We start from the raw sequence: 71,387 nt of genomic DNA, 5'->3' as shown, positions 1-71,387 counted from the left end.
GAATTTGATTTTATATCTTGCTTGGACTATAATATATGTATACTATACATAATGGAGTCGGTAATGTGAAAAAGGAATTGAATAGTGACTCTTGTTAACGGCGAAGAAATGATTATTTATTCTCCTTCCTGTCGTATCCTGTAAACAATTACTCTTTCCGTTTCCGGTTATTTGTATATTAATGGTTTGGACACGGAGGATAATAAATATAATAAAATAATAATATTTTTATTAATATAATGAGATCATAATGAGATCATAGACAAAAAAAAGAGTGTAATTTTATATTATAAAATTTATACTATTTTTGGTAAATTTGAAATGTATAAAATTGAATATAATATCCAAAAAAAATATATAGAAATGAATAAAACAGAAGGAGTGTTAAATAAATAAAACAATAGGATAATAACTTTCAAACAAACAACTCGTAATTATATCACCTTCGCTCTCTTAACAGTATGTAGTATGTTAGAGAATTCAAAATTTGTTGTGGAATATAAGTGGTGTAGTACTGAATTTTTATAAATACGAGAATCACACCAGTCAAGGGAGACGAAGCCGTGGAATTGAATATTACAGTTGTAGACGAAAGAAAGAATGAAATAATTTCAGAAGTGATATTATTTCCATGCCGTCGGCGGCAGAACAAAATTGAAACTTGTTCGCAGCACAAGGCACGCAATTGAACAAAGGTTGGAACAAATTGAAAACGACAAGATCTTCAAAACTAATCTCTACTCTAAAAAAAAATTATACAAGTATTTTAAAGACACCGAAATGAGTATAACAATGAACATAACAGTCGGCACGAAGCTTCGATATATTATATATAATCTCATAAAAGGTATAAATATTAAATATATGTATATCAAATTCCGTACCTCTGCATGCGAGTGTTAATTATTGTGTTCCCGTGACAGCTCGTTTTGATTTTATAAGACATTAAATTAATACAATTGTGCTAAACATTTTGTCCAATTTCTGAAGTTCTCAGAATTTAGGGAAAAATGTGTTTGCAGGGAAAAGTGATTTCTGACTCTATAAGTATTAATAAGTTTTATGAAATATTTGAATCAGTTATTAAAGAAATTAACAATGGTTTATTTGCTTAAAAAAAACATTAGGATTCGAATCCCGAACACCTTTTATCGCTTAATTCTTTTTAAGCATAATTTTAACACCCGGATTTGATATAAATGAAAGAATTATCTCTTTAACGGCCGCGCCAGCATATAAATATATGAAATTCGAATAGTGTAACAGGTACAAGTTTATTGTTTTTCTCGACTTAAATAAATAACTCTTGCACCATTTAGTGGAACAACTGGTCATTGCAAAAGAATACAAAAACATTGCTTCATTGTTTACAATAATTAGTATGCAAACCAAATTATTGTAAAATCTTAAACTCTTAAAACTACGCTCCAAGATCAGTTGCATTAAATAATATATGTAGCCAAATACCAGATGCCTAAAGTCACATAATGTTGGGTTCTTGTTATGTGATTTCAATTGCCGTTGATAAAGAAACTGATAACTATAACTTGCAATAAATGTTGAGACAGTTGAGCAAGCAAGAAAAATTCAAATCCACAACACATTGAAACAAAAAAAGTCAAGTAACATGAGTACATTAAGTTCGTCGAAAACACTTAAATTTTTGCACATCCATACAATTACAACTCTGTCCACAATTAGCAACAAGGGTCAGCATACCCATACGGGTAAATATTGAACACAACATTCCGGTTCTGCTACAGAGAAAGAAGAAAATAAATACATAGAGACTACAAGGAACAGATAAGGAAACAAATTGAGTCGTCAGATAAGAGAGCGCAGATATCTCATTTCCGCAGTAAAGTACATTTTTGCGAAAGCGCAAGCCTTAAGAAGTAAAGAATGCACTTTGCTTTCTGGCGTGCTCTGGAATAAGCTTTCCCAGCATCTCTGGTGCGACCTTCTTCAGCTCTAAACAGCAGCAATAATTAATATTAGATGAGGACACGATCAGAAAAAAAATAAAATCATGATCTGATAAATAATTACCGTGAGACTTAAAGTTGAAAAGAGGCGGAAGAAATCGTCCATTTGGTAAGCGGGTGTTTGGATCACGAAGCTCATCAAAGAATGGATGTGTCAGAGAATCCAACTACACAAAGAGTATTAGCACTATCAATTTCATTACCGCGATAATAACATCAGCAGGAAATAATAACATCAGCAGGAAACAGGTTTGTATAGGAATTGTCCCCAGATACCTTGGGGTTGGAGCATGTATAAGTTCCAAGGTGAACAATGCAAACAAGAGTAAAAATAGTACTTCCTCGGTCTCTATGAATAGTTTACATTTTTGAGGAAGTGTCCGGCACGCATTTTAAGGTGCATAAAAAGTATAGTTATGTAACTTATTTTTACAATTTTCTTTTTCTGAATAAAAGTTGAATGTTTTAATTTTCATTTTGAAAAACAAAATTGTAAAAAAAAATTACAGAACTATACTTTATATGTACCTTAAAATGCGTGTCGAACACTCTCTAAAAATGTAAACAATTGAAAGGGACGGAGAGAGTAGCATAATGTGCTTAATCTTATACTTACAGCTGTGCTCCTAAGATTTGGAGAGTATTGTAGCAGTCTTGATACCAGATCAACAGCCTCTGGTGGCATGCGTTTGTGGAATATCTGCAAAGAAAATACAGTCAACGAAACCTGCACAACTTGAAATGAAAGTGACAATGCTGGACAAATTAGATCCCTACCTTATGCCATGGATGCGCTTTTATCTGTGGAAACTTGAACTCTGTGTAATTAGGATTCATGCATTTGATTTCTTCCCTTGTTGGGGTTCCTAAAACCTGCATTAATAGGCATCACACTAAGTTCCAGGAGAAAGAACCATAACATGCCAATTGTCATCATAAAATAAATGAAAAATCTAGCACACAAAAGTAACTTACCTTGATAATTTCCACGAGTTGGTCCACTCCACTCTCACCAGGGAAAAGAGGCTGAAACAAGATTTTAATACGTATTAGCAAGTTTCCCAGTATAGAATAGAAGCAAGACACTGGTTAAAATATCTACCTGTCCAAGCAACAATTCGGCCAACACACAACCAGCAGACCAGATATCTATGGCTGTAGTGTACTCTGTTGCACCAAATATAAGTTCAGGAGCCCGGTAGTACCTAGAGCATATGTATGAAATGTTTGGCTCTCCTTTGACCTGGTCAATTCAAAGTAAAATAGAATTATAAGATGACAGCACTACAAGTCAAATTGAATAAGCAAGTAGTACCAGGAAGAGTAACAAACCAAGACTTTTGCGCTTCCGAAGTCGCACAGTTTCACTTGATGAGTATGAGGATTAACCTGTGACAAAAAAGTAAGTCAGAAACAAGTTAGAAAAACCCCGAGAAAACCATAATTGCACTAACATCTGCTAGAAGCAAAACAATAAAATTAGAGAAGCATATAGGAAACTTACAAGTAGATTTTGAGGTTTAATGTCTCTGTGGCATACTCCAATACTGCCATGAATGTAAGCCAATGCTCTCAAAATCTAAATGTAATCGAAGACAAAGAAAGAGAAGGGTGTTAAGATAAACTATAATAAAAAACTATCTAGTATACAGTAAAGTGATATACGAAAGACAGGCAAGGAAGACTGCCATCTACACAACGTTCAAACATCAAGAGAAAACATGGCCATACTGGTGATAGCATGCAATAAGATGAACAACGAGAAAGGGCAAACATCCAAGTAGTGAAAAACATACCTGGTAACTATAAAGTTTAACATAAATCATGGGCATTCTTTGATTCATCTTGTTATAGTGTCTGATCACACGATGAACTGTTTCCGGCACAAACTCCAATACCAAATTAAGATATAGCTCCTCCTTTTCAGTTGTTGAAAAGAAACAATGTTTGAGAGCAACCACATTTGGGTGATCCAGGACACGCATGGTTTGCAGCTCCCTGTTCTTGTACCTCTTGTCTTGAAGAACTTTTTTAATTGCAACAGCTTCACCAGTCTCTAAGCACTTTGCCTATAACAACCATGTAAAATATCACACTAATTCAGCAAACGTATTGCAACTCTGTTATCATCGCCTCTTGATACCAATTTTGATAAGAAACTGTTTACAAACCTGGAAAACTACTCCAAATGATCCTTGCCCCACGACACGCTCTGCCATATAACTTATGGTCTGCAGTACAGATTAATATATCACGATGCTATCCAATATTATGAGACCTGATACAAAAAATAAAAATTGCAAATCCAAACTGTACCTGCTTTGGCTGGCCATTTCTACCGCCAATAGTGGTCACAATAATATGACCGGTCTCTGTCCCGTTACCGTCAACAACTGTAGCTTCCATCTCCTGGATAAAAGCAGAGACAAAATATTCTAGTGAATCACTCGAGACAAATAAATGACAGGCAAGGAAATAAAATGACGAGAAAGGACAGAAATATACCTTCTCATCTCTGATTTTCATGTCGTTCATTTCTTCAGGCAACCTATCAACAGCAACACTATTTCCACTAGGTTCTCTTACTCCCAAAGCGGGAGCAACACTTACTGAAGCCATACACGCTGAATGTTAAAAAAAAATGATCTTCTTCGGGTACTGATTAAACCGCAGAAGCAAAGTCAACGCCTTACCTACGAGAAAAGTAGGTGCCAATTCATCAAACAAGCCAAAATTATTTATACAAAAATTACTCATGTAGACAGACCGAGGCCATAAATGCACTTGCCAACAGAATCATCAGCAAGATTGCAACCGTTAAACTAGCTTACATAGATGCAAAAAAAACATTTATAGAAAACAATTAGCTGTTGCCATATACAATACGAATCAATTCATTAAACAGCACATAAAATCAGAATAACTTTCCGAAAATTCTAACACAGGCATGTTCAAAGAAAGTACTTGAGCCAAATTAGACAGTTAACTTCTCCCAGATATCTACGACAAAACAACAATGGAGAAGTTAGACCATCATTGATACAATTTTTCAAACAACACCAGCCACACATGTGTGTGTGTAATTTCACCATTTTAAACGGATCAAAACTCCAGTATAAGAAAAAAGAACATAAACAAAGATCTCTGCTTTAAGTCCAAGATTTCTCAGCAGTCTACCAACAACACAACCACTTCCACTTAAATATTCATCAAAGTATATGCTAATTTCATGTAAAAATCAACATGGTACCAAACAACATTAAGCTCAGATGTTTTACCAAGACATTAATTCTAAAAATTACAAAACTACACTACTTACAAAACATACAGAGATCTGTAAAGCTACTAATTCAAAAAAATCTTACTATTTCATGATAAAAATACACAAAGGCATAGATCCAACAAAAACAAGATTAATAAAATCAAGAAAACACAAACCCTGATCAAAACAACAATAAAGATTGAATCTTTACAGCTAAAAACAAGCAAAGAACTAAGACACATACCAATCAGGTGAAAAAGATGACAACTTTACACGAAAAAAGTTGACCCAGATGGCCAAGAAGGCTTCATAACTGAATTTAAACACAAGGGGTTGTTTATTTTAGGTCAAGAATCAGATCTAATGAGTGTAGAAAATTGAGAACTTGGGGTTTGTGAAAATTGGATGATTATGTAAGAGAGAGGAGAGAGAAGTAATGGGTTGTTTTGGTCTCAGATAGAGAGAGAGGGGGGAGAGAGATTAGTTTGGTTTGACAGTCAAAGGCTCAGACATAAATGGTGTTATGGTAATATTCTTTTATTGGTCACTTGTTTTTGACCGTTCAACTTTTTCCTTAAATCATTTGTATCTATCGATTTATTACTACTATATTTTTTACATGTAATGTACTCATCTCATTCAAGTCTCATCTAATTATATATTTTAAATTGAATATAGAATATATTTTTATAATTTATTTTTAATATTTTTTATTAAATTTTAATTTAAAATTATGAATAATTTGTGAACTTATATTTTAAAGCAGTACTCTCGAACTCGTTTCTCAATATATTGCATTATATATATTACTGGTATAGATGTTCAAAAAATCTACCAAACCGGAAATCCGATTCGATCTAATCCGGAAAAAAGCCCAATCTGGAAAAAAATCGGTCCAGTTCGGCCCGGCCTGCGGGTGTTAAATGGGCCTTTTTTCTTAAAAATCCGGTCCGGCTCGAAATTCGAAAAATCCGGATAAAAGTCCGGATTTAACAAAACCGGGATAAAAACCCGGATCTAAAAAAACTCAGATAAAAGTCCGGGTCGGCCCGAATAAAAACCCAAACTTTTTGAAAATCCCGATTTAAAAAACGATTTTTTATATAAAATTTGAAAATATACAATACATTTTATGATTTTTAAAATATTATATTATAATATTAGAAGCAATCAAGGTATATATGATTATATATATTATATTAAAAATAATTATTTATTTTGGTGTCTAAATTACTCTATTTGATATATCAAGATATTACTTTATCTGATATTTAAACTACTCATAATTCGAGTTATAAAATATTAAAAAAAATTCTATTATATAAATAAAAAGTCCGGATAAAGTTCGGTTCGGCCCGATCTGACCCGACAAGCAGACCTAAAACGGACCTTATATTTTTTAGAAAGACCGACCCAACCCGATCCCGATTTTTAAAAAAATCTGACCCAGTCTATTTTTTTAAAAAGCCGGGTTTTTTAAAATTTGGATAAAATCGGACACCATAAATTTTTTGTGCATCTCTTGTTGCGGACTGCAGAGCATTTGTACATGGAAGTTAACCCCTAATATTAAACATCTCTCGCTCACCGAGTCAAATAAGGGAAAGTAAGATGGGTCATAAAAAGAGTCAGATTTATAAATTATCCTTAAGACGGCGGAAATTATTGGTTATACAAATATTTGATTTTAAACAAATTGCGTAAGTTACAAATCTTTATCTCAAATAGATTTTTAAAATATTTAATAATAAAACTAACTAATAATAAATTGAAATCATATTTAAAAATAAGAAAAATGAATGAACATATGAAAATACCAAATCACAATTTCTTTATTAATATTATAGTATGGATGGACAATCTAGAATGATAATTTAATGACAATAATTTGTATAATGGTGAGAATTATAAATAGATAATCATTTATTCTCATATATGTTCTATTACATGCTTTGTTGCAATGAAATATTTAAATATTTGTTTTTCTATTTATCTATTGAAATTTAATTTTTAAACACTTGCCTGGATAATCACTAAATTTTAAATTTAAAATACATTAAAAGATACTAAACATATTAGCATTTTTTGGATTGATATGATATCTAAAAGATAAATTAAAACAACTATGAAATCTATTTGTAAAATTGTGTAAAATGTATAAATTGTTTAGATGTTTTAGGATTTTAAGAAATTTACATAATTTGAATTGAATACTTTTTTAAAAACTGTTTTGAATAATCGCAGGAATTTTAATATTGTAACGGAATATCATAGATTTCCAAATTTTTTATTAAATGCAGTAAAATTTTCATACATTTGTTAATATCTAAATTGAATATATCAAATTTAAAAAAATTATAAATAATTAGAAAATGATCAAAAATACCCCATCTTGTAAACTAATATTTATTCATTTACTTAACACTATATTTGTTTTAATAAAAAAAACCTAAGCATCTTTCCCTACCAAAGTAAATCAATAATTAAAACATGGAATACAAAAATTAAGGTCTATTACTATTACAATTTACTTAATACGGCACATTATTCAATATAAATTGTAAAAATATAAATTATGATGCATAATTATCCGGTATAAAAACCATAATCAAACTTCCTTATATAATGAAACAACTTAAATTTTAGTATTTTACACAGTTGTGGAACATTTTAATACCAGCAAAATTAATCAAATCATACATGAAAAGTCATACAACAAAAGGACAAAGAAGCCACTCGATCAACAAATTGAACAAGTTCTAATATATTATGTATATATAAATGCAGTTGAGAAAGACTACGTCAATTCGAGAAATGTTCTCTCTATCTAGAGAGCGTCTTATCTTTTGACATGGTGAGTCTCGTTATTATTTAATAAGTTCGTAATCGTGTTTTCTTGAGTCATTGTCTTTCGTTTGTTCGGGTTATTTTCATATAGTGCTATGACAGATCAAAGAAGAATAGTTCGTGAAATGGAAGATAACTTTGCAAACATTAGGCTAGAAGATGAGGAAGAGGGTGGTCTTATGTACGAGGGAGAGGAAGGGGAGGTATCATCAGAGATTGATGTTCGATGGTGTCTGGTTGGCAGATTTTTGACAGACTCACCGGTTGATTTTCAAGCAATGCAGCATAAGATGGCGTCATTATGGAAACCAGGGAGGGGAGTTTATATTAAGGAAATTGACGCTAATCATTATGTGTTCCAATTTTATCACGAGGTTGATATCAAAAGGGTGATTGATGGTAGCCCATGGACATTTGGGAGGTTTCAGTTGATATTCGAAAGATTAAAGCCATGTGATGATCCACGATCTATCAGTATTAATAAATTGGACCTGTGGGTTCAACTACATGGAATGTCCTCAAGATTCATGTCACAGAGAGTAGTGAAGGATATCGGGAATTACATTGGCTGTTATGTGGAATCGAATGCAAATAACTTTGTTGGTGTATGGAGGGAGTACTTAAGGGTGTGCGTGTCAGTTGCACTAGACATTCCTCTCAAGAGAATGATGAAACTTAAAAATTCGGAGAATGATCGGTGCCTACGTTCTGCTTTATATGTAGCCTGATGGGACATGGTGAAAAATTATGCGAAAAAATATTTGAAACACCTATAGAAAACATTGAAATACCATATGGTATTTGGATTAAAGCGGAAACGTAGAAGTCACAACATAGGGTCGAAATGGTTGAGGAATGGCGGTGCGATTCCGGTGACAGACAGGATGGAGAAGGAGGATATGGCCGGAAAAATTAGTTTCGAAATTATTGCTAGTGTCAATACCAATCTCACAAAATCAGGAGAAGCGGGTGGATATGCTAATGATAACAGAATGAATGATAGGAGCGAAATTAGGGGAGAAAAATATATGGGAGGAGTAAATGATAAAAATTATACAGCTGGAATAAATTCAAAAAATACTACGGAGGGAGATAGTAGTTTGGACAGTGGGTTTACTGTAGTGGATCTGAAAAGAAGAAGAGTAGATTGGTTGGATAATAATGGGCCACAACTTGTTCAGAGTGAAGGTGCTGTAATAATGACAGAACCACAAGGAAAAGACACACAGAACCAAAAAAACGGGATGATGGTGGGTGCTGTAGTGCAGGCCCGCCTAGAATTATCAGTCTTATTAGTTGGAACTGTCGAGGGATTGGCCTTACCTCAAGTATTCAGTTCTTTAAAGAAGTGGTGCGGCATTAAAGGCCATTGTTTATTTTCTTATATGAAATAATAGACAATAAATGAAGATTGTAGAAGGTGAGGAAAAGCTTGGGTTTTGATGGTTTGTTCACAGTCGATCCTCATGGAAGAAGCGAAGGTCTAGCGTTAGTCTAGAAAGTTAAAGACCAAGTGCAACTTTGAAGTTCATCTCGAAATCATATTGATGTGGAAATAAGTATAATACGCAAAGATAGTTGGAGACTGACGGGAGTTTATGGTGAGCCGGACAGAACTCAGCGCAAAAAAACTTGGGATTTACTTCGAAATTTAGCAAGAGACAGTAACTTGCCGTGGTGTGTGATCGGGGATTTGAACAATATGGTGTCGCAGAGTGATAAGAGAGGAGGGGCCCCATATCCGTGTTGGTTAGTCGAGGGTTTTAATGAAGTTTTAACGGAAATATCCCTAATAGACATGGATTTGATTGGTCATCCATTTACTTGGGAGCGTGGCAGGGGTACAGAGGATTGGATGGAAATCAGGCTAGATAGAGCCTTAACGAGTCTATCGTGGCTTCATATGTTTTCAAGGGCGAAGCTGTATAATTTAGAGGGCTCTCCATCAGATCATAGTCCAATTCTAATGATTCCGGAGATAGTTAAAAAAGCTGGTGGAAAACGCAAATTCAAGTTTGAGAATGCATGGTTGACTGAACCGATGTGTAAGCAACTTGTCTTGGAAACCTGGGGAGAAGAAAGGGAAATTGGCATTCAAGAAAAGGTGAAAAAATGCAGTGAAAGACTGGAGCAATGGGGAAGGGAGATCACTGGGAGGTTTAGTAGTAGAATTAAAAGTTGCAAGATGGAGTTAAAAAAGTGGAGAGGAAAGCGAGATGTTGAATCGGCTAAGAACTATGAGTAAGCAAAAAAACAACTCTCGTTAATTCTTGAACAAAAAGAGATCTTCTGGAGGCAAAGATCAAAGCAATTGTGGCTTCACTCAGGTGATAAAAATAGTAAATATTTTCATGTGTCAGCCAGTGCTCGAAGAAGAAGCAATCAGATTTATAAGTTAAAAAATGGAGAGGGGGAGTGGGTGGACTGGGATGGAGGCTTAGCTGACCATATTACAGAGCACTTTCGATATTTGTTTTCCGCAAATGAGTCAAGCTGGAGGGAAGTGGTGGATTATATCGATCAGGTGATCCCTAGAGAGCAAAATGATGAATTGATGAGATCAGTAACAGAAGAAGAAGTCCAGTGTGCTTTATTCCAAATGAATCTGGACAAATTGCCGGGTCCAGATGGTATGACGCCTGCTTTTTTTCAAAAACACTGGACAATAGTTCGTAGTGATATAGTTCGCCTGGTTCGAAACTTTTTCCAGGATGGTGTGTTTCCAGAAGGTATCAACGAGACTAACATAGTGCTTATTCCGAAAAAAAGATGCCCAGTGAATGTGGGTGATTTACGCCCCATTTCGTTGTGTAATGTCTTTGTCAAAATTATAACCAAAGTTTTGGCTAATAGAATAAAGCATTTATTAGATGGAGTTGTATCGGAATGCCAAAGCGCTTTTGTGTCGGGACACCTCATTACTGATAATATTATGGTGGCATATGAGATGACTCACTTTCTAAAAAGGAAACGAAGGGGAAAGGATGGCTACATGGATTTGAAGATTGATATGAGCAAAGCGCATGATAGGATTGATTGGAATTTTTGTGGGAGATTCAATGTAAATTTGGTTTTCATTCGTGGTGGGTATCTCTGATATTGGAATCTGTTAGCTCGGTATCTTACTGTATCACTCATGGTGTTAAAGAAATGGGGCCAATTTATCTGAGTCGAGGAATACGACAAGGGAATCCATTGTCGCCTTATTTATTTATTTTGTGTGCAGAGGGGTTATCAGCTCTTCTGAGAAAATATGAGAGACAGAGACTTATCTCTGGGGTGAAAATCTGTCACAATGCTCCTAATATAAGCCACATGCTGTTCGCGGATGATAGCTATCTTTATTGTAGAGCGTCAGAGGATGAAGCTATGCAAGTGAATGATCTGCTCCAGGTGTTTGAGGAAGCTTCAGGGCAGAGAGTTAATGTGTCAAAATCTTCGATTCTATTTAGCTCTAATGTGAGTAATGAGATTAAAAAAACTGTTTGCCAGACATTGCAGATGCCAGAAGCGGATGAAAATTGCAAATATTTGGGGCTTCCGAACTTGGCGGGTCGAAACAAATCAAGTGTGATTGGTTTTTTGAAGGAGATAGTTAGAAATAAAGTGGAATCTTGGAAAGAAAGTTGGGTATCTCAGGCAGGAAGAGAATTTTTAATCAAGGGAGTTGTTAGTCCCTAACAATGCAACAAGAATTACAGAAGTGGGTTGAATGGAATTCTTGAAACTTTTTCCAAAGATATAAAATGTTCTATCTTAATAATATATTACTGTGTGAATTGATTTGCAAACTGCGTAATAATAACTTGGAATGAATCAATACACAAGTAATTAAAAACACAAGTCTTTAAAAACTTTCTGGTGGATTTGAATGTATCTACCAGAGATATATATTATATCAAGAGAACTCTGTGTAGCAATTAGCTCACAGCTGCTTACAAATTTGAACAACTATGTTTACAGAGAAATGTTAAGAATGCAGCTTACAAATGTTTCTCTGAGAGTAATAATCTTGCTCAGTTGCTTGTTGTTCTATTTGCTACTTCTTGGTTTATATAACACCAAGATTACAAAGTAATAAGACAAGATAATAAAACAAAAACTATAAATTCTAATACTGTGTTACTTCATTACTCTATTCCAGCATCTTTGAATATCTTCATAATAGCATGAAAATGGTAATGCTTCTTTGTTCTCTAAAACCCAGTTGAATAGGCTTCCACATTCCATTTGCATACATTCGACGCATGTGACTGTGTTGTCACTATCAACAGATGTTTGAATTCTTTATCCGTCGGGTTCATGATCATCTGTCGGGTTGCCTAGTTGATCATCCGTCGAGTGTCATTGTTGTTTATCCGTCGGGTAGCAATCTGGCACTTGACTTCATTTCATTTACACAGAATTACAAGACATCATCTATGTACAATTAATCAACCTATTATGCATATCTAGTTAAAGTCAACATGACTTGAGTACTACTACAGAATCTAAATAATGTGTATGCAGAAATGTGCTACAGACTTATTGTTACACAAGCTACTCACTCGATGGATAGTAAATCATCATCCGTCGGGACTATATTGAGTTATCCGTCGGGACTATAATTCTTATCCGTTGAGTGCTATATTTTTCACTAAGTAAAATCTACTAAGGTGTTTTGTTAATGAAATCATCAAGTTCACAACATATCCACAACAATCTCCCCCAATTTATGTCTACTGGAATTGTAGCCATAAATTAAGAGAAACTTGATAATAACAAACACCCTAAAAATACAACTTGAAAGTAAGTAGATAAAACTGTAAAGTGCTCCAATTAAAAAAATGTACAAAAATTTGCTCATAGTCATTTTCAAGGTGCTCCTCTAGCCTGAGCAGATTAATCTATTTCCTTGAAGATCTGGATCTCTTTCCAAGCTTTCTGTTATTTTCTTCTATCTGATTTTGGAGTTGTCTGTGGAATTCCAGTTCATCAGATTCTGAGAGATTTAGCTTTTCTTGCATTTCCAAAAGAGTCTCATTGCTAGAGATGCTCATTTGGTCTTCTAATCTGAAAAATCTTCTAACTCCTTTGTCATCCATGAACTCCATCAGCCTGTAGGGCCTTAGATGTACTTTTCTCCCTGTGTAAGGAATAATTAGAGTCTTTGGGAGTGCATCTTTTGCTCTAATACTCCTCAGTTCTTCAATCTTCTTTAGAACTAGTCTTCTTGCGGTTACATTGAATCCAAAGTTCTTCTTGAATGATGAATAAACCTTTATCAATACAACTTGGCTTTCTTGAAGGATCCTGTAAAGTGGCCATTGAATCTCTTTTCCTCCCTTGTACTTGAAAACTAACCTTTCAGGTAGATTTCTGTAGGCATCAATCCCTCTCACTTCTTCTAGTTCATCTAGATAGAGATTTAAATCAGAGAATTTCTTGATGTCACACAAGTACATGTAATCTCCTTTGTTGACTTTGGATTGTTCTTTAGTTAGAGATTTGAATTTGAGAGGTGACAACTTCACTTTCTTGACTACTCTTGACTTTGTTCTCTCCCAGTCTATTGGTTCATCCTTAGGCACAATAGGTTCACCATGAATGTTCCTGTAAGGATCCACCACTTTAATGTCTTCAAATACCACAGAGGGTTTTGATGCTTGAGTTGTAGTTGGAGTGGATTCCTTGAAAAACTGATCCTCCAATTCCTTATCAAAAAAGTCCAATTTTCTTTTGGTTCTTTTGGCCAATTCCTTGTATCTTTGAGGTTTCCTCTATTGTGGTTCAACTTGCTTCTTTGGATCTTGAGATTCAGTGATTTTAGATGGCTGAGCAAGAATTTGTTGTGTTGGTTTCACAGCTTGTAGCTTGGCCAAGATAGCAGCTTGCTCTTTCTTTTGTTTATCCTTTTTAGCATCTAGAATAGCTTACTTTTTTTCTTGCTTCAATATTGCCTTTTCTTCTCTCTTTGCTTGAGCAAATTGAGGATGTCCAGCCACCACACAAATTTCTGTCCCATTCCTGAAAACTTTAGCAATTCTCCTTTTTAAGGCTGAATTAGCTGGATCCTTGTAGAAGACAATTGACCTTGACAACAGTTTCTTCTCATCAGGCTTAGGTGTCTCATACACTATATCCAAAGGGTTCTTTAATGATGATTTTGGATAGTTCACCCTTGGCTTCAGAATTATTTCAGCCTGTGGAGATTTGATGCAGGATGGTTGTCCCCTTTCCAGATAGTTCATGCTCATTTCATTCACAGAGATTTTCCTGACTTGAGAGTGATGAATGGCTGACTTTTATGGCTCCTTTACTAGCCCAAACTTATTTTGAATGTCCTCATCAATTTTCTCCTAGTTGATTGGACTCAACTGTTTCTTTTCAGCTGCTCTTATATTGGCTGCTGCTTCATTTATCAGATCAATACTGTCTATAACTGATGGCTTGGTAAAAGCAATTGTAGGCACAATTACTTTACTGATTTGAATGTTAAGCTATTTCTCCCCCTCACTTGGTCCTTTCTTCCACTCTTTGTTATCATCAAGTTGAGTAGATGAGGAGGTTTGTGCAGCCACCAGTTTCTGAAGAAAGTCTATTTGTTGAGCTTGATGCATATGAATTGTTGTAAGAAATGCTTCCATAGCTGTGATCCTTGTATCCAAGGCATCTATCTTTATGGCAAGATCAGAATTTTTCCTGAGATGTCTCTTAATATCAAGCATTGTAGCTTCTGGAAGCTTAGATTCCATTTTTTCAGAAATAGCCTTCTTCATCTCATCAATATCTCCTTCGATGGTGTTAACATCTCTAGCATGTTGGAACCCTTGAATTTGGTGTACTTGCAGAGAAGCAAGATGTGCTTGAAGGAGCTTCTTGGTGTTGGCATTTGTGGTGGTTTGAAGAGCAGAATTTGTCTGATTTATGAGTTGAATCAGGGTTGTCTTGAAGTAGTGTTCATCACAATGCTTTGAAAATGCCCATGATGGCATGCCTGATCTTGAGCTAGAACCTACTTCTCCCCCTATGTCCAATGACTCTTCTTCACTATCTCCACCTTCATCTCCAAAGAAATCTGCTGAACCACCAGTCTCATAATCAATATCACCAGCTGTAGAAGGCAAAGCTGTGATGGCATCCTTAGCCCTTAGCATTGACTGTGTGGTGTACACCAAGTTGAGCATCCTTTCTGCATTGTCATTGTCCTGTTCAGCTAGAAGTTGATAAGCTGGAACAGGGTGAGTAAATGTCTCAGCATCAAGGGAGGTGGAATCTATAAAAGCTTGAGGTTGCTGAGATAGTCCCTCTCTGTTTGCATCCTGGACATTCATTAACTCACTTGCAATGACATCTATCCTTATAGCTCCTGTACCTGCATTTCTCTCATAATCTCTCTTTTGTTGTATCAAGGTCTCACCTTGGCTCCCCACCCTCACACCCTCACCTTCACCATCTAAGGTGTGACTCCTCTCACTCTCTTTTACCAATCCTAAAGAACTGAATTGCTTATTTTCACTCTTTTCCTCTCCTTTTTCCTGGGAGCAACCCAGACTCTCACTCATAACACTATCATCCCTCAATCCCAAGAGTGACTGTACTACCACTAAGTCTTCTGCACTTGAGATAATTGATGAAATTTTAAGCTGTGTAGAGACACTCGACGGATAAGGGATATCCGTCGGGTTAGCAGTTTGACTATCCGACGGATAACTGCTGTTAAGCTTATCCGTCGGGATACAATCACTACTCGACGGATGAGCAATATCCATCGAGAGAGTAGAAATGAGTGAACTTGAAATTGAAACTATTGTGGACTCTGTGCAGATTGATGAGATTTTGGGCACAGATGTTTTAACAGTTCCTGAAAGAATTGGCAAGTGAGCCAACAAATCATCTAAAAGATGATGCTCACTTGTATTAGATTTTGGCTTCCCCAACAGAGTTAAAGAAGGGGAATAAAAAATTGATGTGTTGATCATGTCCACATCCAGAGAGTTTGTGGGAGAATTTGGTGAGTGAGGTGCTTCTATAACTAAAGATTTTATCCGTGAGTCCACATTTATTGGAGCCACATCAAACTGAATTTGAAAAGGTGCAGTGACTGTGTCTTTAGCACCAGTTTGCACAGTGTTTGAACTCTGTGCATCCCCAAAGGTTTTTGATTTCTTCTTTCTGGTATAAGTTTGGGGTGAGCTAGTGTCCCTTACTCTTTTGGCCTGTGCTCTTGGCTGAGAGCTTTGTTCAATAGCCACATCCTTTTGGGAGAATGCAACTAGAAATGAGCTTTTGTCCTTTTTAAGCACTGCAGTTTGTTGGGAAACTGCAGTGTGGCTAGGCTGGGAAACACTCACCTCTCCAACCTTATCCTTAGGGTTTCTTTTATGTTCACCATGTCCCTCACCTACCTTACCTACCTTCACACTCCCCTCTTTAGTTTTGGTCGATTTTGCAACTGGCATCTTTTGAGAGATACCAGAGGGGGCTTTCTTTGACTTGGATTTTGAAATTTTTGATGGTTTAGTAGCTTGGGTAGGCAACTGTTGGGTCATTGACACAGTTGTCATAGCTATACTAGAATTCAAAGAAATATGTGAGGTTGGAAAAGTAGGGACAGATGAACTTACCTCACTTACCTGAGGTGCTTCCATTACAGGAAAATAGAAGAGTGGCACCTCCTTATGATGGTGTGCCCTGTTTAAATCTGCAATAATTCTTCTCTCTTGAACCCAACAATCTAATTTGTTGTTTGGGTTCTCAAGCACAATTTCCTCAAAGAGGTGGTTAGTTAACATCATGAAAAATCTTGCATAGTAAACATTTTTACCCCTCTTGTTTAACTCCCCTAATTTAAACCCCAACTCGAACAAAACAAGATCACTGAAATTAAAGAACTTATCTGTAACTAGCATGTAAAGCATGTTTAGCATAGAAATATTGACAGAATCAAAATTAATGATTTTACCAGAAAAGACCTTAGTAACTACATCACACATGAAACTCCATTATTTCCTAAGACCCAAACTCCTAATATCACTTAACTTAGAAGTAGAGAGTGCATAGTTCATGGAATTAAGCATATTAACAATATCAGTATCTGTGTGTGGAGAGGTCACAGTATTATCAGGAATTTTGAAACATGCTTTAATACATCATTATTGATACAAAATTCCTTACCTTTAATAGTGAGTGTGATGGTCTTATCAGTAGAGTTGTATGTAACAGTCGTCCACATCTCTTCAACAACCTCACAGAAGATGGTGGGTGATTCTAGCATTGCATAGCTGAGTTTGCAGTTCTTCACAAAATCCATCATTTTGTGGTAGTCACTTGAATGTTGAATCCCCTTGTTTACTAGAGCCGTGAAGTTGTTTTTCTCATAAATGTATCCAGTTTGTGACATGATCTTGACTACTGGTGCCATTATTAGAGATTGGAAATTGCAGAGATAGAGATGATAGTTGCTTTTGAGAAAGAGAGAATTTAGAGCAGATGATTTGAGAAAGATAAAAGAAAAGTAATGGAAATGAATTAAGCTTTTATACTATCTCAAAAATAACTGTCAAAAATAATAAAGTAAAATAAAGTAACCAATGAGAATTGCCCAAAATAGCCGTTTAAAAATAAACTGTAAAAATTCCTTCAATTATCCGTCATGTTATACTTATAAACTGTAAGTATACTCGATGGATAATGTTCAGGGAATTAACGGCTAGGATTCAGACAATTCGACGGATGAGAATAAGACAGTTATCCGTCGAGTCATAAAATATTTCAGAAAAATAATTGATTTTATTAATAAAACATATACTGACGGATGATCAAACTCGATGGATAATGATCATCCGTCGAGATGTAAATTTTGACTTAGCCAAAATTTCATCCAAGACTGTAAAACCAATTAATTTTTTTGTTGCAATTCAACTTGTAAATTATCTCATAAAGATTCAAGAGTAATTTAGCATACCTAACTCACTTACCATCCTTGAAAAGGTGGATTCATCCAGTGTCTTGGTAAAAATATCTGCAAGCTACTTCTTACTTGGAACAAAATATAGTTCCACAGTACCATTCATTACATGTTCCCTTATAAAGTGGTACTTCATGTCTATGTGCTTTGTTCTTGAATGTTGCACTGGATTTTCAGTGATGGCAATTGCACTTGTGTTATCACAGAAAATATGAATTATTTTCACTTGCAGACCATAGTCTAGCAATTGGTTTTTCATCCACAAAATTCGTGCACAGCCACTGCCAGCAACAATATATTCAGCTTCAGCTGTAGAGGTAGAAACTGAATTTTGCTTTTTGCTGAACCGGGACACAAGCTTGTTTTCTAGAAATTGACAGGTTCCTGTTGTACTTTTTCTATCAATTCTATAACCTGCATAATCTGCATCTGAATAACCAGTTAGATCAAAACCAGAATCTCTAGGGTACCAAATGCCAAGTTTTGGTGTTCCCTTGAGATATCTGAAAATTCTCTTAATAGCTATTAAATGAGATTCTCTAGGATCAGCTTGAAATCTAGCACACAAACATGTAGCAAACATTATATCTAGCCTACTAGCTGTTAAGTACAGAAGTGAGCCAACCATGTCCCTATAACTTGAAATATCCACAGACTTTTCAGTAGTGTTTAATTCAAGCTTAGTTGCAGTGGCCATGGGAGTTTTTGCAGATGTGCAATCCATTAGATCAAACTTCTTTAAAAGATCATAAATATATTTAATTTGACTAATGAATATTCCATCACTAACTTGCTTAACTTACAAACCAAGAAAGTCAGTTAGTTCTCCCATCATACTCATTTCATACTTACTTTGCATCAATTTGGCAAACTTTTTGCAAAGTTTTTCATCTATAGAGCCCAAAATAATGTCATCTACATAAATTTGAACAAGTATACTAGAGGCATTAACATTTCTGAAGAAAAGAGCTTTGTCTACAGTACCTCTAGTGAAGTGATTCTCTAAAAGAAACTTTGACAAAGTGTCATATCAGGCTCTAGGTGCTTGCTTCAGTCCATAAAGTGCTTTCAAAAGATAGTAAACATATTCTGGAAAATTTGGATCTTCAAAACCAGGAGCCTGACTCACATAGACTTCCTCCTTCAAATCTCCATTCAGAAAGGCACTTTTGACATCCATTTGATAGACTTTGAAATTGGCATGGGCTGCATAGGCTAAGAAAATTCTAATGGCTTCAAGTCTTGCAACAGGAGCAAATGTTTCATCAAAATCTATTCCTTCTTGTTGACAGTAGCCCTTATCAACCAATCTAGCTTTGTTCATGACTACTATGCCATTTTCATCCATCTTGTTTCTGAATACCCATTTTGTGTCAATTGGATTCTTTCCTTTAGGCTTGGGCACCAGCTTCCATACTTTATTTCTCTCAAATTGGTTTAGCTCCTCCTGCATAGCTAAAATCCAATCAGGATCCAACAAAGCTTCTTCTACCTTCTTTGGTTCTTCCTTAGAAAGAAAGCTGATGTACATACATTCTTCTTGAGTTGCTCTCCTTGTTTGAACTCTAGAAGATACATCACCAATGATGAGCTCAAAGGGGTGATCATTTGTCCATTTCCTTTGTTGAGGTAGATTAGCTCTATATGAAGTTGCCTCATTATTGTCTTGATGTGTGATTGAGTTTTTATTGTTAGAAACACCCCCTGAGTTAATAGATCTTTGATTTAAGACATGGAAGCTTTCTGTAAGTGATCTATTCTGACTCCCAACTTCTTTTGATGACCCGACGGATAGTGAATTTTGAGTACCGACGGATGAGGCTGGTTGTCTCCCGACGGATAAAGCAGATTGTCTCCCGACGGATGAAACATTATGCAACTCGACATATGTTGAATTTTGTTATTTATTGGTAGTAGATTTTTCTGCATTATCCTTTGATACTGTTTTTTGATCACTTTCATCATCACTGTCATCACTAACCATCTCCACATTGTCAAATTTGAGGCTCTCATGGTAATCTCCATCTTGCAGTCCTTCAATCTTTTTATCATCAAACACAACATGTATTGATTCCACAATAATGTTGGTTCTTAGATTATAGACTTTATATGCTTTACCAACAACATATCCAACAAAAATTCCTTCATCTGCTTAAGCATCAAACTTCCCATTCTGATCAGTTTGATTTTTCAAGATATAATGCTAACTTTCTTTAAAGAATGTTTTATTTGATAATAATCATAGTACAAACTATGATATTCCTTACAAGTATAAATGGAATGCCATAAACTATCACAATGAAAACAAGGATTTTGTGGCTTATATCTAACAAACTGACTCTTAACTCATGACTTTGAAGGTAAGGAGTTTATGTTCTTATTCTTTCTGCAAAAAAAAGCCAGATGGTTAGAATTTCCACAGTTATAACATTTCTTTCTAGGAGCATTAGGAACAGGCTTATAATCATTGTTTTTATTCACACCTTCCTTTCCATTCCTATTTCTCCTAGGTGACTTTACCTTGTTTACATTCTTAACATCTTTCAGCTTATTCTTAAGCTGCTTCTTTTTCATTAAGCCTATGTTAACTTCAGTTGGCTTATCCTGTTTTAGTTTGTCAGAAGTTAATTTCTCTTTAACTTCTGATTTCTTAATATCAGACTTTACAGCTAAAAACTTAACAGGATTTACCTTGGGATTTTGTTTAACAACTATAGGCTCAATTTCTACAGTTCCTTTTTCACTTTTATCATCTCCATAACCTAAGCCCTCTTTCCCGTTTCCACTACTTAACAAATTCTGAGTTGTTCTGCCAGAGTTAGTCCAAGTCCTGATAATCTCTCTTTCCTTTTCTAACTCAGTTTTTAGAGATTCATTCATTTTTAGCACTTCATCCCTAACATAAAAGGCATCATCACTATCTTTCTGAGTTTGATGGAACGTGACTAACTCTTTTTCTAAATAATCATTCCTCTTTTTATAAGCAAGATTTTTCAGAAGTTAAAGTTTGATCTCTATAATTAATGAACATGGTTTTAAGATATCTTCTCAACTCAGTAATATCATTAGTATGAAAGGCATAAGTAGTTTAAGGTACCTTTAACTCAGCAGCATCAGAACTGCTATCAGCATTTGCCATCAAGACATAGTTCACCTCATTTTCAGAATCTGAAGTGTCTGTCCAGCTTTCCTTCTTTGTGACAAGAGCCTTGCATTTGTCATTCTTCACTTTCTTGCAATCTGGAGATATGTGGCCTTTCTCACCACAGTTGTAGCATTTGACATTTGAGTAATCTCCTCTGTCAGACTTTCCTCATTTGCCTTCAGATTTTCTGAAATTCTTCTTATCAGAACTTGCACCTTTCCTAGAAAATTTCTTTCCCTTTTTGAATTTCCTGTATGCAATCCTTGTGATTTCTTTCACCATAAGAGAACACAGCTTCATCATCTCTTCATCAGGATCCATCTCAGGTAAGCTTTCAGTTTCTGAGTCATTATCACTATCAGAACTTGATGACTCAGTATCATACTTTGTGATGAGAGCTTTTCCCTTGCCTTTTCTTAAGGCAGCTGCTTTGGGGGATTCCTCCTCAGCCTTAAGAGCAACTGTCCTTGACTTTCTTCCATGCCTCTTGCTTCTTTGTTCCATCTCAAGTTCATGAGTCTTGAGCATCCCATAAATTTCATCAAGAGTTGTTTCATCAAGATTATAGTTGTCTCTTATAGTGGTGGCCTTCAAATCCCAACTTTCAAGAAGAGCTAACAGGAATTTAAGATTTGTATCTTCAAGATCATATTCCTTGTCAACTAATGACAAATCATTCAAGAGTTTGACAAATCTATCATATAAACCAGTCAATGACTCATCAGGTTTTGAGTTAAAGTGCTCATACTCTTGAGTGAGTATAGTCTTCCTGTTCTTCTTAATTGAATCAGTTCCCTGACATCTTGTTTCTAAGGCATCACATATCTCCTTTGCAGTTTTGCAGTTGATTACCCTGTTTGACATGACATTATCAATGACACCATGCAACAAGTGTCTTACCTTTGCATCCTTAGCAATAAATGAGATATCTTCAGCAGTGTAATCACTTTTCTCCTTTGGTACAGACTTTGCTGGTTCACCTGCAACTACAACAGAGAGCTTGGTTGGCTTGTGTGGTCCTTCATTGATTCTGTCAAGGTATTCTGGATCTGTAGATTCCAGAAACATAGACATCCTCACCTTCCATATGGGATATTCAGATGGTTTCAGTATGGGAACTCTAATAGTCTCATATCGATTATGGATTTGAGTCTTTTGAGGTTCTTCAGTTTTGGTGGGCTTGGTTGGAATTTGTTCTTCTTCAGACATGATTGTTTTTGGATCTTAAACTGTTTGTGTGTTAACAGACTGCTCTAATACCACTTGTTAGGTCACACACACTGTAGAAGGGGGTTGAATACGGTGTTTACTACAATCAAATCGAATTAAAGAACACAAGTAATAGAACACATATTTTATTCAACACAATAAACTCTGTTACAATATGGAACTGTTCTCTCTCAGTGATGAACAAATTATCACGAGAGCTGATAGGGTTACAATGAACAATAACTTCGATAATTATAACACTTATAGTGTAAATCCTATGCCTGTGTTTATATATTACACAGTTACAAGATAATCTTCTAATTGATACTGAATATAATTCTGCTTCCTAAAATATATCAATCAGTTATCTTTTCTTCCAAGTATTCTATTCTTCATAGAAATCCTTCTTCATGCATATTTCTTCTTGCGTTTGTCTTGATCTTCTTTCCTTTCAATCAGCCGCCCGCCTTATCTGAAAGTCTCCTTAAGTCCTGATATTATCTCCTGATAACTTAAGTTCTGATATCTTAAGTCCTGACTTCAGTATAAGTATTGATTTCCAATTAAGTACTGATTTGTCCTGTGGCGCCCTCCAAACCCGGGTCAGAAGTTTGGGGTCCGCACAAACACCTTAATTATAACCTGCTTATAACAATAATAAAGATAATAATAATATATGCAATGACCCTACTTACCAATCACCACGGACCGCAACAGGTTAAAATATGCACACAAGCCAAACACACTAATATATTACAAACCGTTCAAATCCCAACTATTTCAAATTCAAACTGAGTATTAAACATTATTACAAACTTTTACAAACTTAAACTATTCCAAAAGAAGCCTACTAGCTCAGCTTTCTCAACCTGAACCCCTAGCTCTCGCGTTGGACTGGGGATCCTATTTACCAATTGGTTCCTTTTTAACTGGAAAGAATATAAACAACATCGCACAAATGAGCTAACTAGCTCAGCAAGTCACAATGACAAAACTGAGAATAATGATCATCAGGTGAATATGTTTATGATATCAACTGAACAATGGATTATGATTTAGAATTGGATATTATACTTTTAATTTAAAAACCAAGGTTAGGCTGCTGATCAGTCACACACTAACCTCGAGCAAGGCACACAGCATTGCTTTAACTACTGGATCCAAGGCACACATTGGCCTAACTTGAACATTATATGGTCTGACCACGAATCTGGTCCACAATTTTATAAAAACAATCCAATTCCAACATAATAACAGAATATGCAATAATAAACAATAACCGAAATCATTAACAACAATAAATGTTTAACAATGAAAGGGTTTAAATCCTTGTAAGGATCAACAAGGTACTTTTAAAGCTTGAATGCTGGGTAATGAAAGAATTGGATAACAAAGGAAACAACGTTTCAGGGTTTCAAGGATTTGGTCTTTCAAAGCATAAGATATCATGGATTGAGTATATAATAATTCAGTTCAGTGTCTGGTATTTAGTTTGTATGTATTTGTGGAGTAGTATCGTAGATTTGTGGTTCTTGTTTGGGTATACAATAATCAATGGATTAGAAAGAATATGGTCCATAGCTCAAGAACAATAACTGAAATCAGGATTTAGGTTTCCGTGCTTCAAAGCACTTGCAATGTCAACAAGACTATCAAGAATTACAATATCTCGAGAGAGTTCAGAACACTTGCTTGATATTAGCTTACTATCCTGCACTTGCTTTCAATCACAATCGTCTTACTCCTCAACTACCTGTTTCCCTTTCCTACGCCTTGCCTCTTCTGCTCACATATCATAAGCATCTATCAATAATTTACTCACGAAATTCTATTCAACACATACTTCTATCTACCCTTCGTTTTACCCAAATCCGATTAACGGATTGAAAGTTATGCGATAATCAAGTAAACACCGAATATATAGACCGATAGTCAATTAACAAGTCACATGTAGCACATAATACATCACGTAATCAATGATATATTATTTATAAAGAAATCTCGGGTCATAAATAGGTTTTCTGGTATTTAAAATGATTTTTAAAACATTTTTCGAAATTAAAACAGGTCGTTGGATCAATTTCGGAATAATAAACAGGGTTCGGTTGGCCCATTCTGGCTCCGAAATAATTTTTAGAATAATTATCGAGCCTTGGAAATAATTTAGAATAATATTTCAAAGCTCGAAACTATTTTTCGGAATTTTTAAATCATTTTTAAATAATTAAATCTAATCAAATAATTAATTAAAAATCAATTAATAATTAATTAAATCAATTAATCAATTAATTTTTGAATTAATTGACTAATTAATCAATTAAAAATTAACTGAAATTAATTAACTAATTAATTCAGATTTATTTGTGAATAAAAAATAATTTTCGGAATTAAAATAATAATTTTTAGAATTTTCTGAAATTAAAAACGAATTTTTATAATAAAAATAAATAAGAAATATGATTTTTAAACATTTTATAAACAGGAATCCTAAATTTGCAAAGTCTGGAAACCTCAGGGACCTAACTGCATCGTTTTCAAAAGTTGGGGTACCAAACTGTAATTTTCCAGCTCTTCGCCGGAAAACAGTCGGGTTCGCCGGAGAACACGTTCCCGGCGTCCTCACCCCACCAACACCTCCAGATCACATCTACACAACATCAGGAACACAACCATGCAATCAATTCATCCTAACAATCCCTGAGTTGGCCGGAATTTGGCCGTGAAGTTTTCCAGTTTCCGGCGAATATCGGAAAACTTCAAAACACAACTCCCTTCTCTACAGACCTCGTTGGTTCATGAAACTTATACGACTAGATTTTAAATTTCACAAAGAACACAACCCACTGTAACACATCATCAATCTATCACAGAATAAGAAATCCCCAAATTTCAATTAAGAACATTCATACGGGTTATAAACCCTAATTTTGAAATTCGAAAATCAAACTCAAATTTGAACATGTTATTTAACTCCAAATCAGACGTATGACATATGAAAATCATCAGGAAAACAAGCTCTACAACATGCAATCATCAAATCATACAAACAATCATCCGAACAAAAATTCATATTTTTAATAAAATAAATTCGAAAATAAATAAATTTTTAGAAAAATAACCTTAATTTCTGCAGTAAAACAAAGCTCAGAATCTGATAGAACATTTCAAATCCTTCGTTTTGGTTACTCAAGCTTTGAAAACAGAGACCGGTAACGCCTTCGTTTTGCTGTTTGATTCTTAGAACAGTTTTAAGAAATTAAGGTTTTTCTCTGAAAATTATATAATTATCTGTCTGCAAATGATTTTGATACGAAATAAAATACGGTAAAAGGCTATTTATAATTATGGAAAATTTGTATCCCGTTGGATCATTCCGGATATAAAACGGTACGTTTATTTGTAAAAACTGATCCAAACGGTATCGGTTTTCGGGATAATTATCCAAATCAGTACAATTTGTACTGCGGTCTTGGTCTCAGCGCCTGGTTACACGTATTACGAAGTGATAATTGGGATATTTTAATAAAAAGCTCCCGTTGATCGAAAATACGGGTTTTATTGATTTACCGAAACGAATATTCTATCGAAAATGTTGCGCCGGGACCCGCGCAGGACAAACCGTACGCCGGATCGAAAAAGTCGAAATATGGAAAATGCTCGGAATATTACAATTAGGTTAGGAAGGAGTTCTCGGAAGAGTTTCGGGTTCAAAAAATGTAACAACGGTTGATGTCGGTTGGTTCCCGTTTTTATAAAATAGATTTTAATTACCCGGAAAAATTTTTTAGAAATTTCATATGATATTTATAAATCCATAAATCAACATAAAAATAATTAGGAAGATATAACAATTATCTATATTTTATTTTGGACATATAAAAATTAAAATACTCAATTAATATTATTTTTGAATATTCAAGTACAGATAACACTTAACAATTAACTCACAGAATAGATACTGGGCACACATAATAATATCAAAAATAATTACATGATATATCCCGGATATTACATGTCCTGTTAAGTAAGATCTGAAAACTAAATACAAATCATATTAGACATGACATCACAAATATATCTAACATTTTAGTTTTGTGTTATTCTGAATCAATTATATAATGTATTTTTATCTTGGATAAATAAAATATATTATTTTGTTTATCCAAACTCATTAGTATAATTTTTTTAGGAGGATTTATAGTATTATTATTTTATCATAGCTCTATTCGCTTGATATATCAACTAAATCTTAATAATTTGTTTTAGTTCGCTTAAATTTAATTTAGTCTGAAGTAACAAATTAGAAAAATATAGAACTCGATATGAATTAAAATATAAATTGGTAGAAGAAGTTGAATTTAATATAAATTTTAATGGTATAGAGTTCGATATAAAATAGAATTGAAATTGGTAAAGTAATAGATGAAGTTAACTTCAATATCAATTAAAATAAGAATGGATCGACCCAATAATTAAAATTAGAATAATTAAGTAAGAGTAATTAAGTAATTTTATCAAGTACTGACCGACTAACAACCAACTACTAAATTTTTAATATTTCGTCTATTATAATACAATATTGATAAGAAAAGAGATTCTTGAGATTCTTTATGCGAATTTATTCTTCCTTTCATTTCCCATTTTCTCAATAAAGGCCTGCTCTTTTGTCTCTTTATACTGACTAACCAAAGTACATTTTATATCCTCTCTCTAGAGTCCAAAGTCAATACTCGATACAAAAAAATATAAGTGGAGAACAAAAAATTAAATCAATCATATGTCAATTTTAATATATTGTCTCTGTCTCTGAAGGTTGATAACATGTCTAAATCAAAGCATTGAAATTTCATGTTATTGAGCTACTAAATTTGTTAAACTTATCTTTCAAGCCTTAAGACTCTATAATTACAGGGTTAGAGGGCCAGTAGCTTCCACTGTCATGGGACAGAATAATCAAATATTCATATATCCATATATTTATATCATTGATGTTCCCTCCGGGCTCCGAATTATTATCCAAGTACAATGATTATTTATTCCAGAAAATAATTGAGACTTCTTATTTCTCGAGTTCTAAATTGATGTATTTAAAAGTAGGGCCTTAATTTCATTAAGTCGAATAGCTATTTTTTTATCGTAATAAATCCGCAGCCGCTATCAGGTGTGTATCGGATAAATCTCACGGGTTCACGCAATTGCTTAAATCAAGATAAATCGCATTTAAGCGAAATATTCTATCTCATGAGTTATAATCATAAATTTTTCTCCCGTGAGATTCGAATCTGTGACCAAGAATATAATTATCTCGTCTTTAATCAACTGTGCCAACCCTTGCAGACGAATAACTAATTTTACTTGAACGATTTCGAAATTTTAATCAAACTCGATTCATTTTGTAAAATGTTCGAGTCGAGTTTACTCAAAAACTAAACATGTCAGATTTATACGAGTCAAATTAGATTTACACGTAAGTTCAACAATAAAAAATATGAAATATGTAAATTTTAAATGATTATAGTTCAACCTCAAGCCGTGCCAAGTTTTTAAGTTTCAAGCCGAGTTCTAATCGTACGGCTTTTATGAATTTAGCTCGTATACGAGTTCGAAATTACAAGCCGCGCTCAATCAACAACGGTTTAAATATCATGCAAAGTAATTGTTCATCTTACTCGAATAAAATGTAAACAATTTTAATAAGTGATAATCTCAACTTCGTGATCATTTGATTATGACTCGAGTTATTTACATATTTGATTATTAACTTTTGTCCTCTTTACATAAGGTCAATAATTTAATTCGTGATGTATTGATGTATGCGTATAACTAATTATAAATAAAAGTAACTGCGCTCAAATTTTAGTATATATAATTATGTATGAAAATCATTAATTTTAATAAAAGATTCATATTAAGCTTCATAATACTGCATATGTCAACTTGAGAACTTAGCCCCACATAAAAGTATTAACTCAAGGTTTAAAAGGTTGAAACTTGATAGCATAAATTTTTTTGACTAAATATAAATTTAATGGAAACTTTGGCTAATTTGAAAAATAGATTTCTTGTTTAATCATAAATTGTCATATAAATTCAGCAGTAGTACACGTTATCTGACTTAATGGCCATCTCAAAGCCTCATGATTCACTCGTTTTCATCGGCCAATAATCTTGATTCCAGAATTAAATATTTTGTTAATTTGACCGAACTTAATCAAATTCCATCGTTCATAAGCATTTTGTTCAGTGAATTTAAATGCATCTCCGTTTCTGCAGGCTTTGAAGTTCCCCGATAGACCTCTAAGATGGTTTTCTGCACATGTTTCTTAAGCAATTTGACACGTACTGGTTATGAACCTATTCGACTCGTATTTAATTAAAATCAGTACTTTATATTTTCATACAAACGAAATAATCTTGAACCTGTATTATAATTGTATTCGGTATATTATTTTCATATGAATGACATATATTAAGGCGGGACGGTGATGCATTCAAAACCGATATTATCAATGAAAAACATCACACAGTCCTATTAGCGAAAAAACATCAGAGTCATGAGTAGGAGGCCTGGTATACAGACAACAGAGTATAAATTTTGTTTGATCACTTCATAAAGCTATCCTGCATCATTGCCAGACCAGTATTCATAGTAGAAACGCCACCATCAACAGCTAAATTGTGTCCATTTATGTATAAAGATTCATCTGAAGCCAGAAACAATGCCGCCTCAGCTACATGTTCCGTCTTCAAAATTATTCCTTTCAATCCTGACATTGTGGCACTAAACATTTCAACCTCACTTGCTGAACTATTGTACGTGGCACACGACAAGGGTGTGGCAACACCCGATGGAGAAACACAATTCACCCTTATACCATGCTTCCCGAGTTCACTAGCAGCAGCTCGAACAATGCCTAGTATCGCGTGCTTACAAACAGTATAACCAAATGGACCATTTGCACCAGCAGTGGCTGAAACACTGCCTGTGCAGATAATTGACCCCCTGATCTTATTTTCTACCATCTCAGCCCCTGCATACTTGACTACTAAAACTGCACCGCGCAAATTGATGGCTATGCTTTTGTCAAAACTGGCCATATCCATTTCCAGTAATCTAGCACTTGAACCCATGATTCCTGCATTACTGTACATTATATCCAGACTGCCATATTTTTGTATGGTGTACGATATCAGCTCCTCAACTTGACTTTCGTCGCTGATATCACAATGCTTGTAAACAACTTTATCAGAGTCAATTGAAGAAACTACTTTTTGTCCCAATGCATCTTGGATGTCTGCTATAACAACAAATGCTCCATGCTCCACAAATAACCTTGCTGTTGCCTCTCCTATGCCGCTTGCTGCTCCCGTGATGATTGCGACCTTTCCATGTAACCTGAAAAAATTGTAAAATTAAGTCAATACTAGTTTCACAAACTATAAAAGCGATTATCAATTAGAGCTTCACCTTAGCTTAGCCATTGGGAAGCTTCACAAGAGATTATAGATGGTTTAAGCCTAGCGGAATACTATTTATATAAGAATTCCCGTTGAATAACGTTCGTCAAGTTTTATATGCTTTTAGGACTGATGCAAATAGATGTAAATACCAAAGAGAATAAGTATTAATGGTTAAGCCGGTGCAAGATGTTAAATTAGAACGGAATATGTTTGTTTGTACTTGCATGGAATATAAAACATCGGCTATATCTTTTGCGTGTTCTTAATGATTTATATAATTTAAGATTAAATCAAATTCAAAGTATGAAGAGTTAGAAATTGAATTTCAACCTTTTTTTATGTTGTGATCATTGATTTATTACCACATCTCTCAGATACATGAACTCATTTGAACTCAAAGGGCAGTCTCTGATTAGTTCATGAACACATTAATTCAACATCTGTATGCAGTGATAAGGAAGGATTTCAAAAGCCAAACTACCACATTATAAATAGCTCTACTTTGCTTCTTCGATTCTCCACTATCCCCATCAAAATAACAAGATTTTCGATAAATTTATAAGGCAAGAATTTGAACATTGTGCAATGGAGAGGAAGAGTTGTTGTTCAGGAAGGAGCTGCTGTTCGTCGACTCGGGTAGTGAGGCCCGTGGCTACTACTCCTAAGAAAGAGCCAGTGATGATGGTGAAGACACCGAAAACCGAAGATGTGAAGCCTGAAATGATGAAGAAAGTTGAAGGTCATCATGCCAATGCTGCTGTCAAGGTTGAGAAAACAGAGTCCATAAATGTTTCTGTCAAAAAAGAGGCTGTTAAGGTTGATGTTGGTTGTGGAGGAGGTGCTTGCAATTAAACTTGTTACATGTTTTGGGAAAATTATGTATTAAAAATTTATTAAGGAGAATGGGAATTTTATATGCTTTATCTTATTGTTTGCTTTGATCTTAATATTAGTAATTTCAAAAGTATCCAGCAGTGCTGCTGAGTTCAGTTTATTATGCATTTATCCATATGAAAAAAAAATTGAACGGAAAATTTTTGCAAAAATATTTGTGAAGTCCTGATTTTTAATTAAATTAGGGATGATTTACTTTAAATATTTGTAATTTCAAAAGTATCCAGCTGTGCTTCGCTTACTTCAGTTTATTATGCATTTATCCATATGGGAAAAATTGAATGAACATTTTTTGCAAGAAATTTTTGTAAAATCGTGATTTTTAATTAAATTAACGATAATTTACATAATTCTTAAAATTCTAGTTCAGCTATCCACATGGGGATAAGAATTATCAATATAATACTAGTAGTTAAAATCGATCAATATAATAAGAAGACATAAAATGTTTGTAAAAAATAATCAAACTAGTTCTTGTATAGGTAACTTAATAAATTGTTAACTCATCTTGTACAATCCGATCTATGATAAAAAATGATTTTATTTGGAATAAAATAGAAATCGAATTAGCCCACTAATTTTATTTAAACACATTTTTTTTTAAATTAATCAAATGATTTTTTATTTACATAAAAAAATTAGTAAGATCAAAAATAAAAATGCCAAAAATAATCAAGACTGGGAGATTTTCTAACAGTAGTGTACACTCATTGACATACAGCAGTTGAAGCTTAAAATTAACACCAGCAGAGCAATTAAGGGTTGAAGTTGAATTCAATTAAAACCCCACAGAAAATGGCAACAAAGTGCAAATACTGGCTCCCCAAGAAGAAAAGATTTTGTGCAAACCTCCCTCTTGGAACTTCAATGTAAGTCATCTGTCAACAACTCATACAAATGTACATATTTTGTTTTTGTATGTAATTTTGATTTGTAATGAGTTTGATTTTCGTAGATTCTGTGGAAATCATACAACAAGAAGCAATGACAAGTGGGTTCCATGCCCAATTGACCCTTCTCAGTAAGCTCAATCTCCCTTGCTTCACACAGAGAGAAAACTAGGGAGAGAGAGAGATAGAGAGAGAGAGGGAGAGGGAGAATAGATAGAGAGAGGGGGAGAGGTTACTAATGTACTAAACTTTACACAGAGAAAGAAAGAGAGAGAGGGGAGAGAGAGGGGGGGAGATAGAGAGAGAGGGAGATTGATAGATATATAGATAGATAGATAGAGGGAGGGAGGGGGAGAGAGAGCAGGGAGGGAGATAGAGAGGGAGAGAGAGATGTGTGTGTGTCTGTGTGTGAGAGAGAGAGAGGGAAATAGAGAGAGAGAGAGAGAGAGGGAGAGAGAGAGAGAGGGAGGGAGGTTTTACTAAAGTACTTGCTTTACTTCAATTTGGTATATTTTTTATTGCAAGATTGTGTTTTTATCAGTTTTTCTTGATTTTGGTAGCAATGTACTTGAAGAAAATCTGGAGGGTCATCTTAAGAAGTGCCCTTTTATAAAATATGCGAAGTCACTATCGCTTTTGCCTTACTATAGTAAAGGGATTAATAGTGGTGAAGAGGGGAATGAAGTGGTAGATTATGTTACCTCGGAAATGAAGCGAAAAGCTGTGAATGGTATGACTGCAAAAGAACTGTCAGAATTGATTAGTAAGATTAAGTCCGTTCATGCTTCGATTTGTAATGACATTCAAGATTCGCATAAGATTCCGGAGGCTTGTGGAGTTTGGACTAATCATGAAATTGACAGGTGATCATATGCACATATATGTGATTGTATTAGCTGTTTGGGTCATTTAATTCTGTTTAACTAATAGTGTCGTTTATTTATTAGTATTGTTGTTTTGTAAATATTTTGTTCTTATAGGAAGTTGCCATTCCAAGAAAAGCATGTATTGCAGCAGGCCTCCATACTTGGGAATTTGGAAGACGTTGGTGTTATAAAGTCTTCTGGTGCAGATGGGTCATGTGTTGATGATGATATTCCTGCAGTGGTTGAATTTGGAGCCGGGAGGGGATACTTAACGCAAATGCTTGCAGACTGTTATGGGATCAAAAAAGTTTTCTTGGTTGAGAGAAAGTCATACAAACTCAAGGTTTGTGAATTCAAAGTCAAGCTTATTGTGAACTACATTTTTGAGTCCCCTTAAATATAAGCACACAGTGTTGATATCAAAGTTTCGGTGTTTGTTACTGATTTGTTAGCTATATAACTTAATTATCAAGAGGATTATCTAAACTATACCTGTAAAGTCCTCACTATACCAGTTTTTGGCTAAAAGTTCCATTTCCTGTTAATGCTACTTTTTAGGCTGATCGAAGCCTGCGTCAGATAGAGAGCTTGACATTAGAGCGATTGAGAATTGATAGTAAGGTTTTTCGATATCTTGTAGTTTAATGTTTGTGTTAAACGTTTTTAATTTAATCTCAAGCACAATTCATAATTAATTGAGTCCCCAGTGCAAGTTATCTTGTAATGTAGCAAACTACCCAGCAATTATATACTTATAATGACAGAACGCCTTTGTCACAGTATGTCGTAGAAAATAGAAACTGAATAAGTAGTTAGGTTCAGAATTCACTTCGAAGGACATATTAGTACAACATACATCTTTTGTCCTCGTGCTTAGTAGCCCTGGTTCTGTGTTTCACTTACTATTGTATACAGATCGGGTGGTTCTCTTATAAATAAAATTGAATATTAAGCAAAATATTGTCCTCTTTAAGTAAGAGCCTTAGGGTGTTTGCTAGATCACAAAATTTATAACTTCAGATATAATTTGTTCTGAAAAAAAGATATAACATGTTAAATATTGTATGTTTGCTCATCAATATCTGATGCAGGATTACTCGTAAAAATAACGATTTATTGAACAAATCCGATAAAAGACAAAACTTAGGTGGATGAATTGCAGAACACCCAGGACCCCAAGGGTTTCCAAACCGCATAAAGGAGAAAAGAGACCCAATTGATAATTCCAGATATTTAAATAACCTTGTTATGGGGTCTAAGTACATTAGGTTATTTAATTAGGGTTCCTATTTTCTATATAAGCATGGTAACCCCACATTATTACTTCAAATTAATTAGGAAATTAGGAATTATCTTAAACTTGAGATGCATATGGTTGTTGTTTGATTACGACTAAACTTTTGTAGTTAAAGGATATAAACTTGAATTATGGCAAGTTGTCCTATATATTTCTAAATAGTTCTTATTATTGAAACTTTTTGCCCGCACAGATAAGCCCACTGATCTCAAAAAAGCATGCCATTTAAATTTGATATGCCTATGGTTGTTTGATTACATCAACTCTGAGCTTTTGTAGTTGAGGATTTAAACTTGAATGCTGTTGAGTCTTTTAAAGGAATTCCATATTTGGCAATTGGTAAACATCTTTGTGGGCCAGCAACAGGTAATTGACTGTATGTATTAATCTTTATCTTGCTTCTAAGCATTGATCTTGAATTTTTCCATCATTTTAATTTACCGTGCCTATTCCATTACAGATATGACCATAAGATGTTGTTTAGCAAAGCCTTGTGTTCAAGATAATGTTGCTAAAGGGACTGAAAACCCTTATCTGAGAGGCTTAGCATTAGCAACATGCTGCCATCATCTTTGTCAATGGAAGCATTACATAAGTAATTTCTTTATCCCTCTCATAAAAAATAGACCAATGGTAGTTTAGGAGTCTATTTTTTCTCGGTTACACAAGGATGATTATGTGTAGAGTGTAGTGCTAGCCTGTTAATATCAATTTTGGTTCTAAACAGAATCAATCCTGTGTGCACAATTTTATGAAGTATAACAAGTACTTCTACTTGATTAATCAATACTTGTTTGTGAATTTTTGACATATGGAAACTTGGTTTTTACTTGTAGATAAGCGATATATGTCAAATCTGGGGTTTGATAGAGATTATTTTCATGCCATTACATGGTTTACCAGCTGGGCAGTCGATGCAGATCATGGTACAGCACTTTCTGATGTAGATGCCACATCACATCCGGAAATAATGTAAAAATCTTTGAACTTTACTCAAGTGAATGCTGCACATTTTTTAATAAAATAAATGATAAAGGGTCCTGGTCCCTGGACAACAGGTCAGGGACCTTATGTACCCATAATTGATTTGGACTGTTGGATTGATACACCAACTTAGATCTTCTTTGAGTTCCGAAGTAAACTTTTCTGGAACTCTAGTACTCTGCATTTATGGGAATAATTGTTCATTTTCTTCTCAATCTTATGCTTGATGTTGGGACCGGTAAGAGTATGCTGCTTCAAGAATTTGCTACTCAGGAATGCTCGTTAAAGCTTTCTACTGTTTGTGTTGTGTTTGCATGTTTTACGGTTCTATAGGCTCAAGCATGACTAGCACCCCCTTTTTGATATAATGACATTTACATTAATTGGATACTTATAACTTTGAATATCCTTCCCAAGTTACTTCCTTTCAACAACAGTAAAAAAAAATTAACCATTGTGGCGGGTTAGCGATTACTACTTAATTATCAACGGAAGTCCGTAAATGTTCTTCAATGTCAAAATTATATGTGAATATGTGATGTTATTTGCTCTTTTCTGTTTGTTAAGCGGACATTTTTTTCTGTTTAGACTTTAGAGGACAGTAGAAGAGGGAAACCTTGTCAAAGAGAGAAAGAATATTAGTCTGTGTAAATTTTAGTGGAGGGAAATTTTTATCTGGACTACTTAAAAACTGAAAGAAGATCTGGAGTGTTAGTGGGTCAATCCAACGAGCTAAATCAATGATGCCTATACAAGGTTTCCTGCGGCCTTAAAGAAAAATAAGGTCCCTTGGCACCAGGGACTAGGACCCAATGATACATGTACATATAACACTTTCCTTTTAAATTCTATAAATGGCTTGGGAATTGACGTAGCTGTCAATTTTTGCTTAATTTTGTTTCATCTTCGCTCATAGGGGATAAAGAATTCATATTTGAATATAGTTCATGAAAATTATTGATTCAGATATATAATATATTTATGATATATATATATTAATTCAGGGAGGATGGACGAGACAGGGGTATTGATCTATTAAGAGATGAAGGAATTTCAAGGAACATGAGTGCTGTGGATAGAGCAGTACTGGGTTTCATGTGCAAAGATATTATTGACATGGGAAGGTTGATGTGGATGAAGGAACATAGTCTGGATTCTCGACTTGTCAAGTACGTTCCGTCCAATATCTCTCCTGAAAATCGTCTGTTGATCGCAAAGCACAAGAATGACATTTTATTATAAGATGGGCAGACCCCAACCCCAATTCCTTCAAAATGGAGATCTTTCAAGACTATGGAGAACTTAAAACCAAATTTATATGTAATATTAAGGGGCCGTTTAGATTATTGGATTTCAACCATGTTTCTCTGACATTTTTTTTTGACATCTCCTTTTCATTCCCATTATAGATTTAGAGTTAACCAAGTTGAAGTTCCACGATCTGAAGATGAACAAATTTATTTTAAGCATTTAACTGATGTCAAAATAAGTACTGTGATATATAGATAGAACAGTCACAAGTGATAACAAACTATGAGCATCATCGTGTTTCACAGAAGTTCGATAAATTTGATTCAATGGGATCATTCCAACTTCACGAACATTCCCTCGACGTCTAATCTGCAAATATTTAGTTAAAATTACTAATAGCTGCTTCCTGATGAAGTACTACTATCTAATGAAGTGGAGTCAGTCGGCATATTTGGAGTCTCCAGAGAAGTTTCACATAGCAATGTAAGTTCTGCTTCAAATATGCATCGGTCATCAACTACATATCCTTTTGCAGAATCATTAAGATCTTTTAGTTCGATTAGTGAATGCCAACCCCAGTCCTCAATTGATGCACTAAACCAGATGGTAGCTACAATATTTTCGACATTAATACTAGTGTAAAATTCAGTTATAATGGTAATCTAGAAAGAATGTAAAAAGGGTAATTACCTTTCTTCTGTATATGATTTTGATTAAACTGGTCCTTAACTGTTAGTGTAAACTCTGTTTTTAAGTCGCGCACAGGGGAACTATTGTGATCAACGTACACCAAATACAGGGAGAGGCCGTATTGAGTTAATTTGATGATCAAACAGTTTTCGCACATACCACAAATGACCTCCAATGCGGAACTCGTCAGAATAACAATCCTCCTCCAACTCTGAAAATTGATAAACCTCCCACACATATTTACCAGAGATGTTAGCCGCTTCTGATATTGAGAGACATTCATCTATTTGACCTAGCCGCGGACCTTCACTTAAAAAAACCTCCACTCCAAAGAAGCAAGTGTCGTCTACCAGAAAACCATTAGTAGGTTCTTCCAAAGCTTCTAAAGAGATGAATTTAGAGAACCCCCATTCGTATTTTACCCAGTCAAAACGTTTTGCTCTCCCTGTAAAACAAACATAGCATACAGCTTAAGCTCAAATTTCTTGGTAAGTTCAAATTAGACAACAGAGCGATGAAAAATAACAAATAAGCATAATTCCGGAAAGAACTAATGGACAACTATACCTTGAACAGTAAGATATTTTCCTCGAATTTGGTCGAACAAAAAGAACTTGAAAATGGCATTGACGTCCTTACCAGCTTCTAGACTACTTGTGCTTTCGAGCATTATGTATATAGATACATGATCACCCTTACCTCCATCTTTTCCTTTCGGATACAGTATAATCTTCCTGCATGCATCAGCATAGCTTAATTATGTATTATGAACACACACACACACACACAAAATACTAGCACCACAGAGTCTTATACAAGACCTCGTAATTTCAAATTGAACAACCAGCAGATAAATCTGAGGGCACATAAGAAATATTGAATACAGTGAAAAAAGTATTAGGGATACCATTCTTGCTGTCCAGCTTGAAAAATGTTTGTCATAATATGATGGACGCCATGTTTGGAATAGAGTGAGAAAGACTGGAGTTTGATCAAATAATGTGCTGGTGGAGTATCCCTCCATTCTCTTAGAACAGCCCCTATTACAATTAGATTACCATTATGTTTTTTTTGCTAAGTAAACTTAAGCACACCCAAGTGTTAAACTGTTGACCACCTCCAAAGAAGGCATGATTTCAACCACTACACTTACCCTTTATTGACATATTAATCATTATGTTATATACATGCAGTATTAAAATTAAGTGATGATCACCTACTCTCTCTGTTAAGATGAAATATTTTACTTTTAGATACTGAATCTAATTAACTCTGATAAACATAAGCTAGACTAATTGTCCTTTATTATGTTTGTTGTAAGTTGTTTACAAGTCAAAAATTCCAATTTTTTAATATATAAGTTATTTATATAATATACCCGACGAAACCTTATATCTTAAACGTTCTGATATGCAGCATAATCTAATTGATTTTAATGAATTTAAGCCAAACTACTTGCCTTCTACGGGTCCTGTATTGATTCAGGTATGAAATTGAAATGGATTAGTCGTTTAAAATTCATGAATTATGTTTTGACGCTTAACAATTAACTTTGTAAGAGGAGAAACGAAACCGTAAGTCTGTCATATGCCTTGGACATAAAATAATAAATCTACTAAAACCGTAATACTCCAGACGTCCCATTATTAAATTTAAAAAGGGGGGGGGGAGAATTCGAACAATATCAACGATTTCGAAGGAATTCTAATAACTTAACTAATATAAGGTTAAACAAGTGGGGTTAGTTGCGGACCTTCGTCGTCGGCTCCATCGTATACATAACCCATGAGTAGAAAGTTTACAATGCCTCGGCAATTTGTCAGGGATTAGGATTAGGTTTTTTCACTTAAAACCCTGGCTGATGGGCGCTAGATTATATAGGGAGTAAGTTCTTTTTATAAGATCTATTCACGTAGAAAAGGTATTTTTTAAGGTAAAGGTAAAGTTTTCGAGCAAATACTATGAAACGGATGGATTTCTACAAGTAGCTACATAGGAAATAATTGACATAATGTCCTAATTTACTTGGTCAATTTAATTTTTTAGAAAAAAATATATTTAAAGTTAATTATAGAAAAATTATTTAAAATGATTGAAATTTTGCATATAAAAATTAATGATATTTTCTTTTGTAACAGTAGAATTTACTCCTATATTTACGAAAATCACCTTAATTTTGTATTAATAATTATTTAATTTTAGATAAATTATTTAAAATTTATTTTAGGAATGTTAAGCCCAATTTTTTTAATACTCCCTCCGTCCCAATTTATTGTCTTTTTTGACTTTTTGCGGTAAAATTTACCAAATTTTGATTGAAATTTTCATATAATATATGATCGAAAAAATTATAAAAATTATATTATTAGAAAGTACACATAATCTACTTTAATACGTATTCTTCGATTTTTGAAAATAATAAAATATTGATATTTAATTTACGGTCAAAGTTAGATTAATTTAATCACAAAAAATCAAACAAGACAAATCTAATAACTTTGTTAATTAGTTTTCAAATTATCGTTTTTGTCAAAAGTCAAATCGGACATTTAAATTATGATGAAATGAACATGTGATTGTCTCCTTTTGTAATGTCTCCATTTATGCAACATAACAGAGATGTAGAGTATAGGGCATATTTGTATATAGTTTAGAAGACCTATAAACCCGTAACAATTTATCGATTATTGTTTATATACCCAATTTATACGTTAAATTTATAATTTATAAATTGATAAGTTAAATGTTAGCAAAATCATACTTTTTCATAACTTATTATTATTTTTTATTTTTTTTATTAATTTTAGTTTTGAAAAATATATTTGTAAATGTTAATATAATATAAAATTCACAAATTAAGATAATTATATATAAAAATTATTTATTTTAGTTCATTTAAGTAAAAAAATTATAATTTATAAATAAAATTATTCAAACACTTAAGTAATTTATAAGTATTTATCTACTTCACTTATAAGTTATTTATTTATTTTAAGTTATAAATTTATACCTACTTAGATCCATGATTTCTTTTCTTCAATTTAGAGAGATTATTGCTTTAAATTATATTAATTAAAAGGGGTTTTACTGTACGTGAGCAGGTAAGAAACCAATCTCCTTAAACACGTCTTGCATGTGTAACAACTAAAAAGTAACAATAATTGTAAATAAGACATCGATTCATTCAAGTTCAAGCTAAAATAAGTTAGGATCCAAACGACAACAGATGAAATGGTGACATCACGAGAAGTAGTCCAACATGTAACGCAAGAGCAGAATGAAGAACTGATGCAGAATGTGACTTACGAGGAAGTAAAAGAAGCAGTCTTCTCCATGCATCCTGAAAAGTCACCTGGAATGGATGGACTAAATCCCGGTTTCTTCCAAGCATTTTGGAACGTAGTTGGTGCGGATGTTTCCGAGTTTTGTCAACAGTTTTTTAATACAGGAGAAATGCCAGGGGAGGTAAATCGTACTTTGGTATGTCTCATCCCAAAGATTAAAAAACCTCACCAAATGTCAGAACTCAGACCAATTTCACTGTGTAATGTCTTGGTGCGAATTGTGTCAAAAGTGCTAGCTAATAGACTCAAGCCGTGTTTAAAGCATCTGATCTCAGATAAGCAAAGCGCCTTTATCGAAGGAAGACTACTAACTGATAATGCGTTGTTGGCCTATGAGATAAATCATTGCATCAAAAGACGAACACAAGGAAAGTAAGGAATTGCAGGTCTCAAGCTTGATATATCCAAGGCATATGACAGACTAGAATGGAGCTATATTGAAGGTATGTTTAAAAAATTTGACTTTAATCATACTTGGATTCAGAGGCTGATGACTTGCATTAAATCTGTCACATATAGCTTTGTGAATAATGGTAGAGTGTTTGGTGATATTCGACCTCAACGAGGTATACGGCAAGGAGATCCTATTTCCCCGTATATTTATATTTTATGTGCAGAAGGTCTAAACTCTGTCATTAGAAAACATGAGGAGGTTGGCCTAATCCATGGTGTGTCAATTGCAAGAGGTGTGTTAATTCAAGTGTTTATGATGATAAGAGTTCTTAGCAACAGAATGTAGACTTCAGATTGGAATCATCCGAGATCTCAGCAATGTTTATCAGAATGCAGTTGGTTCAATCTTCCTGGAAGTCTATCCCGCAGGTTTAGTATTAGTTTGTTAGGGTTTTGTGTAAATCTTGTTTATCTGGATAAACCTTATCTCAAACAAACTCACCACCTTATCTTATAAATCAAGTTTAAATCTTTCAAGCCTTATCTCTTTACTTGATTTATCTTTTTCAAACGTACTAACAGATTAGTTTAAAAGCTTCATTCAAATATTTTCAAACAAACTTATCTTCCAACCTTATCTTGTGTTTGAAAATAAATCTGTTAGAACTTTGCTTATAAATACAACTCTTCATTTCAGATTTGTAGCTAACACTTTCACGAGAATCCTTCATCATCTGAAATCTTTTTCTTGTTTCATACCCGAGATATTCATATCCAGAAAAACAAGAAACCTAGTTTGAGTTGTAATCAATTTGTTTATTCTTGTAACTGAATAGTGTATTCATATCAACTTTGTGCCGGGTTGTGGCAAGCTTGATTTCAAAGTATAGCAAGGTAGCTAGAAGGCTAAGGAATAGCAGTGGGCTAGGTAGCAAGGAAGCTTGGGAAAGGGTTTCTTTCAGGTGCTATATTTGTAATCAAGGAAAAGACTGTAAGTTCTTTTATTAAAGTTGATATAATACATTCTCTATGCTAGTTGGCATGGGGACTTGGATGTAGGCCATAGACTAGGTGTAGGGGCCGAACCAAGTGAAAACTTCTGGTGTTTTTACTTTTCAGTTTTCAGCATTCTGCATTTTTCTTTTCTGCAGTGTAATTGAGACTGTCCCATACCCTGTCTCATTTGTAAAGAGACTGTCCCATTTGCATAAGAGACTGTCCCATTTGCCTTGACAGTTAGAATATTATTTTATCTATCGAGCCATCGAATTTCATTTGGTATCAGAGCAGGTGCATTTAATTCTCTTTTTAGTGTTTATTTTGCTAGCGATCCATGGCTCAACCAGATAGGTATTCAAACAATTATCCACCACTGCTTCATGGTGCTGAAAACTACAATGACTGGAAGTTTCGAATGAAAATCTTTCTCCAGCGTGATGCATTTGAATGAGATGTTGTAGAAAATGGTTTCACAATTCCTATGAAAGAAGGAAAGCCAAAATCTCTCAAGGATCTCTCTCCCGAAGAAGTGAACGCAATGAATTCCAATGCTAAAGCTATGAACTCACTTCTCAATGGCATGGTAGCTACAGAATTAAGAAAAGTTTCAGCATGTACTACTGCCAAGCAGATTTGGGATACGATCAAAGTCAGCCACGAAGGCACGTCTAAGGTACGTGAAGTAAAATTAAGTATGCTAATGAGTGACTATGAAGGTTTCAGGTTGGAAAGAGATGAAAGCGTGCGAGATGCTCAAGGGAGGTTTCTGACATTGATGAACTCCATCTCACTTCTGGAACGGATCATTCCTCAATCTGAGATAAATAGGAAAATCCTCAGAGCAATGCCAAAGAAGTTTGCTCCAAAGGTTACCATTCTGCAGGATTCAACACTGCTTTCGACTATGGATACTCTAACACTGTTCAGTGAATTGGAGGAATTCGAAAATCAGCTACGTAGATATGATGAAGAAGATGAAGCTCCTCGTAAGAAAACTCTTGCACTTAATGCAGATGCAGATGAGTCTCCTGACGATTCTGATGAAGATATTGCTCTTCTAACAAAGAAGTTTCATAAATTTCTTGCCAAACGGAATGCCTCCAAACGACCTGTGAAATCGCAGTTTATGAAGAAGGACTTCAAATCTAATCCGAGCAAGGAGAGTAAAACAAATCAAAGCAAGGATACCTGTTTTGAGTGTGGAAAGAAAGGGCACTTCAAAAAGGACTGCTACAAGCTGAAGAACAAAAAGAAGGCATTAATTACTTGGAGTGATGATGAATCTGACGTGGAGATCGATTCAGACGATGAAGTTGCTCAACTTTGCTTTGCTGGACTAGAGGACGACTCCAGTGATAATGATGAGGTACAGAATATTAAGTATAATTCAAATATATCTTCGTCTATTTTAAATTTGCAGGTCCAGGTCAAGAAGTTGAAAGAAAAGAATGCTTATTTAAAGCAAGCTTTAAGTGAAGTTCTTAGTGAAATGGATGACCCCATGAAGGAAGAAGCCCTAATTGCTGAGAACAAATCATTGCTTGAAAGGGTTTCAAAACTTACTGAAGAAAATCTATATCTCAAAAATGAGATTGAGATGAAAGATGTATGTCTTGAAGCCTTGAAGAAAGAGTCAATATCTGTTGATTCAGAAACCGTTAAAGAAAACAGTGTTCCTGATCCCCTGGTTCCTGAATTAAAGCAGAAAGTCGAACAGCTTAAAAAGGATTTAGCTAAATGTTTTCATGGAGAAGGAACTTTGAATGCTCTTCTTGGTGAACAAAAATCTTCTCTTGATAAAGGAGGTTTAGGATGTGAGTCAATCAAGAAACGTGCATTTTAAGGTGGTTATAAGCGAGCTCCTATGAAATATAAGATGCCTTATGAGAAATGTCGAGATTGTGGCAAAGCTGGCCACCCTACATCTGAATCTAGATTATGTGGTATCAAGGGCCACTCCTCTAACTCATCTTATAAATCGTCTACTAGATATAAATCTGCTAATACTTCTGTTAATATTATTCAGATGTGGATTAAGAAATCAGATAGACATTTATATAAGATTCGTGATACTAACCAACCAGGACCCAAGTTTAAGTGGGTACCTAAGGGATAAAGCAATTCTTGCAGGTTTGTTTGAAGGTCCATGTTCCGCGAAATAAATGGATCATCGACAGTGGTTGTTCACGTCACATGACAGGTGATAAATCCAAGTTTCTATCTCTAGTTGCCAAGGAAGGTGGCTTAGTTACTCTTGGAGATTCAAACACCGTCAGAATTATTGGAAAAGGCACTATTGGTAATGACAGGTTTGCTATTTCTAATGTTCGTTTAGTTGATGGTTTGAAATATAATCTTATTAGTGTAAGTCAACTTACTGATGCTGGTCATAAGGTTAAGTTCGATAAAGATGTATGTTATATTGGTACTCATACTAACGAGTTTGCTTTAGTTGCCAAAAGGAAAGGAAATATTTTTGTGTTAGATTTTGATGAGCAGCAAGAAGAAATTTGTCTAGCTACCGTTCAAGATCAACAAGATCTGTGGCATAGACGTCTTGGCCATGTTCACATGGATCTTCTTCGGAAGATATCTTCTCATGATCTGGTTCGAGGTCTACCAAAGCTGAAGTACAAGAAAATAGAACCTTGTTCAGCTTGCCAACTTGGAAAACAGGTGAAAACTTCCTTTACTGCTAAGAATAAAGTATCAACTTCTGTTCCTTTGCAGCTCCTTCATTTAGATCTCTTCGGTCCAGAAAGGTATGTAAGTTTGGGAGGTAAGAATTATGCTTTTGTTATAGTAGATGATTATTCTCGTTTTACTTGGGTGTTATTCTTGCGTAATAAAGATGAAGCTTTTAGTGAATTTAAGGATCTTATTACTAACCTTGAGACTAAGTATTCATTTAAGCTCAAGACTATTCGTAGTGATCATGGAGGTGAATTCGAGAAGGATTTCATAACCTTCTGTAAATCAAGAGGAATCACTCATGAATTCTCAGCTCCTCGAACTCCTCAGCAGAACGGAGTAGTAGAACGCAAGAACAGGACGCTACAGGAAACTGCCAGAACTCTTCTGCATGAGAGTAAGCTTCCAAGAAAATTTTGGGCTGAAGCGGTACACACTTCCTGTTATGTTTTAAATAGAGTACTTATTCGTCCTATTTTGCTTAAAACCCCGTATGAATTGCTTAAGAAAAGGACTCCTAACATTAGTTATTTTCGAGTATTTGGTTCCAAGTGTTTTATTTTAGATACTCAAAATAATCGAGGCAAGTTCGATGCGAAATCTACGGAAGGAATCTTTTTGGGATATTCTACAACAAGCAAAGCTTATCGTGTTTATAATTCTGTCAAAAACAAAGTAGAAGAATCCATCAATATTACATTCAATGAATCCTCAAGGAATATATCTCAAATTGATGAAGACACTGCGGATCTAGCGTCTCATTCCCAAATGAGACAGTCTCATTCTGAAAAGAGTCAGTCTCATTCTGACAAATCAAACAGTCAAGACTCTCCAGGTCCATCTCAGTCTTCTGATAATTCTGCAGGATCTACTCAAGCTTCAGTTGAATCTTCTGGCTCTCCAAAGACTCCCGATAGTGTTTCAAATTTGAATTCTGTTACTCCTCTGGATAAATCTTCACAAGCGGAAATGAGGCAGTCTCTTTTGAATGAGACAACTCCTATTCATTTCCAGGCAGACAATTCTAATGAGGAAGAAATGAGTAATATTCAACTTCCTAAGTCTTCTAGGACTGTGAAGAATCATCCACCAGATAATCTTCTCACTGATTTAGATCAAGGGATTTCTACTCGAAGCAGATTTCATAATCTATGTGCATTCTGTGCTTTTGTTGCTGAATTTGAACCAAAGAATGCTCAAGAAGCAGTTGCAGACAAACACTGGTCTGTTGCAATGCAGGAGGAATTGAACCAGTTCGAGCGTTGTGATGTTTGGGAACTCGTCCCACTTCCTCAGGATGCCAAGATCATTGGTACTCGCTGGGTTTTCAAGAATAAGAAGGATGAAGATGGCAACATTATTCGAAATAAAGCTCGTTTGGTTGCTCAGGGATACAACCAACAAGAAGGAATCGATTACGACGAGACATATGCTCCAGTAGCTCGTTTAGAAGCTATTCGAATCTTAATGGCTTTTGCAGCTCACAAGAAGTTCAAGCTCTATCAGATGGACGTCAAAAGCGCATTTCTAAATGGCTATCTCAAGGAAGAAGTCTACGTGAAGCAACCTCCAGGTTTCATTCACGAGAAGTACCCTAACTATGTTTACAAGCTCAAGAAATCTGTCTATGGATTGAGACAGTCCCCTCGTTGTTGGTACGAACGTCTCAGTCAATTTCTTGTGAACAATGGTTTCATTCGTGGGACACTCGATCCAACTCTCTTTATTTTTCATAAACGTGATAACTTTCTTTTAGTACAAGTTTATGTTGATGATATAGTATTTGGATCTTCTAATGAATCTTTGTGTAAGTGGTTTTCTGATTGCATGCATAAGGAATTCGATATGAGTTTGATGGGTGAATTGCAGTACTTTCTAGGTTTGCAAATTAATCAGTCTAATGCAGGAATATTTATTCACCAAGGCAAATACATAAAGGATCTACTCAAAAGATTTGCACTTGATCATGTCACACCTAAATCAACTCCGATGAGTACTTCGGTTAAGCTTACTAAGGATGAACAAGGTACACCTGTAGATGTCACTAAATTTCGAGGTATGATTGGTTCATTGTTATATTTAACTGCCTCACGACCTGACATTATGTATAGTGTATGCTTGTGTGCTCGTTTTCAATCTCAACCTAAAGAATCTCATTTGAATGCCGTTAAACGTATTTTTAAATATTTGAAAGGTACGAGTGACTTAGGATTATTTTATCCAAGCTCCTCTTCCTTTGACTTAATCGGTTTTTCAGATGCTGACTATGCAGGGTCACAGGTTGATAGAAAAAGCACAAGTGGTGCTTGTGAATTTTTAGGAGATTGTTTAGTTGCATGGCATAGTAAAAAGCAAACTTCAGTAGCTCTCTCTACAGCTGAAGGAGAGTACATTGCAGCTGGAAGTTGCTGTGCTCAAATTTTGTGGATGCAACAAACATTGCAGGATTTTGGTATTTCTTACTCAAATATTCCTATTTATTGTGATAATACCTCTGCAATTAATATCTCTAAAAATCCTGTTATGCATTCTCGTACTAAGCATATTGACGTTCGTCACCATTTTCTTCGAGATAATGTTTCTAAAGGTAATATTGAGCTTATTTATATTTCTACTGAGAAACAGCGTGCAGATATCTTCACTAAGCCTTTAGCTGAAGATAGATTTTGTAAAATGCGTCGTGAATTAGGTATGTGTTCTCTGTAATTTATTACATGATTTATGTGATTATATATGAATTATGTCATAATACTTAAATATATGTTGTGTATTTATTATTTGAGTTATTAGGTTCCTGTTTATAAATTTGTGGTTTTTTATTTTATTTGTCCGTGTGTTTATGCGTGTATATAGCATTAGATTTTGTAAATCTTTTGATTAGACTTTTCATATCCTTGAAACTCGTGCATGTATTACTCTTTCAGTACATAACTTCTGTCATGCATCTCTTCGACTTCTTTTCAATCTCTATCTCTTCAATTCTCATTTTTTTATTTAACCTAATCCTCTTAACCCTTTCAGTTTCCTATTCATCTTCTCTCTCTCAAACACAATTGAAAACCTTTCTCCATTTCTTTTCTAATTTTTCGCCTCTATCCATGGCACGCAAATCTACCCCTTTCACTCGTTCTCGATCTACCGCTCAACGTACCCCAACTGATGCGGCTTCAGGTTCCAAGCGTCAACGGGTCGGTAATTTTGAACCGGAAGTATCAAGCGGAATGTCTGATAGTTCTTTTGAGCGACATGCAAAGGAGACTACTTCGACGAAAGTGATGTCAAAGTTGATTCTGAAGGAACGCTTGTGTGATCTGGATCTTCTGAAGAAAATCGGTATTGCGGATTTGTTTGATTCAGTTGGTTGTTCGTCATTGTTGTCGCCCCCGGAGATTATTTATCCCGAGTTAGTGAAAGAATTCTATGCCAAGCTTCGTATTTTGGATGGAAATATTGTGTTCTCAGAAGTCCAAGGGAATCCTGTTTGTTTTAAAGCGGATCTTCTGGCACGACTTACTGGTGTTTCTGACAAGGGAGTTTGTCCGTCGACAACTCATCAAGCGTTTCAAGACATTCCTGGTCTCCAGTACGAGGAACAGCTCAAGGTCATTCTTGGTGACAATTTTGTTTCGGTGTCAGTCAAACCTTCGGTAAATGATTTAACCCCAGTTTCTCTTGTTTTGTTTCGTTTATTTCATACGAATGTTATGCCTCGTAAATCTGGTCGTGATAGAGTCACTTTTCAAGATTGTATTCTTATGTCTGTTTTTGTTAAAAAGATTCAGTGCAATGTTGCTTCTTTGATTATATCCAATATGGGTCACTGTGCCAAGCATGGTTCTATGCACTTACCATACCCTGGTCTTTTGTCTCGAGTATTTGAATATTTTTGTGCCTTGACCCCTGCTTCTGTGTCTGATAAGATTTCCGTAATCTTTGACTTGTCAGTATTAACCTTAAATGGTTTAGTTGTTTCTGAGTCCAATGAGTTAGTTTTTGATGATGCTTCTAGGAATGTTGGTGGTATTCCTAAGTCTCCTAATTATGCCTCAGACCCCTTTGATCAGCCTACCAATACTCTTCTTAATTCTCTGTTGATCAAATTAAATGAAAATTCTGTTGCTTTGGCTAATCTTAATCAGCATTTTGCTTCTGTCAAAACTCTTGGATCACTAACTTCTGAAGTTAGTATTCTCAATGCTTCTTTTGAGTTGTTTAGGAAGTATGTTTGTTCATCTTTGGATGATATCAATGCTAAACTCTCTGTATTGCATACTTCTGATGTCAAGTTGTCTAAGACCATAGATTTTGAGTTTGGGACTCTGCAGGAAGGGATGGTTTCCTCTGCTAAGGCATGGGAAAAGAAATTTGTTAAGTTGTTTTTTAAGCTTGGGTCAGAGACTAAATTTCTATCTCAGCAGTTGTCAGCCATGCAAGACAAGAGCAAGATGTATTGGCACAAGAAAAGAGACTGGATTGGAGATTGTACTTTAGAAGAAATCACTGCTCCTCTGCCACTCCCTGCCATTCCTCCACCTTCAGTTTTTGGTATGACCAGAGAAGAATACAAGGCAAAGATTTTTGACTGGCTTCGTGAACGGGACGGGAAGGCACCAGCTCAGGAAGCTTTTGACAAGCTATTTTCAGAGTACGGCTCAGCTCCGGTGTTTCCTTCATCCCAGAACAAGGCTTCTGGTTCAGGAAAAGGCAAAGGCAAAGGCAAAGCTCCAGTTCATGTTGATGACGATTCTGATTGAAGGACCCTTTTATGATGAAGGGGGAGAAATTATGAGATGTTTTTAAGACGTTTGTTGTTTTTAAGACGTTTGTTTCATTTTGGTTTCTTTGATGGGTGTTTCGTTTTTAAGACTTTGATTGTTTGGTTGTGTTGTTTGGGTTTTTAAGACTTTGATTGTTGGTTGTGTTGGTTTTGAACTTTGATTTTGGATGTGCTTTATGTGTTTAATCGTTATTCTGGATTCTGTTTAGATAACAACTGGACATCCTGGTTTATGGATGGGTTGTCTTTTGTTTTAAGTATTTATTGATTGAGACTGTTTCTTTTATGCATATTGATCTCGTGTCTCATTCAGTCTTTAGTTGTCTCATTCTCATATTGATTGCATGTATTTTAAACTGCAATATATTCTGTTGTATCTAACTCTGTTTTACAGGCCTTTAGTGTTTTTGATAGGGGGAGCATTTATGCTTTCTTTGTCATCATCATAAAAGGGGGAGAATGTTAATTCAAGTGTTTATGATGATAAGAGTTCTTAGCAACAGAATGTAGACTTCAGATTGGAATCATCCGAGATCTCAGCAATGTTTATCAGAATGCAGTTGGTTCAATCTTCCTGGAAGTCTATCCCGCATGTTTAGTATTAGTTTGTTAGGGTTTTGTGTAAATCTTGTTTATCTGGATAAACCTTATCTCAAACAAACTCACCACCTTATCTTATAAATCAAGTTTAAATCTTTCAAGCCTTATCTCTTTACTTGATTTATCTTTTTCAAACGTACTAACAGATTAGTTTAAAAGCTTCATTCAAATATTTTCAAACAAACTTATCTTCCAACCTTATCTTGTGTTTGAAAATAAATCTGTTAGAACTTTGCTTATAAATACAACTCTTCATTTCAGATTTGTAGCTAACACTTTCACGAGAATCCTTCATCATCTGAAATCTTTTTCTTGTTTCATACCCGAGATATTCATATCCAGAAAAACAAGAAACCTAGTTTGAGTTGTAATCAATTTGTTTATTCTTGTAACTGAATAGTGTATTCATATCAACTTTGTGCCGGGTTGTGGCAAGCTTGATTTCAAAGTATAGCAAGGTAGCTAGAAGGCTAAGGAATAGCAGTGGGCTAGGTAGCAAGGTAGCTTGGGAAAGGGTTTCTTTCAGGTGCTATATTTGTAATCAAGGAAAAGACTGTAAGTTCTTTTATTAAAGTTGATATAATACATTCTCTATGCTAGTTGGCATGGAGACTTGGATGTAGGCCATAGACTAGGTGTAGGGGCCGAACCAAGTGAAAACTTCTGGTGTTTTTACTTTTCAGTTTTCAGCATTCTGCATTTTTCTTTTCTGCAGTGTAATTGAGACTGTCCCATACCCTGTCTCATTTGTAAAGGGACTGTCCCATTTGCATAAGAGACTGTCCCATTTGCCTTGACAGTTAGAATATTATTTTATCTATCGAGCCATCGAATTTCAAGGTGCACAGCAGATCTCCCACCTTTTGTTTGCAGATGACTGTTACATGTTTTTCAGGGCATCTGGAGTGGAAGCAAGAATTGTGAGAAACGTGCTCGGTCGGTATGAAAATTTGTCTGGACAGGCTATCAACTTTAATAAGTCAAGTGTGATTTTTAGTCCAAATACAAGGACTCGGGAAAGAAATCAGGTCTGCCAAATTTTGCAAGTCAGTGAAGTTTCTGAACCTGGACGATACCTGGGAATGCCAATGAATGTGGGGAAAAAGAAGGTATCAGTGTTTCATTTTTTAACTGATCGAGTTAAGAAAAAATTACAGAGCTGGGGTACTAAATTGATTTCAAAGGGTGGGAAATGTACACTGTTGAAAACAGCTGCTCAGACGATTCCAAATTTTTGGATGAACTTGTTCCTAATTCCTAACGAAGTCTGTGAAAGTATGGAGGTGCAGATAAATGGTTATTGGTGGGGTCATGGTCAGAATAATAAAGGAATAAGATGGAAAAATTGGGATAAGCTATGTGTGATGAAAGAAGCTGGTAGACTAGGTTTCAAGAAGCTGAGAAATTTTAATATCTCTATGCTAGCTAAGCAAGCCTGGCTACTAATCAATAATGACAATCCATTAGTCACGACGTGTATGAAGGCAAAATATATTCCTGGTAGAGACTTCCTAACAGCTAAACTAGGAGCAAACCCTAGTTATATGTGGAGGAGTATATTAGCTGCGCAAGAAGTAGTGAAGAGAGGGTGTAGAAGGAGAATTTGTGATGGAAAACAAACTGAAATTGGAAGGTTCCATGGCTCCCATGTGCAGAAAATGGCTTCATGACCACAGGAAATGCATGTTCAGTTGGGGTATGTAGTTTAATGCAGATAGAGCAAAAGCAATGGGATGAGGAGGTATTGTTGGATATTTGCAACGAGAGAGATAAAAATCTAATTAAAAAGATTCCGTTATCAAAAAGAGAAGATCATGATGCTTGGTTCTGGTTTCCGGATGAGAAGGGCTGCTTCACAGTAAAGAGCTGCTACAGGTTATTACAGGGGGAAGTTGATGCACCATATGCAAAATGTGTGCAAGTCGATACAACCTGTCAGTGGTGTCGACAGGACCAAGAAACAGATGTCCATGTACTGTTTGGCTGTGAAATAGAGATTGCAACTTGGGTGGCAGTTGATCTGCAAACAAGTATTAGCATACTACGGGAGGATAATGTGTTTGATATTATACGGAGAGCCTTTGATAGGTGCAATATGGAGCAGTGTACATTGGTGGTATTAATTTGTTGGAGTATCTGGACTAGAATAAATAAGTGGGTATGGGAGAAAATTAATATGTCCGTTTTTGGCATCAAAGCAGCTGCTTTAAACATACTTACTGAATGGAAACAAGCTCATGAACAAAAGATGACATCTGGTACAGGTGGTGCAGCTCCACTTGCGGTTCGAAAATGGGAGAGACCTCAGGATTAGTGGGTTAAAGTAAACATAGATGCTGCTTTATTTGACGATGTAGAATGCATTGGTCTGGGAGGTATAGTTCGAGGACCATTTTCGAGGAGTAAATGGTCAGTTCATCATGGCTATGAGCAGAAGGCAAGAGATTTTGATTCAACCACGAGAGGCTGAAGCATTGTGTATAAAGGCATCTCTGATCTGGCTAAAAGATAAAGGAATTGGGAAGTGTGTTTTCGAGACTGATTCACAGGTCCTTGCTCGTGCATGTAAAGGCACATCTGGGAGGTCGTATTTTGATACAATCGTTAGGGATTGTATAGAGTTATTTCAATACTTCGAAGAAGTGTTAGTGCGTTTTTCACATAGGTCTGCGAATAGGGCGGCTCATGCATTAACAAAAGCGGCTTATTCTATGTCAGGCTCTCAGGAATGACATGTGAATCCTCCGGAGTTTATTCATCATGTAATATGTTGTGAAGCTTTATAAGAGTGCAACTACGATTATCGTAAAAAAAAAAGTTAGGATCCAAACAATAACAATTGAGAATGTGCTTTAGGATGAATAACACTGAATTTAAACAGCATCAATAATTTCACCTTGGAAACAAGTGAAGCACATTACTAGCTGATACAATACCAGTTCCAAATACAGAAAGTACTAATTTGATTGTAACTTACAAAAGCATATTTTCGGAGATTAGAGAGCAAACTAACAACATATCCTAACAGTAGGCTGATCGAGAAATTCAAAAATGTAGAGGCTTTAGATGAGTATTACAGAACAAGGTCATTCGAGCCTCAAATTCGCAACAATCGTCAACTATAAATCCTTTTTTAGCCCGGTCTTTTAGATCCTTTAGCTGAATGAAAGAACCCCAACCCCACGAATGCCAAGTTGAAGGACCGAACCAGTTTGTGTCTGAAAAAGAAAATGCAAGTTGTTATAATAAGAAAACACATTTTTCAGGCACGACATTATCTGATTTACGAGAATCACTCAAACAGAATTCAACGGAAAAATACAGCACCTATGTGTATGTGGTGTTTCTTATTGATCTGGTCGTTAAGTGTGATTGTGTACTCTGCTTTCACATGCTGGGCAGAAAAGTTTTTTGGGGGATCCATTAAATCAAGAAAGAATGAAAGGCTACAACCTCTATTATCCGAGTCACCTTTTGGATAGAGACATAGCCGCCTGAAAGAATTGTACTACATCTTTAACAAACTAGAAAGTTGAAATGCAAGTATGCAGATTGCAGAGGCTTGAAAGTTGAAAGTGGAGTACCATTTGTAACTTCCAACATCAAATGTATCTGAAAAACAATGATCATCTACCAACTCGGAGAACCCGGTGACCTTCCATTTGTAGTTATAGGTAACATTTTCAAAATTCGATATTGAAAGGCATTCACGAACACCCGGGCTCTGGATAACATGGCCTGAGCTCCAGATTACATAAACCTCAGCTCCAAGAATACAAGTGCCATCTACTAAAAATCCATTGGTTGGATCTTCGAATTCTTGCAAAGAAATGAACTTCGAAAATCCCCATTTGTATTTCACACTGTCAAAACGCCTCGCATTCCCTACACACATAGAAAAGTCTAAAATACAATCGTACATCATATATCATTATATCGTCACACTTGTGCATGTAAGAATCTCGCATTAGTCACTAATTATAACTTGAACAGTTAGATACTTTCCTCGAATTTGGTCAAACAAAAAGAACCTGTAAATAGCATGAACCTCTTTGCCATCGGCTAGACTCTTCTTGTTTGCCACCGACAAGTATATAGAGATATGATCTCCATAACCTTCCTTATGGCCATCCGGAAGAAGTACAATCCTCCTGTGGAAAGTAAAGTGCAAAGATAAAAGGGGCGTGTGTGTGTGTGTGTTAATTATCGAGAAAAAAAATGTACGTCTGCAAATAGCACGTACCATTGGTGCCCACCGGCTTCAAAGTTGCTAGACTTGATCTTTTCAAAACTATTTTCGGAAAAGAGAGAAAAATACTTGATTTTTAACAAGTAAACTATGTCTAATTTCAGTCAAAGCCCCTACTAGTTCATACAAAAATGTGTTATATTAGCAATTAGCAAAAGAAAGATGTCATCAAAATGCATGTCTACAAACAAATATCCAACTATTAGTTATATTAGTTATATTTAATTTAGTCAAAATCGAAACAAGAACAGACACTTTATTGAGTGTTAAATAATTAACCCATCTAAAATTTGAAACCCCCATCTTGTAAAAAAAAAGAATACGAACCAACTTCATCTTCCCCGTAGATAGTAGACATAGGGTCAGAGTGCTCTGACCAAGACTCCACTTTTTGCTCCGTCAGGGCAGCGCGAGTCAATTAAATCTGCTCCCGTATCTGCAAGATCAAACAGCTGTGAGATGGGTCGACGCTGCATGCAGATAGAAATGTTATATAGTCGATTTAAAGGACTTTCCTGTTCCGTCTAAATTTTTAAAAAAATATTGTAATTATCCGAGTATCTTGTGGTATTTTGATTGGGGAATAGGTAACGTCGCGATCAACGTGCCTTTTGATTTTCGTTCTTGGTTTAGTTTATTACGTTAATTAATATCAGTAACTTTTTCAGTCTGAGTTTGCATCGCAAAATGTAAAGGCCTGTCTCTTCATTAACTTGTCTACCTTTATTGCGTCGTTCCAGCTTGGATGTTTGATTTAATACTGATACCGGATATGTAATCATATCTGCTCGAGTGATATATTTTTGGCTTGTACAAGTATATGAACGTAATCTCTCTCTAGATTAGGCATCAAGTAACTATAACTTCATAAATTATAACTTTAAACATGTAAGAGGGTTAAGTATTACTTTGGTCACTGTTGTACCTTGGGCTAGAAGAAAGGAGCCCAAAATAGATTATATTATAATATCTTGTAATCGGTCCAAGCAGTCCACTTTGTAATGAATAGCCCATTTGGGACATGATATAAATATAAGATAACAACCTCATTTGAAGGGGTTTGAAAATTAAGCAAAGAGATCATCTCCTAGAATTATAGTCTAATAATAATAATAAAATTGTTAGCACATCATTTGGCGCTAGAAGGAACTTTGCTTTAACAGATCCAACCAGAAAATGATTGTAGAAGAGCTTGATCCAGGAACAGCTGGACCAACACAAGTGAAAGAATTGACGGCAGAACCTGCCGCCGATCCCTCGACCTTCGATGACCGTGAGCTTCCAAAACAGTCGGCATTAAAGCCAAAATGTTTGTTTCCCCAACCTGAAGGTCCTCTGGAGGAACAACCGGAAAGCTGGAAGGATACACGTCAAAGAGACAAAAAGAGAAAATCCGTGTCAGATCAGCGTTTTAGAATACAAACCTCCAAAGGTAAAAAAGTTCTTTCAAGCGACATGCGACTGCACTTAGAAAAGAAAGAAAAGCTAAGAGTTCAAAACCAAGAAAATCTGGAAGAACCAGAAGAACCATTTGATTCAGACGAAGAGCTAGAGTTGCTAGAGCGCGAGACTCGGAGGCTGCAGGCCAAACTCGAGCAAAAGCGTGAAATTTACCGTCTCCGACGAGAGCTCCAACAAACAACGATACAAAACAAAGAGCAGAATGAAGAATTTTATGATGATGACGATGATGCAGAGTATGAATACGAGCCATCGGCAGAGTCGACCTATTCACAACCACGTGAGCGTTGACAACGGACAGTGTCATCCGCCGAGATTTCACGCCAAACTGAATCCACGGAGTCCATATCACATGAAGAATTTGTTAAAATACAAGAAGAAATCGCCCAAATGCGTAACATCATGAGGAATCAATCAGGATTCCAAACTGTCTCTGAAAGCCCTTTATCTCTCCTCCTCGAGAAAGCACGTATCGACAGAACATTAAAAACCCTGTCCCTCGATCACTTTGACGGATCTTCAGACCCGTTGGCATTTCTCAGCACATTCGACGGACAAATGGCTTTTTTCGGCCACTCGGAAATCGCTCGTTGTCAGTTTTTCTCTGCATGCCTCCAAGGCACAGCACTCCGATGGTATAGCAATCTGCCCCCTCGATCCATCGACTCCTGGGCAACCTTAAAAAGCAAATTTCAAGCCCGGTTCTCCAATAATTACAAAGGCATCAAGGTCACAACATCTTTGATGACAATGCATCAGCGCTCAGGTGAGAGCCTTCGCAGCTTTTTAACCCGATTTAGGGAAGAGATCGCCGAGATTCCAGATTTAATTGAACAAATGGCCGTAAACTTCTTAACGGCAGGCATCGATAAGTCAAGACACATATTACTCTTAGAAGAAATCTTTGAAAAAAGGTCAAAAACTCTCCAAGCAGCATTCCAAATTATTGAACATCGTATGATGCTACAAGAAGCAGTGAGCTGCATTCAGTCACCATGACGCTCTTCAAGGCATGAACACCGTCATAGTTATAGCCCGCGATCCCCCGCGCGAGAAAGACGCCGTGAGCGTCGTCGATCACCTCCACCGCGTATGGATGATTGCTTTCCGAGAGACAGAAGGGAAAGGGACTGGCAGCCCCACACTTGACCAGAAAAAGAATTCACTAAATTGAACACAGAGAAAACAACAATTCTGGCAGTTCTAAAAACAGAACCAGACTACAGACCACCGAGGCCCATGAAGGCTGGGAGACCCCCCAGTTCCAGATATTGCGAGTATCATGAAGATACCGGTCACACCACATAACAGTGCTTTCAACTTAGCAACCTCATAGAAGGAAAGATTCGTCGAAGACAGTTAGTACATTACGTACAACAAGAGGACAATCCTAGACGTCACCATCGGGATCAAGAGGATCGGGTCATTGACGTCATATTCGGGGGAGCAGCTTCTGGAGGATTCTCTCACAACTCCAGAAAAGCATATGCTCGAGAAGTTTTCAATGTCAACCCTCCGACAGTTAAACGCCCTCGCGCGAGCCCGATCCCAGTCATTTCCTTCTCCGATGATGATTATCATCCTGGTCTCATCGAGGGTCATCAAGATGCTCTCGTCATCACAACCCGAGTAGGAAATAATACTGTGAAAAAGATGCTGGTCGACAACGGAAGTTCTGTCGATGTCCTCTACCACCACGCCTTTTCACGGATGAACATCGGAGATCGGCGGCTCGAGAACTCTCGAACGTCGTTGTACGGATTTAATGGAAATGAGGTCCATGTGGTAGGAACCATTGATATGCCAGTTCTCTTTGGCTCACCACCTTGTCAGGTTTGGAAAGTCGTTAAATTTCATGTGATCAGTGCCTCTTCCAGCTTTAATGCCATCTTGGGCCGCACTACTATCACAGCCCTAAAGGCAATAACTTCAATCTCCCATTTGAAGATGAAATTTTCCACTAACTTCGGGGTTGGAGAAATGATTGGAGATCAAACGACCGCGAGACAATGTTACCTGACAACAGTTTCCCCAAGGAAAAAGGGGGAAGAAGATCTAGAAGTCAACCAGGTACTCGAGATTGACCCCCACAACTCAATTGAATCTACAAACCAGAATTCATGTTTCCCTGCAGAAGAAACAGAAGATATCGAAGTGGTCGTTGGCAACCCATCAAAAACAACCAAGGTGGGAAAATGACTCCCTGAACATTTGAAACGAGATATAATTACCCTTGTTAGAGAATTCGCTAATATTTTCGCCTGGGACCCGAAGGATATGCCAGGAATCCCCGAGGTTGTCGCACGCCACTCTCTCCATATCAACAAAAACGTCGTTCCAATACGATAGAAGCGTCGAATATTCTCCGATGAAAAAAGGGCAGCTATCGAGCAAGAAATTGACCGACTCCTCGAAGCTAAATTCATCGAGCCCGTCCAGTTCCCCACATGGATATCCAATATCGTTTTAGTCAATAAACACAACGGAAAGTGGCGAATGTGTGTCGACTATTCGGACGTTAACAAAGCATGCCCCAAAGACTTCTACCCACTCCCAAACATCGATCAGTTAATAGACTCTACAGCAGGAAACGAACTCCTTTCCTTTATGGATGCATTTTTAGGGTACAACCAGATAAAAATGGATTCTCGTGATTGGGAAAAAACGGGATTCATTACTCACAGAGGAGTGTTCGGGTATCGAGTCATGCCTTTCAGAATGATTAATGCTGGCGCAACCTTCCAACAGATGATGGACACAATCTTTGGATCACAAATAGGAAAAAACATGTTAATTTATGTCGACGACATGATAACCAAGTCCAAACTCGCCGCTAATCACTCACTTGATCTTCGTGAGACTTTTGAAAATGCCCGGAAGCATAACTTGCGTCTCAACCCTAACAAATGATCATTCGGGCTTACGTCCGGTAAGTTCCTGGGATTTCTGATCACACAGCGAGGCATCGAGGCTGACCCCGCACAGACAAAAGCCATCCTAGAAATGGAGAATCCAAAATCCATCAAAGACTTGCAGAAGCTAACAGGGTGCATAGCAGCCCTTCGAAGATTTATCCCTCAATCGTCCAAAAGATGTCTTCCTTTCTTCGCCACTATAAAAAAGGCTTCAAGGTCAACACCATTTGAATGGAATGATAAGTGCAAATCCAGCTTCTCAGAACTTAAAACATTTTTAACGAACCCTCCCATCCTCACTAGGCCAATCCCAGGAGAAGCTCTTCGCATTTATCTGTCGGCATCCGATGAAACAGTGGCAGCTGTCCTTGTTCGACTCGACGAAGAAAGGGACGTCCCTGTATATTACATTAGTCACTCACTGCGGGACGCTGAAACTCGATACCCTCAGGTCGAAAAGCTCGTGTACGCCTTGGTCATTGCAAGCAGAAAGCTCCGACATTATTTCCAAGCAAGGAAAATACATGTGTTGACAAATGCACCACTCAAAAGAATCTTGCACAAGCCTGATATGACAGGAAGACTCGCCGCATGGACCATCGAATTAAGTCAATTCTACATCGAATATAAACCACGAACAACCATAAAAGCTCAGGTCCTCTCAGACTTTGTGGCAGAATGCCAATTCAAGGCCAAAAGGTTAGACCCCGAGGAAACCCAACCAAGGCCATGGCTATTGTTTGTCGACGGATCATCGACCTCAAATTCTGGGGGCGCAGGGATAATTCTTATCAGCCCAGAAGGATTTAAAGTCCAACAAGCCCTTAAGTTCGAATTTCAAGCAACAAATAACATGGCCGAATATGAGGCACTAATTACGGGATTAAAATTGGCAATGGACCTCGAGGTAGACATTATCGACATATTTGGCGATTTCCAGTCGGTGGCTAAGCAAATAAGCGGAGAGTTTAAGACCCACAATGAAAGCATGGCTAAATACCTTGCAATGACACAAGAGCTTCTCAAAAAATTCTCCTCCTGGAAACTGTCAAATGTCGATAGAACAGAAAATCAATGTGCGGATTCACTCGCCAAGTTAGCCTCGTCCAACCTGAAGTTGAACCTCGACCCATTATATATTGACAGTCTGAAATCCCCCGCTATCGACGTGGTGAGGGTCCACAATATTCAAATCAACCCTGACTGGCGAAGCCCTATCCTCGAGTACATCCTAGAAAACAAACTTCCCATGGAAAAAAGTGAAGCCCGCGCTATCATGTTTAAGGAAAGAAATTATTGCACGATCGGTTCAGTGTTGTATCGACGAGCTTTAACTGAACCACTTCTCCGATGCTTAAGCCCAGAAGAGGCCGATTAAGCAATCCTCGAGGTTCACACGGGAATATGTGGTGAACATCTCGGGGGAAAGAACTTAGCTCTTAAAATCATGAGACAGGGGATGTATTGGCCAACACTCCGAAAAGATTGTGAAAGCTGCGTCCGTAAATGTCAAGCATGCCAACGACATGGGAACGTGAGTCATCGACCCACAACTAAGCTCAACTCGATCCTCGCTCCTTGCCCTTTCTATCAATGGGGAGTCGATATCGTGGGAACTTTCCCGAAGTCTAGAGGACAATGTCAATACATCGTGGTTGCAGTCGACTACGCGACGAAATGGGTCGAGGCAAAACCTCTCTCCAAGATCAGAGAAAAAGAGATGATTGAATTTTTTATGGAATATGTGGTGTTTCGATTCAGAATTCCAAGGATTTTAGTTTCAGATAACGGAACGTAATTTGTTAGCGCACAATTCGAGAAAGCTTTAAGTGACTTGAAAATCCAGCACGTCAAAGCATCGGTTGCATACCCACAGGCCAATGGCCTTGCAGAAGTAACGAACAAAACCATCTTACAAGGGTTAAAGAAAAGGATAGAAGAAATTCCCCGATGTTGGGTTGATGAGCTCCCTAATGTACTGTGGTCCTACAGAACAACTCCTCGAAGTGCAACAGGAGAAACTCCTTTCCGCCTCGCGTACGGTGTCGACGCCATTTTGCCTGTCGAGATTAGCCTGATTTCCCCTAGGATCGAAGTCTTTGATCCCTCTCTCGCAGCTGAAGTATTATGTTTTCACAATGACTTACTTGAAGAAACAAGAGAGGAATCTAGACTTCGCATGATCGCTCAACAAGAGAAGACGGCAAGGTACTTCAACAAGAAAGTTAAAAATAGGCGATTTGAGGTGGGAGACCTCGTCCTTCGAGACTCCGCCGCATCGCAGCCAACAATATCAGGAAAATTCAAACCAACATGGGAAGGCCCGTACAAGGTGTCGAAGGTTGTCAGCACAGGAACCTACGAGCTCTTGTACCTCGATGATCAGCCAATTAAGAACGCCTGGAACGGTATCCACCTCAAGAAATTTTACCAATAATTAATTCTCTATGTAATGATTAAAAGTTCGAGGCCCCAGGGCCCTACCAAAAACCAACCCTCGATGCAATGAGGGTCGTTATGAGACCCCCATCGAGGGAATTTAAGTTATGAAAGCTCTAAATTATTTTGATATCTTGCTTGTACTTTTAAGAAGATGAACAGCGACAGTCGACATACCAAGAGCCAACCCTCGATACAATGAGGGTCGTTATGAAACCTACATCGAGGGACTTTAATTATAACAATTTCAACTTCTCAAGAACTTATCTACACAAAGCAAATGCATTGAGTATGGAAAAACTTCTTTCGCCCTATACCATAACTACGTTATCGCACGAAAAGTACACCAGACCATTCCCCAAATAAAAAAAAACAAAACAACAACAACAACGCAACACAACTCTCTCAATTACACACACTAGGCGACATGGAAGTCGTTAAACACCTTCTTAACGTCTTCAAAATAGATATAAGGAGCAACTAAAAATGGAAAATTGACGCGATAACGAAGAACAAAAAGCATAAATACGGATATCTTTCAAACAAGATCGTTCATCTACCGCACGAAATCCTTCAAGGAAAAACCCAAATAAAACCAGATCATTGTATGGTTTAAATAAAACATGGAGAATACAAGTAACCAGCAGCAAATAGGAAACACAAGTCTTTAAAAGAAAGTTAAAAATACATCATTCACGGGGCATTCCCCGCCTTCAAGAACCTCCAGCTGGATCATCAGGTCGCGAGGCAGCAAGTTCGTGAATATAATCCTCGAAAGAATGCCCCGAAGTGTCTAACCCTGCATTCTTCATACGGGCAACACAACGCCCATAGCCATCCCCAAGAGCATTAGCGATGTCCTCCACAACCTTCTCAACTTTAGCCTTAAGCGTAGCATTTTCTTCCACAATTAGCTTATAGGACTGATCCATTCCGCCAACTTGCCTATCTAAACCCTCACACTTAACCTTCAGCTCGTCACGCTCTGACTCAACATCTCGAAGTCTACCCTCGAGCTCAAGTATCTTCTTGTTCGATGATTTTTCCATCGACTCCAACTCCGTAACGCGCTTCGACAGGGTTGTGTTTGTCAATGACAAATCACTCACTTTCTTCTCTAAATCCAGACAGCTAGATCCCAGCCTCTTTTTCTCCCCCTTCAACGCCGACACCTCGGCTTCCAACTTGCTTCGAACCTCACTCCCATCATCGGATTGATATTCATCTAAGACATGCATGAAATCAGACAAAAAATGCAAGGAAACATATTTGAATGTAAAAAAAAAAACTAAACTAGACTAAACCAAAATACAAACTGCTATATGAAACACATACCCGGCCAATTCGACCCTTGCACCTATCAGCATGCTCGTCACGACGACGACCGATATAGGCAACAGAGTCTTGAGGAAGCTGAAATAACTTAAAAACCCTTAGAGGCACCGTCGAACCTCCGGTCCAACGTTCCGACGGCTGGATCTCCACCCTCATCACTTCCTTCCTCGACCGAGGGTCAATTGTGTTGGTCATCAAGGCTCGACTCCCAATAAACATTATAATCTTATTGATCCCACCACCTACTGTAACATTCTCAACAATATCATCTCCCCTAATGTTTTCTTCTTCTATCTCACGACGGTTCCTCTTGCGAGGGTTCACGTCGACAACTACAGGATCATGAACAATCTTCTCAGCATCATCCACCACTTTATTACCTTGCTCATCTATAAGTTCGATAGAAACAGAATGTCCAGCTGGAGATGGCCCACCCCTCGAAGATCCGGCTTGCATCCCATCGACACCCTTCCTCGAAGCACATTGAAGCAGCAACATCATGGCTTTATCCATCTCTTTGCTTATCCCACTATTCAAAATCTTCCGCAAAGAATCACCAACCACTAAAAAAAAAGGAGAGAAGAGAAAGTCAGAACACTTGTTAAATAAAAAAAAAGAGAAGAGAAGGACGAAGTGAAAAATAAGAAAAGGGGAGGTCAAACCCCTTATAATCATGCATCTCTAAAAAACTCAAGTCTGCTAATTGCAAATGGGTATACACCGATACCAACCCCTGAAATTCATTCAATTCACTATCGTCGTATTTCTCCAAATTATTCAGATAGTCGATCGTTAATTGACTCACTTTTCCACAAGGCTTCACAAATTCTAAATCGGGCCCCCCAAAATACAACAACCTCGAATGATACCCAGAGTTCGAAGATCGAACACTAACAATTTTAACTCTCCTGCAAGGACAATCGAAGTAGACTTGACCGTCATGATAACGGACCGCATATATCGAGAAAAAAAGTTTGAAAGACGGTACCAACCCCTTATCACAACACAAGGCCACAAATCCACTCAACTGTGCTATAGAGTTCGGTGTTAATTGACTTATTCCACAACCAATCGCCTCGAACATCGTCAAGAAGAAGGGATGCATAGGCAATCGAAGGCCGAAATGAAATGCAATCATCCGTATCCCATGCATCCCATATTCCGGCATCATCCAGACTCACTCATCAGCCGTCGGTACCCGATACCGATACCCATTTGACAGATCCACATATTGCCTCAATTTATCCACCGGCGGGTTCCTGGTGATGTAATGGCTCAAGTAATTCAAACTGGATTTCCCTCTAAATTCACTCATTCCCAACCGCAAACTTTCCTCCACTATCCTATTCCTACTCTCTACAGTTCTGGGACTCAAAGGCGACGAGGGCAATGGTCCTACAGGAACGCCCTTCAAGAACTCATCATGATCAAGAAAATCAAAAGAGCCACATTGCTCTAAATCAGGAATCTCCAAGTGACCCAGATTAAAAGAAGATTCTTGATCCCCTTCATCTAAGGGCCTCTTACCGGGATTGCGAGAAAACTCGGCAGGCAGTGACAACGAACTTGACTGATCCATAGATCCAAGAACGGTACAGTAACAGTCTACTACTATAAGACAATGCAGGGCACAAATAAATTTAAAGAAGAAGAAAAGAGGAAGGAAAGAGACTTACAGAGGAAGAGAAATCAACTGGCCAGTGGATTTTCGGGAGCTGCAGCCGCTTTTGTTGAGAAAGCCGGGTAACCGAAGGGACACCTTCAATCAGCTTTAACAAAAATTAAAACAAAAAGAGTAGTACACACAAAAATAAATATATATATATACTTCCAAGGGCAAAAATACACATATAATAAAGATAAAATTAGTTACCAAAATTGGGTTCAATGTTTAATCCCCTTATTTTTTTTACGTTTATTTTTTAATTTTTTTTTTCTTCCGTTTACTGTCACCTACTAATTAATTTTGCAAGAATTCAAAAGATAATCAGGAACAAATCTAAAGATATTGCTTAAAAACTGGGAGGGGGACAAATGTTGGACCTTGGGCTAGAAGAAAGGAGCCCAAAATAGATTAGATTATAATATTTTGTAATCGGCCCAAGAAGCCCACTTTGTAATGAATAGCCCATTTGGGACATGGTATAAATATAAGATAACAACCTCATTTGAAGGGGTTGGAAAATTAAGCAAAGAGATCATCTCCTAGAATTATAGTCTAATAATAATAATATTGTTAGCACATCAGTCACTGAACTGAGAAGTATGTATCAAAAAATTTATCCTAATAATTGGGGTATCACTTGTACCATTATAGTGAAGAGTAATGACAAATCGTCAGAGTTGACCTGTTGACCTGACGAAAAATATAACGTCCGTGGCGTAGAAGCACACATGGACACACTTTAAATTATCAAACAAACCCCACATAAACAATTAGTAACTATAAAAAAAACCCAAAAGACACATTCAAGAAGCTCACTGAAAATTCTTAATCTTATAATTAAAATAAACAAACTATACATACATATATATATATATATAGAAGATGAAGAAGGGTACATGTAATTGGGATCAGAATAAGGTCAAGTATTTTGTAATTTCGTTGTTCGTCGATATGAACTTGAATTGGGACTTTAATTTCTAGGGGTTTTCTGATGTTTTTGAAATCATGAATAGCTTCCGTATGTTGTCTACAATCTATTTATGATGTTTACATGTTCATTTTGTTGCTAAATGGTATAAGTCGAGTTGAAGGGTTATTTGAGAATTTTGAATCGATTTTCTATTCTATTTCATGAACTACTGTTTGTATGATCGGTAATAACCGATTATAGATGTTCTAAGCTTTATTTTGAGATGTACATCATGTATTTTGGTAACATGTTGACTGCAATAGATGTTAGGCTGGGAAAGGTTCGAGTTTTCCGATTTTAATGGAGTTTCCGAACGGAAACGTAGATTTTGGCATCGTTAGGAGGGGTGGTAATGTTAATTGAGTTGTTGGGATGTTAATTGTGCTGTTTGTACTGAACACCGAGCACAATCGTGCGGGTTTAGCCAGTAAAAGGGCTCGCCAGCGTCCGTAATACCCGCAAGAAATTAGGTTTAACCGAGAATCTAGTCGGTGTTCATCCCGACCCGGATGAGTTCTTGAGAGATAAAACTAAGAATGATTGATGCAGTCGTGTCCACGCATAATCGATCTGTATGTATATAATAATATATTATGTGGGGTATAGGGGTAAGAGAGAGAGAGCTAAAGAGAGGGTAAAAGGAGAGCAATAGAGAAAGGGGGTGAGAGAGAGAGTGTCCACGTGTGTCCACGCATGCTTCCACGACAGAGACGTTACGTTTTCCGTCAAGTCAACAGGTCAACTCTGACGGTGTGTCATTACTCTCTACTATAGTGGTACAAGTGATACCCCGATTACCAGAGTGAACCTTTTAATACATGTTTACCAATCCAGTGACCAAAGTGATACTTAACCCCATGTAAATATATACTACTAAGAAACTAAAAAATATATATTAAAAGATTACTTGTCAAATTTTACCGTGTATTCAAGGGTATACATTAAAAGATTACTTGTCAAATTTTAATTTAATTTTAAATCATGAATAATGATAAAATTTGTGCATGTGTAATAATTTCATTAATAAAAATATGTCAAATTTATAGTACAAATTTATAGTAGCTAGCTTAATGTGCCCAGAGAAAGATCATTGACCTTATTCAACTTTATCATGAAAGAGCAAGTTCAGTTGTTAATTAAAACTAGCGTAAAAACCCGTGCGAGGCACGAGCCTGCATATATATTAAAATATTAATTCGAACGAATTTGTATCTATATAGAAATAATTTTTGAATATGATAAATAATTATTTTAACCTTTTATTGAATCGTCTTACTTCTTTTTTTTTCAAACATACTATTAGGGTATTAGATAACTTAAGTGGTGAGATGTAGGGAATAATTAAAAATAATAACTTTATATTTTTAATATATTTTCTAAATAAAAAATAATTTACTAATTCATAATATATAAAAACATTGATAATATCTCATATTTTTAATAGCAAATCATATTAAAATTGATTTATAATATAAATGAATGACAAACTAAAAATATATAGCATATTATAAGGTAAAAAAATTGATCAATAAAATTATAGATTATTTTAAAATTATTATAATTTTTTAAATATTACTTTTTTAAAAAAAATATTTAATAAAATATCTAAAAAATATATACCTCGTCCCTATATATATATATTTATATATATTGGGGTTGATTAAGAGAATCTATAAATGTGAAGTGAGTGAAACAAATGGGAAATGAATATGAGGTGAGTGAAACAAATATGAGATGGTGGTATTTTTAAAATCTTATAATAAAATTATGAAAACTAAAAAAAACACGCAAATAATATAAATCAATATTTTATTTGCTCAATAATTAAAGAAATAAAAAAATAGATAAAAAGAGATGATGTGGTTTATCTGATAAGAATTTTTAAGTAAACTCAAAAAGTTATGTAGCATAATGAGAGTGATATGAGATCTTTGAGTAGAAGGTTTGGGTATCGATTCTTCGTAGATACAACAATATACCTATTTTTAACGAAAAATATGTAAAAATGATATTTTTATAATTAAATAACATAAAAGGGCAAATTATAATTTGACAGTTATTAAAATGGCTCAATTTGCCCATAGTCCTCTTTAATATATACAAGGAGATTGAAGGCATTTGGCAAAAAAAAATGGTCCAACAATATCTTAACGATGTCTTATATCACTACTTATATCACTAGAATAATATTTTCAACACTCTATTAATAGAAGTAAATCCAACAGTATCCTAATAAATATTTTATAAATATATTAAAAAAGATTGTCTTGGCAATTTAATACATGAGTTTTGTATATCAACTCCATCAATAAGTCTCATAATTGTGTCTTATTATTAAGAAACTAGCATAATTACCCATGCATGGCATGAGCCATATTCTAGTAATGTTTCAAAATATAATGTATGTAATTTTTAATATTTCATCTTGCAATTGTTTTGTAAAAAATAAAGTGCATGACCCCTAATACTTTAGTTAACCGTGCAAAAAATACCATTGAAAGTAGTTTATACTCAATGATCGTTTAGAATTTTGAGTGATGGTATGTCGTATCATATTTACAATTTTGTTTTTGCAGATTTGATGATTCAGATGACTAAAAATATTTTAGTTGTACATAATCTCTGAGTTAAAGATATGACATTCATTATAATTTGTGGAGAACTGATATCTATGATTGTAAGGTGATTGAACCTTGTTGTATATGGAATCGACAATGTCTCGGTCTAACTTCACCGTTTTTGTGTTAATATGTCAGAAATTTTTTGTTAAATTCGTTGTGATGACGTGTAGTTAGCAAATTAATTGTTTATATGTCATCGTATGTTGATATGTTAATGTAGCTTTTGGGTACCTACCACAAAATTTCACGACGTGACTACTGTGAGAACTTGTAATAGTTAGGCTTCCAAAACCTTTCTTTTTTTTACTTCATATAAGATTTTTCAATCTAAGTTCTTTTATGAGAAAATGACCTAGATAGCACAAAAATATTAAGTCCAAAATTATGACCCTTTACGGCACTCTAAAATGATAAATCGTGTTGCGTTTTTAGTTCAGGACAGAAAGACAATAATTTTACACGGGTTAACATGCAATTAGAGTGTTGTGCCATAAAATTTTAAATATTAAAATAATAATTAATTAATAAAAATGTGTTATGAGTGATATATATATATGTATTGTTTGTGTGGTCATTAATCAACGCAATATAAACTTAAGTGTGTATGAAAATGGCCGTTTGGTACGTATATCTTGTACAGTATGGACATATAATTTGTGTAAATGTTAATTAAACATGTGTTTGCAGGTTTTTTTAAATTAAAATGTTATGGGGAGAAGAAACATCGCAGATCATTACATTTCTCAAAATATCGCTTTAAGTTGGATTATTTTTTCAATATATAATGTTTGGGACCTTATTTAATATAATTGTGCCAGAGAGTGTCAACACCCTTATTTCACTGACTTCTTAATTGTTTATTTTGAAATGCTATCATCTCAACCACTAGTCATTTAACTCTAAAGCCACTTTTCCTCAAAAGCTTTTTTATACTCCCTCCGTCCCTCTCATTTTTTTTATATTTTGGAAAGAGCGCCTGACACGCATTTTATGGTGCAGTAACTTATTTTTACAATTTTTTTGTCTAAATAACAATTGAATAAGTTGTGGAACTATACTTTACATGTCTCTTAAAATGCGTGTCGGACATTCTCTCCGAAATATAAAGAATTGAGTGGGATAGAGGGAGTATATATCATCATTGTGATCTATATGTATGAATATATGATGTTGTATGGGTAATGTATAATATATTTTTATTTGAATAATTAATCGTTATATATAATCTTATATCATTTACATATCAATAATTGTTCTGTTGTATTGGTGATTTTAGCCGAAGAGTACTTAACAAAAATATTGTATCACTATTGAACATATACGTATTATATTTTTTTTTGTATAAGTGTATACATGATCATTAGATATTATAAAAATATTTTTTTTCTTATAATTGTATACATGATCATTAGATTTTATTAACCATTTTTTATATGTAATATCATAAAATTTAATACAATATTTACTTTTAAAAAGTATAACATCGTAAAATAAATACATGTTATGTGTTAACTCATCTATCCTTTTCATAAAATCTTTGTTTTATATGTTAAATATCGATTAGTATTATTATTTTAGTAGTAACTAATTTATTTTAAATATATAGCTAACTAAATCAGCAAATATAAAAGAAAATACGATTAAAACTGTTATTCTATAACTCTAATGCGACAAATAAATATTAAATGTATGATTATTAACGCAAAAGATATATTGGCATAGTGGTTTTGAAGTGTGCGTGTCATTGGCTAGACTCATGTTCAATTCCCATTAACAATATTTTTTAAGTATATTAAACATACGGACAAATCAATCATTTCACTGAGAATAAAAAGTCTCACAAATTTTATGTTCTTGTTCTCCTATTATATATAGAAGAGATTACTAAAGTTAATTTTAAGAATTATCTAAAGTTATAATGATTTTGCATATAAAAGTTCAATGACACTTTTGTAATAATATACTTTACGTCTGTATATTTACAAAAATACCCTGAACTTTATATTGAAAAATCATTTAAATTTAGATAATTATCTACAATTAACTTTAGGATCTTTAAGGCCTTATTAAAATAACGGTTTTCTTATGATGCGTCAATGGACGCATACTAAGATATTAGGTGGCATTTTCTAATTGGTTCTTAACTTATTAATAATGATGTACCCCCTTGTTTGCACAAAAAATTCCGCCAATAGAATTATGTCTATGAGTACACACTAGAAAAACCCTTAAAATAATAATATATTTGAATTATAATCGGAGGGAAAAGGAAAGATGAGAGAAAAGTTGTGTTAAAAATAAGAGAAATAAATTTATTTATTTATAGAAATGAAATAGGGAATGCCTATTAAGAGCATCTCCAATAGACTCTTTCTCTTTATTTAAGCTATTAACTCAAAATATGCGTGAAAATGCAACTCGTACAAGCTCTTAATTAGTGGCTACTCAAATCACTAAGAGCCTCTCTTCCTTCTTTATTGTCAGGAGCCAAAATTCACTCTTAACTTATAGTTTATAATAAAATAATCTCTTTACTTTCTTTCCCACTCATATTATTTTGTTCTTTTGTAAATTTAATGTACTTTTAATTATATAATAATAGATAAAGTGCGTGTTTAGAGATTATTGTTGGAGATGAATACTATTTATCTTACTCAGAGCTAATTTTTAATAATATAGTCTGTTGAAAATGCTATTGGGTTAGTCTGTTGACTAACCCAATCCGAACCGACCATATTTCAGCCGATCCAACCTGATTTTTTTAACCCGACACATATTTGGTTTGAGAAACGTCAACCCGATTTAAATTGGTTGGATATTGATTTCAATTTTTATAAACCAATCCAATCCAACCCCCATCCAATTAAAAATAGGGTAAATAAATAATTAATAGATATGCCTTATAAGTTACTAATAATAATATTGTGTCATTAGTCAAATACATGAACCCATTAATATTAGTCTATTAATACTAGTTTTGCACAATTTATTTGAAGGTACTGCTTGCTCCAAAACATAAAAAATTATTCATTCTCTTTTTCATGGGCCCAATATCATTAAAGTTAAATACATTATTCATGTGTGTTATGATTTTCTTTATTGTTTGCTCATACTTTTTTTTGTCATTAATCAATGATTTCGTTGATGAATTGTATCCAAAATATAATAAACATTGATGGAGTATATATTTCATTCAGAAAGTGCTTATCATCTAACCGAAGGTCATGCATAGATATTCCCGAAAGTTTAGATAATAAAATCTTAATATCTGAAAAGATAACCTACAAAAAGGCCTCGTTACAATCTCCAAGAGTAAAATCTAATAGGGAAAAAGTTCAAGGAGGAAAAAAAGTGCCATCATCAAAATACATATATATACAACTAATAAAACTAATATCTTCCGATAGTCGTAAAAATCACTCATGTCATCAAACCTTATAGCTAAGCTTCATTGTACTCCGTGGTCCTTGGCTATATGGTTGTGCTTTAAAATATAAAACTCTTCCGATTATCGAGAAGTGCACCATGTTATTAAAATTGTAGTAAAATTATCTTATACTCCGAGTTTCTCGGTAGGTTTAAAGTCTTATAATAGAATACCCACTTAAGTTTTTCCGAACATACTCAAAATGAGAACAAAATAAATAAGGAGAATATATTAGAATAAGAGAAAAATTATATTTGATCAAACTTCTAATTCATGAAAATAGAGGAAATAAAATAAAATCTAACCAAAGAAAATTTTTAGTTAGACACAAATAATCCAACAAATTGGCATGATTGCCTTTTTTGAGAAAATCTCTAGTTAGACACAAATAATCCAACAAATTGGCACGATTGCCTCTTTTGATGTGTTAAAATTTACAGTTTTTAGACCTATCATGATAGCGAATGATTGTAATATTCTTTTTTAAAGTGTTTTTAGTTTGTTATGAGTTTTCACTTTGAGTTATTTATTTTTTTGACAAAAATATTATTATATATAATTATGAATCCGATCAATCTGATCCAAATCGATCCAAACCGAAATTTATTTGATGGATTGGGTTACAGAATTGCTTTTTTATGGGTAGGGTTGAAAATTTACAAACCCGATTTAATTGATTTAAATTGATTAATTCTCTCGATCCGCCCAACCCAATCTGTGTACATCCCTAATCAGAGCACTAATAATTAGTTCAAATGTTTTTGAAACTC

The 71,387-nt window shown here is 35.4% G+C and overlaps 8 protein-coding genes across 9 annotated transcripts; 4 read left to right on the top strand and 4 right to left on the bottom strand.

Moving 5' to 3' along the window:
* Positions 1-1,603: 1,603 nt before the first annotated feature.
* LOC141689155 (shaggy-related protein kinase alpha-like) lies at positions 1,604-5,757 on the bottom strand. 2 transcript variants are annotated; one of them, XM_074493341.1, is made up of 13 exons: positions 5,492-5,757; positions 4,491-4,678; positions 4,302-4,394; positions 4,157-4,216; positions 3,782-4,054; positions 3,490-3,564; positions 3,318-3,374; positions 3,088-3,228; positions 2,961-3,011; positions 2,763-2,858; positions 2,602-2,685; positions 2,050-2,152; positions 1,604-1,971 (listed from the first exon to the last, which is right to left on the bottom strand). In XM_074493341.1, the coding sequence occupies exons 2-13, from the start codon at positions 4,602-4,604 to the stop codon at positions 1,889-1,891; spliced, it is 1,230 nt and encodes a 409-aa protein (XP_074349442.1). In that variant the 5' UTR covers positions 4,605-4,678; positions 5,492-5,757; the 3' UTR covers positions 1,604-1,888. The 2 variants fall into 2 exon arrangements, with proteins under 2 accessions (XP_074349442.1, XP_074349444.1); XM_074493343.1 differs by having other exon boundaries at positions 4,491-4,673.
* Positions 5,758-8,189: 2,432 nt separating this feature from the next.
* LOC141691618 (uncharacterized) lies at positions 8,190-8,822 on the top strand. The gene has a single exon (XM_074496388.1). It carries the CDS (start codon positions 8,190-8,192, stop codon positions 8,820-8,822), a length of 633 nt encoding a protein of 210 aa, XP_074352489.1.
* Positions 8,823-28,839: 20,017 nt separating this feature from the next.
* On the bottom strand, positions 28,840-29,964 carry LOC141693422 (short-chain dehydrogenase reductase 3b-like). Its single transcript, XM_074498523.1, has 2 exons — positions 29,866-29,964; positions 28,840-29,793 (listed from the first exon to the last, which is right to left on the bottom strand). The coding sequence occupies exons 1-2, from the start codon at positions 29,877-29,879 to the stop codon at positions 29,001-29,003; spliced, it is 807 nt and encodes a 268-aa protein (XP_074354624.1). The 5' UTR covers positions 29,880-29,964; the 3' UTR covers positions 28,840-29,000.
* A 1,482-nt stretch (positions 29,965-31,446) lies between these two features.
* Positions 31,447-36,190, top strand: LOC141693421 (uncharacterized). The gene is made up of 9 exons (XM_074498522.1): positions 31,447-31,621; positions 31,708-31,773; positions 32,203-32,505; positions 32,623-32,851; positions 33,067-33,124; positions 34,085-34,171; positions 34,266-34,400; positions 34,642-34,777; positions 35,794-36,190. The coding sequence occupies exons 1-9, from the start codon at positions 31,548-31,550 to the stop codon at positions 36,029-36,031; spliced, it is 1,326 nt and encodes a 441-aa protein (XP_074354623.1). The 5' UTR covers positions 31,447-31,547; the 3' UTR covers positions 36,032-36,190.
* Positions 36,191-36,432: 242 nt separating this feature from the next.
* Positions 36,433-37,896, bottom strand: LOC141691617 (ubiquitin C-terminal hydrolase 12-like). Its single transcript, XM_074496386.1, has 5 exons — positions 37,884-37,896; positions 37,638-37,770; positions 37,298-37,464; positions 36,829-37,175; positions 36,433-36,702 (listed from the first exon to the last, which is right to left on the bottom strand). The coding sequence occupies exons 1-5, from the start codon at positions 37,894-37,896 to the stop codon at positions 36,433-36,435; spliced, it is 930 nt and encodes a 309-aa protein (XP_074352487.1).
* A 12,522-nt stretch (positions 37,897-50,418) lies between these two features.
* Positions 50,419-51,204, top strand: LOC141691615 (putative mitochondrial protein AtMg00310). Its single transcript, XM_074496384.1, has one exon. It carries the CDS (start codon positions 50,419-50,421, stop codon positions 51,202-51,204), a length of 786 nt encoding a protein of 261 aa, XP_074352485.1.
* On the top strand, positions 51,201-51,848 carry LOC141691612 (uncharacterized). The gene has a single exon (XM_074496382.1). The coding sequence runs from the start codon at positions 51,201-51,203 to the stop codon at positions 51,846-51,848; it is 648 nt and encodes a 215-aa protein (XP_074352483.1).
* Positions 51,849-52,465: 617 nt separating this feature from the next.
* Positions 52,466-53,809, bottom strand: LOC141688912 (uncharacterized). Its single transcript, XM_074493060.1, has 4 exons — positions 53,510-53,809; positions 53,119-53,419; positions 52,862-53,028; positions 52,466-52,752 (listed from the first exon to the last, which is right to left on the bottom strand). Exons 1-4 carry the CDS (start codon positions 53,778-53,780, stop codon positions 52,580-52,582), a joined length of 912 nt encoding a protein of 303 aa, XP_074349161.1. The 5' UTR covers positions 53,781-53,809; the 3' UTR covers positions 52,466-52,579.
* Between the last annotated feature and the right edge of the window lie 17,578 nt (positions 53,810-71,387).

This window comes from Apium graveolens, chromosome 10 (assembly GCF_009905375.1).
Source record: "Apium graveolens cultivar Ventura chromosome 10, ASM990537v1, whole genome shotgun sequence".
NCBI lineage: Eukaryota > Viridiplantae > Streptophyta > Magnoliopsida > Apiales > Apiaceae > Apium > Apium graveolens.
Note: the sequence above shows the minus strand (reverse complement) of the source record. Positions and strands in the feature narration are given on the sequence as shown.

Excerpts from the sequence above, each read along its gene's own strand:
- LOC141693421 (XM_074498522.1), top strand. The coding sequence starts at position 31,548 with ATGGCAACAAAGTGCAAATACTGGCTCCCCAAGAAGAAAAGATTTTGT. Across the intron at positions 34,172-34,265 it reads TCTTTGTGGGCCAGCAACAG|ATATGACCATAAGATGTTGT; the intron begins GTAATTGACTGT and ends ATTCCATTACAG. Across the intron at positions 34,778-35,793 it reads ACATCACATCCGGAAATAAT|GGAGGATGGACGAGACAGGG; the intron begins GTAAAAATCTTT and ends ATATTAATTCAG.
- LOC141689155 (XM_074493341.1), bottom strand. The coding sequence starts at position 4,604 with ATGGCTTCAGTAAGTGTTGCTCCCGCTTTGGGAGTAAGAGAACCTAGT. Across the intron at positions 3,565-3,781 it reads TTAAACTTTATAGTTACCAG|ATTTTGAGAGCATTGGCTTA; the intron begins GTATGTTTTTCA and ends GATTACATTTAG. Across the intron at positions 3,229-3,317 it reads TCGGAAGCGCAAAAGTCTTG|GTCAAAGGAGAGCCAAACAT; the intron begins GTTTGTTACTCT and ends TGAATTGACCAG.
- LOC141691615 (XM_074496384.1), top strand. The coding sequence starts at position 50,419 with ATGTTTTTCAGGGCATCTGGAGTGGAAGCAAGAATTGTGAGAAACGTG.
- LOC141691617 (XM_074496386.1), bottom strand. Across the intron at positions 37,176-37,297 it reads AAAATATCTTACTGTTCAAG|GGAGAGCAAAACGTTTTGAC; the intron begins GTATAGTTGTCC and ends TTTGTTTTACAG. Across the intron at positions 36,703-36,828 it reads GGCCTCTCCCTGTATTTGGT|ATTACCATTATAACTGAATT; the intron begins GTACGTTGATCA and ends CATTCTTTCTAG.
- LOC141688912 (XM_074493060.1), bottom strand. The coding sequence starts at position 53,780 with ATGGTACGTGCTATTTGCAGACGTACATTTTTTTTCTCGATAATTAAC. Across the intron at positions 53,029-53,118 it reads GATGTTGGAAGTTACAAATG|GCGGCTATGTCTCTATCCAA; the intron begins GTACTCCACTTT and ends CAATTCTTTCAG. Across the intron at positions 52,753-52,861 it reads GAAACACCACATACACATAG|ACACAAACTGGTTCGGTCCT; the intron begins GTGCTGTATTTT and ends TTTCTTTTTCAG.
- LOC141691618 (XM_074496388.1), top strand. The coding sequence starts at position 8,190 with ATGACAGATCAAAGAAGAATAGTTCGTGAAATGGAAGATAACTTTGCA.
- LOC141691612 (XM_074496382.1), top strand. The coding sequence starts at position 51,201 with ATGACCACAGGAAATGCATGTTCAGTTGGGGTATGTAGTTTAATGCAG.